The sequence below is a fragment of the Lotus japonicus genome, chromosome 6 (genome assembly GCF_012489685.1).
Source record: "Lotus japonicus ecotype B-129 chromosome 6, LjGifu_v1.2".
Taxonomy (NCBI): Eukaryota; Viridiplantae; Streptophyta; class Magnoliopsida; order Fabales; family Fabaceae; genus Lotus; species Lotus japonicus.
In genome coordinates, this window is record NC_080046.1 from 61,281,312 (window position 1) to 61,342,720 (window position 61,409).

Consider the following 61,409-nt stretch of genomic DNA (forward strand, 5'->3'; position numbering starts at 1 on the left):
GAAGTTTATGCAACCTAGATGCATGTTTATATTTCCAAAACGTTTTAAATTTAATTATTGGTTAATGTGTGATTTTTATAACATTGATTTTTCGTATTCCATTAATTTAATCAACAATTCAGCTTCAAAAAAAATCAACAATTCTTTAAGAAGCATACTTATTTTTAAAAAAATATTTTTATTTTCTATGTGATTTTTGTGAGTGATACAAATATGTTATTTTATTAGCACATAATTTTTTAATTATTCTAAATTTTTAGAATTTATGTAGTTTTGTTTCCATTGTCCAATCAAATATTTATATATTTTTTTTATACATTTTCTAAAAAAACATATTTTTAATTCATCTCTTATGAAATTGATTTTAAAATTTGATAACACTTTAATGATTTTATGACTTTAAAAAAATTATTGATATTTTAATATTCTAATTGTTTCAACTTTTCTAAATTAATGATTCATGACTTTTCATTTTCCCAAACTCCTCTTCCAATTTCAATTGATTCTAAAATGAATACTATTTAATGAATGTAATGAGGAAGAGAATTGTTAAGGCTTTCCATATCCTTCATGGTTTAGTCTCTAGGTATAAATATTCTTCATCTGTTTGATTTGTCCTCATCTTTCCTTGAACCCCCATCTACACTTTTGAGCTACAGAGTTGTCAGTGACTGCAAATCATGATTCTATGCAGGGTCTGTTTTGCTGCTGTGAAATTGGTGAGCTACTAGCTTTTGTTTTAGGTTTCAAGTTTTATAAATCCTGCACAAAAAATCAATGCGATTTTTAGATAGTGTACATATTTTGTTTTGTTCTTTATTATTTTCTTTAGATTTTCTATAAGGATGTAAGATTTTTAGATAGTGTACATTTCCGGAACATTGACTTCATGTTTATCAATTTTCTTTTTGTGTGATTTATTTTTGTTGTTGATCTACTCTCTAAGGTATAATGTAACCGATGTGAAGTTTCTCATGCTAGACTTGGTGTTAGCCATTAAAAAGTTGTACATATCAAGGTAACCAACTAATTAAACTTTATGAACTCTCATCTTTTATATAGTTTCTTTATATCTTTCTTCTAAGTTTGATTCAATCTTTCCATTGCCTATGTATCATCCTTGAAAAATTTGGTATGTGGCATTGAGAAGTTTTTGTGAACATCCTCAAGGGATCGACAACACCTGAAAAATTGCTTTTCAGTGGCCTAATTATGCATTCATATCATTTAACATCTAAATTATCATTGCTTAATTTTTTAAAGATTGTTTTGTAGGCTGGAAGCCCATTTATTTGGTTTTCTATGTCAATTTTGAAGGTCTGCTTCGTTGAGTGTGATAGATATATTTTTATGTCATATTTTGGCTCTTTGTCAAATTAAGAAAGATTGTTTCTCAATTTTTATCTTTTTAATGAATAAAAGTTTATGCTTTTGGAAAAAGTCCACTTAGAATGTAGATCTATCATGAAGACATTTTGTTTGAATGATTATATGACAAAAGAATTTCTAACCTTTAAGTTAGATTTTCATAATAAGTGATTTATCAATTTTTTTATTAATGACATTTTCTAGACCAAAAATTGAAGGATATTGGTCTTATTTTATTTTCAGGGTCAAATTCTTATATTTACAAATAAAAATAGAATTAGATAATTGTTTTTAGAATTTAAAAATATTCCATTGATATGCATGCTTAGTCTATCAGCAACTATTATTAAATAAAACAATCAAAAGTAAAATCTAAAGCACAGGGGAGAAAAACACATGTGAATATAAAGAAAACTCATCAGTATACTTTAGGGGTTATATAGAAGTTAGAAAATATAAATTTTAAAGATTCAATTTAAATATTCCTTAAGACATGATCAATTAGTTTATTTTTTTAAAAAATTAAATATTTATTTAAAACATAATGTTGGATGTTTTAACATTAAATTTTATATGAATTCAAAAATTACTCACCAAAATAAAAATATTACTTTTTTTATATATTAATTAATGTTAATCTTGAAAAGTGAATATCTGACAAATGTTCATAGAACATGATAAAATATTTTGTATTTATATAATATGTTAATTAATATTAACAGTAATATTATTATTAATCTTTAGAAATTCAAAAAGATAAAGATGGTGGGTTTAATATTATATCAATACGGAAAATAACCTTCTCATTATCCCTTTTTATGGAAGTATATAAGTATTAAATTAAATGATTCTTAATTATATTAAAATTTATTTATTTACCTCAAAATTTTTGTTAATGAGTTTATTATTATTTAGCTCATTACTATTTAGTTCATATAATTTAGAGAATTCCGTAGGACACAATTAATATGGTTTGATCTAGAGAATTATTAATTAATATTAATATTAATACGTAAAATTTAAAGGTGGTGGTTTTAATACTAAAATGACATCACTCAAAAAAATAAAATTTTCATCGTCCCTACAAATATATAAATTAGTAACACCGCTCATTCAAAACGTGCACTTCGTATAGTCTGTGTGACGTATTTACATTGAATTAAGGCTTGAACTTTTAGTCAATTTGCAGATACATATACCCAGAGGTTAGATATTGATGTTTTAGTTTAGAATATCCAAATGTGCTATAACTTGCTCTTTGATTTTGTAATGATTTCCTCTTGATTCCATCCTACTTAATATTGGACAGTTTCCATAGTTTACAAATAGATTTTTTCATGGTTTATAAATAAGTTTTTTTTTCATGTTTTTTTTTTCACGGTAAAAGAAAATTTCAAATTTATGATTTCTTATATATAAATTTAATTTTAAGCTTTTATTGCATAAAAATTCTTTTGATAAACATAACAAAAGTAACACAAATTTTGAGAAATTATATGCTCTAAAAAAGTGAGGTTGTTGCTAAATCTTACAAAGGGGCTCATTCCTTTCGAAACATAAGAAAAATATATGAAGTTACATATGACACATTCAAGGACGCGTGCTATACGACGAGCTTACTTGAAGATGATAAATAATACATGGATGAAATAATAGAAGCTTTGCATGTCGGCACTGCAAACAATCTTAGAAGACTTTTTGCTACTTTACTGTTGTCATATATGCTTTTAAGGGCATAATTTGTTTGGAAAGAAATCTGAGAGAATTTTAGTGATGATATTTTACGTATACGGAGACTTATTATGAAAAGAAGTGGTGAGTACATTTTTAATCAAAGCTCATAAAAAAAAGTCATGACAAAAACCACAAAAAAATAAATTATACTACTTCTGCAAAATAAAAAACAAATACATTCATCACTTAAAAAAAATACAAATTCATGTTTACTTATATCTAAAATTAATTTTGTTTTTTAATTCATAATAAATTTTCCTTCAATAAACATAAAAAAGAACACATATTTTAAAAGAAAAAAATATTCATGATAAACACAAATGAATAACCCCCGTGCATCGCACGGGTAAAAATACTAATATACTATATTAGATGAGTTGATAGCAAACGAAATTAATATCAAGACTTATGTTGGGGATGAATTCTCTCTAACTATAAATATTCTATTCCATTTTAGTTTGGTTTAATTAATCCATTAGCAAGGAGGGAATTAACATACTTGCTATGTGGTTATTTACATCGTAATATCATAAAGTGTATCAAAGCAATACAAACGCAATAGGAAACTAAATTATAAACATATATAAAATCGATGTTCAGATAATTTTCTACATCGCAATCTCGAGAGATGATGTTTAGTCACTCATGATGCAAAATATAAACATAATAATCCAAGTAGCTAACACCATGCAAAGTAGGGAAAATACTTGTAATGACATTATCAGAGCACTTTAATGATCATTAACCCCAAATTATAACTTTGGACTCGCCTCTCTGGCCTCTTTCTTATTTTCTTCCCCCATCTAATTCATACCTTATTCCCCTTTAAATATAAAGTGATTAGGGCTTAAGGTTGAACCTTGTCGCACCAACATGCACGATTTGCTCTTATGGTGCACGATCGTGCTTCTCAAAATAAACAATCATGTGTTGACTTCCTTGTATCGTCGTGCTCCTCGCTCTGAATCTTAACTCTGGACTCGCCTCTCTGGATCTTCTCTTCTTCCTTCATCTCAATCACACCTTATTCCCCTTTAAATATAAAATGGTTAGGGCTTAAGGTTGAATCTGGACGAACTAATGTGCATGATCTGCTTCTTATGATGCACGATCGTGCTTCCTAAAATAAACAAGCATAAGCATGTTGGCTGTCTTGTGTAGTCGTGCCCCTCAATTTAGCTGTGCACATATTTTCTTTGAGCTCCATGATCATGCATACACTATAACTATGCTCAATTACATATACATTCTTAGAAAAGAAAATTGTAACTTGGTATTTTCTTGTTGGTCCTTATTTTAAAAATGTAAGAGTCAGGGCCGTGGAAGCCATAAGGGAAATTAGGCAAATGCCTAAGGCCCCATTTTTTTAAAAATAACCACGGAAAAAATTGGAAAATTACTATAGAATAGTTTACATGATCAGCTACTTATTAGGAAGAAAATATTGAAACAAATGAAACGACAAAGTTAAAGAGAAAATGGTTCTTATCACTTATTTAGAAAATTATAAAAAAATGAATTTGCATTGACTTTATAATCCACACAAAAAAAAAGCCATCGAAATTGATATAGAACCAACATTTCGCAAAAAATGTAAAGTTCATAAAAAGCCTCATCTATATATATATGAAAATAAGGTTTTCTTCTAGAAGATCTATGTCACATGTCCCTTCCTAAATGATTCATTTTCCCTCCAAAACAAAAAAAAACTCATTTCCACTTTTTTTGTCACATTAATTGCTATGTTCAATAATACCCATGACAACATACACACTAAATTAATAATTTTGAAAAAGAGTTTATAAAAATATAACCTTAAAGAAATTTATTTTGAAACCGGTAACTTCATTTTTTTTTTACACTTAGAAGTAAAAAAAATTAAGAATAAAACATCAATATTACTTATGAAAACTATATGGTAAGGATATTAGTTCTTTTTCTAATTAAATTTTTTATTTTGGTACTCCCACGTTTTTTATTTCATATGATCATCTCGGCAAATTTCAAAAAAAGAGCATATGATCATCTCTCACCATATTTAATATCCTCTACTATTATAAAATTTCATATTTTTAAAGTAAAATTTACTTGAAATTATTTTTAAATATATCAAATATTATAAGAAAAATAAGAAATTCGAAAATATCAACATATAAATATGATGTAATTTATTTAAATTAAGTTATAAATATTAAATAATTTATATAAGTAAAATTTTTAAAATTTAAATTCAAATTAGTCAATTAAGGAATATAAAGAGCAATCAATCTCAAATAATTATTACTACATTTATGACTCTTATTCTTACAAAGATATATCTGCATATATTGGTCAAAAAATTATTAATGCCCCGTATTCAAGTTCTCTACTTCTACTTTCAAAAAAAAAAATCATCTACTTCGCATATTTAAATTATTTAGTTAATTTTATAAATACTTTAAACATTTAAATTAGCAAGTGTTTCAAATTCAAATAATTTATTTAGCACAATCAATTTTGTGATTCAATTATAAAATGAGTTTAATGGATATGCACTGACAGTGTAAAATACTTTTACACAGACATCCAATTGAATTCCGCCAAATCAGAAAATATCTTATTCTTTTAATTAAAATTAAAGTCAAATGTAATTATCTCTCCTATGTGGCATGCTTTGATTGGATGACTGTGTAAAACTATTTTACACTGTCAGTGCATATCCATTAAACTCTTATAAAATATACACTTTTAAATGTTTTCCATTATTCAGTTATATCAACTCCTAATCATTCCATGGAATGAAAAAAAACTCTTAATAATTCCTTATTTAGTTATTCTAATTAATACAGTATAATATAATAATAAATCAAATCAGCCTATATTTTTTGTTAGCAATTAAAACACACTAATTTAAATTGTAATTCTTATATGTTTACTATTAATTATAAACGCAAGACATTCTTATTCGTTGTAACTCACGATTCTTCGTTATTTTTACTCATTCATGTTTATCTTTGGTATCATTAAGGAGTTTGTTTAGATGCAATAACAATTTCTCAAAGGTATATTCTTTTTCAGTCACGTTCTCTTCCCCCATCATTCACTCTACCGTACTTATGTTTGCTCATTTCCTTTTGCTCCGTCATATTTTCTTTCAAGGTTAGTTTCATTCATATGCAGGGTTAATTTTCTATAGGTACTTTTAAAATGGTTTTTTTTAATAATATACCCTTAAAATTAGTGCCATTCAAATTTTTCCTCTTTAATGTTTCTTCTAGGTAGCAGATGCTTCATAATAATTAACTAGATGCTTTGAAGAAATTGATTCTTTCCTTCAGAGTTGATTTTAAAAGCTACGTTTTCCAAATAATAATTTTTCTATATCTATATTTATATAAATATGAAAAGAATGTAAGAAAGTTTTATTCTAGAAGACCTATGTCACATGTATCCTCTTAAGTAATTTATTTTCCCTCGAAAACAAAAAAAATGATTTCAACTCTTTTTATCTCATGAATTGCTAAATTTAATAATATTATGGCCACATACACAATACATAAATAATTTTAAAAAATGCTTATAAAAAAATAATATATCAACAAAAGTAAATTGCTACATACCAGTAACCACATTAATTTTATTTTTTGTTACACTCAAAGGTAAATTATTTTTTTTAGAATAAAACATAGGTAATACTTATAAAAACTATCAAAGTAAGGATATAAATTCCAAATAATATTATTTTCACCCCGTCCAAATTTTCGAAAAGATGATACAATACATGAACATCTCTGAACCTATTTCATTTCATCCATTATAAAAAATTCCACCTTAGATATAATTTTTTAGTTTAATGGATATGCACTGACAGTGTAAAATAGTTTTACACAGACATCCAATTGAATTCTGCCAAATCAGAAAATATATTATTCTTTTAATTAAAATTAAAGTCAAATATAATTATCTCTCCTATGTGGCATGCTTTGATTGGATGACTGTGTAAAACTATTTTACACTGTCAGTGCATATCCATTAAACTCATAATTTTTTTGAAAATAATCAATTCTGGTTATAAAAAAAATCAATTTTTATTTTTCCTTAAATTCTTTTTTAAGATATATCAAATATTAAAAAAATATTATAAATTTGAAAATACGATTCATAAAAATAATAGGAATCCTTTTTATTTTTAATTTTTTTTTGGAAAAGCCATATATATATATTAAAAGGGGCAAAGCCCAAAAGAGTTCAAGCAACAAACAAGACACCAAGCAAAAAAAAAAACTAAAATCAATGTATATTGGATCTTTTAATTTTTAGTTATAAAATTCATTTATCTGTTTTCCCTTAATATTATGGTTAAAATTATTTTAAAATATAAATTAATTTTTAATGAAATTCGAAGTTCCTTTAATACTAGATTAATTATAAAATGTGTGCGATGAGCAAATGAATTTTTGAAAATAAAATAAATATTGAATTTTTTAATTTTCAGCATCATTAATTTTTTATTTTGAATTTTTCGAAAATTTTCCAATTGCATAAATACTTCCTATTTTAGTTACTACAAATTTTATTAGGAGTGCAAGTGGGTATGGTCTGATCCGCGATTCCGACCAAACTGATCTGAACCGAAACACATTACGATGGGTTGGATTAGATCATTAGTTCGATTCAGATTTATTTACTGAATTCGATTACCATCGGTTCAGGTATCATATTTGTGGATTGAAAAAACGATCAATCCGAACCAATCTAATGAATTGAGAATTTTTTTTACATTAATCTCAAACATTTTCAGCTCATTACATTACATATTCATATTTGTATTAGAGGTGTTATTTTTATTTAGATTATATGATTTATGTCATTATCGAATGTTCTGTTCTTTGAAAATGTTAGATTTTTCTATATTTTTTTATAATTTTTCACGTTTTTAGATTAATTTTCGTGCATATTTCCAAATAATATTTTTTTATTTCAAATCCGACCATCGGAACCGAACCAATCCGATTGAGATCTGGTTGGTTTTGTTCGAATTTAGAATTAAAAATCATGAAATCTGAACCAACCCAAACCGAACATGTTAGATTGGTGCAGACATTTAAACACCATAAATTTGAACCAATCCGGTCCGATTACACCCCTAAATTTTATTTCTTATAATTGAAATTAATGCCTCTAATTAATTCCTAAAATTAATAAGTATAATTAATTATCGTTTTTAAATTCAAATTTTAAAAACGATGGTGCTCAAGAATTGACAATTTATTGGAACAATGAAATAATTTGAAATAAATAACGAATTTTTTTAATTAGATTAGACAAGATTGATTAAATAATTGAATTTTCAAAATGGAATATTCCATATTTTCAGAATTAAATTGATATAATTTAATTAATGAATCATTTGAACATCTTTGGGATTTCTTATGAAAAGAACTGATCCTGTTTTGTTTTTCTCCATTCGTCTACTGCATGGTAAGTATTTTCAACCTTCTTCCATATTTTCCGTACTCCTCTATTTTCTCCCTTTCATTTTTCAGTTTCTCAATTCGTTATTCGATTTCATGTTAAGGATTTCACCTTCAATTTTTCTTTCATTTAAAACAATTATAGAGAAAAATAATTTATCAATAATGTGTCAGGTAATACTTTTTTATCTTAATGCAATAATAATTAATTTAGCTATACATGCACGTTGGTTAGAATTCATTTGCTCTTTTGAGACATTTCTCACATTATTTTTTTAATCTATAACATTCTCTTTCACCCGTTCTTTGTGACATTGTGTTTACCTTATTTTGATTTATTGTTTTCAGAGTTTTATTCCATTTTTTATTTTATAATTATCCACCACCACTGTATGATCGCAATATTATAACTTTATTATTATCCTCTTATAGTCTTATTCACTCCTTTTTATTTGTTGTGTAAAATGATTTATTTCATGTTTCATGATAGGGTGTTCGAGGTTCGGTTTTAAAGGACAAATTCATCTGATCCGATTATTTCAGTTTTATAATTTAATCATTCAATTATTTTTTTTCAAATCCAAACCAATTTTTATCAGTTTGGATTGGATTGCATTTCAGTTTTTCAAAGAAACTAAAAATCTTGAAATAAATAACGAAATAGAAAATAAAATCATAAAACAAGTAGCAGTGTACAGAGAGAAGATATCATGCTAAGTGATGACTGTGATTTGTAACGCTATTGCATTTCATGTACAATATCTAATTAACTCTATCTAAGTTGATTTTCAACCAATTTTACAAACGTATTGTTTTGAGTAAGAGGCAAAGAAGCAGAACATTGATGGTTTCACTTTCGCTGAATGAAAAGAAGACATATGTCTCCTAACTTGGAAAAGTTTAAACACATTACTGTAAAGGTTTGGGTATACATGGAATAAAACATCATAAGTATGGTTAAATGGGTAATTATGTATGTCAAAATTTAAATAAATAAATACTTTTGGTTTGGATTGGTTCGATTTTAACATGGGAACTGAAAACAAACGGATCCATTCACAAAATATCGGTTTTTGCGGTTTTTCGATTTTTTTGGTTATCAGGTTTTTTGGATCGGTTTGAGCGGTTTTAATTCATTTTGGTTCGGTTATGAAGACCCTTATTTCATGATCCTATTATTTACTCATTCTTCCATTTTCGATTCACCATTATATATTGTTTCACCTCTTTTTTAAATCATGAAGGGGAAAGACATGCAGAAATCCTTCAATTTATCTGCTTGGATTGATAAAATGGATTTCTCCTCCATCGTCCCTGGTAGGCGGTGGTTACCAAAGGTATGATCGAAGAGCCAAAGACTAAAAAAGGGAATGAGTTCAAACTTAAAAATAATAGCCACGTGAAACTTTAATCAAAAATAAGAGAAGCCTTTCGATCTAAATAATTTTCGTATATTATATATTATTTTAGTTTATTTAATCTGGTAATTTTTTCTATGATTTGATTTGAGTTTTAGTAAAAGTGGGGTTTCATTTTGTTGTTACATATTGATTTCTCTTCAAAATTAACATTTTGAATCAAAATATATATTATTATTATTGTTATTGTTATTATAAATAGAAAGATTGATATGAAAAATAATCAATCAAATATTAATAATGAGTACATGTATTAAAAAAATTAAAAATACTAATTTAATGTATATACAAAAATTTGCGTGATACAAAATTTATAATTTAAAATACAAAATAATAAGTACATCTGTACATGTCTTATAATTTTTAATTTTTAAATTTTTTCATATTTAAATAAGTAAAAATTTTGAAGTAAAAAATCATGGTAGATTAATCCACAATTATCACTATTAAGAACATATAATTGAAACAATTTTTAAAACATATTTACTAAAAAGATACAAAATATAATATTACACGAAATTTAAATTATAAATAACAAAAGTCACCTGTGCAGGGCACGGGTAATTCCGCTAGTTTTGATGAAAATATTAGTAGTGAGATCACACATTCATCTAAAGAATCTTTTCGCATTGAGTATTTTTATACAGATCAATCAATTAATTATCTTGAAACACCATGAGTACATATTCGATTCTTTTCCAAATGTAAATATTGCCTATAGAATTTTATTGACAAGTTATGTAACGGTTGCTATTGATAAAAGAAATTTTTCAAAATTAAAATTTCTTAAATCGTATCTAAATCATATAGACTGTGTTAGCTATTTAATTTATCTATTAAACACGAAATGTTAGAATTGTTGATTATAAAACTATTATAAATGATTTTGCAGCTCAGAAAGCTAGAAGGTTAATATAAAAAAATAAAAAATTTATATGATAAAATGAAGTATCTTTAAGCCCCTAAATGATTTTCGCCTTAGGCCCCCAGATGTCTATACACGACCCTGGTAAGAGTCAGAGTTGATGTGATTATTATTATTTGTCTTAGAACCAACCAACAAAAGTGCGAGATAGATCACCTCATCTTAAAAAAATGATCATGACAAGTTATATAATTAATTATTATTAGTTTTTGAGTGTTTGATAATTAAATATTTTAAAATTTTAAAATTAATGATTAGGTGATGAAACTTGACATAATTAATTTTTTTTAACAATTCAAATGATTCCTTTCCACCAAAGTGTCCTCACAAGCCACAACACTACTTTTTTTAAAAGAGGGTGATGCAAGTCTCATTATTGCCAAACCATAATTATTTGGCATTTGGTTTTTAGTTCTAACAAAACTATTAATTAAGTTAATGACAAGTTGCTTCCTGTCTGCCATGACATGTAACTTGTTAGTTTAACTGTGTTTGGTGCAAATTGATGTATATATAGAAAATTTTTTGGTTGAAATTCCAATTAAACTCGGCCACAGAAAAATGGGATATAGAATAGAAAAATGAAAGGTCTAATAATGAATACATGATAAGACAAAATAAGGAAATAAAAAGAGAAAAAAAAAAAGAAGAAAAAGTGATTGTGAACTAATTAACAACTTATATTTACAATTTGCTTGTCCTTGACAATTAACAATAGCTAATTCTCCCTTGAACAAACAGAGGTTGAAACTTGAAAGACATAGTAATATCCAAAATCAAAACCCTTATCCTCAGAAATATAAATTTACCAATTACATGCTAATTACTGCTTAGGCTCACTGGCCACTGAGTTGAACTCCCTTCAGCTGAGTCCACCCAACCGAGTCATCGCCCCACCCATTCAAATTAAACAAGTAGTAGTAATTTAATTACTTTAACAAACCACTAAGTTGAATCTGATTAATTAACAACAATAATCATACTTAACAATCAACTCAGATTACAAACAGGGTGGAAGGAAGAAAGAACCACTCACTTAACTTACCCACCTGAACCGGGCCATCAACCGTTGAACCCGGTCTGGCTCCAAACGGCGTCACGAACCCGGCTCAAGTCCCGGCCCTTCAACGTCCGGCCCACTCCCACGAAAACCGAATCCGCCGCCTTCTTACGGCTGCGCGCCAAGTACTCATGCGGCGGAACAACCTCCAACTCGCTCTCATCGAGATCGTCGTCCACACCGTGCAGCGACTCGACCGAGTCAACCCGGAGTATCTTGCTCCAGTCCGGCACGTTCATCGGCGCGGAGGACGCCACGTGGCGTCCTCTCGGAGTCGAGGCCAGACCATCATGCGCGCGGAGCTGGTGCACGATCCTCGCCGACGCCGTCACCGGACCACCAGCCGGCGGGTCCTCGAACGCCAGCGACAGGCCACCGAATTGGTGGTGGTTGCTCTTGTTCACATCCCGGTGAATCCGGCGCCGGTAGGCGGAGCCGCCGGAGCTCTCATCGGCGACATCGTCTGGCTCCCAAACGGAGACATCGCCGCCGGCATCATCGCCGGTGGACCAGATATCCTCTTCCCGGAGCTCGGATGAGTCGCTGGGGGCTTGGGTGTGATTGTTGGCGTAGGCTCCCAAGAAGCGCTCGCTCCGGCTTGTAGTCAACTTGCGACCTTTCGCCATCTGCGGCGGCGGAATCGGGTTGCGCCACCGCTCGGAGAGTTGATTGTGAAGATGTAAATGGGGTGTATACTACTACAACTACTACTATTATGAGTCCATTGCTATTGCTGTTAGTTTTTGGTTGAGACATGAGAGTGTGCCACTTGCTCTGTATTTAACTAGAATGTTTGGAATTTCATTTGAGTTTGGGGTTCATTTTGTCTGAATTTAGTTGACTCTGTTGTGTTATGGTGAAAACAAATTAAAAATGAAAGAAAAAAAATGGATCATATGAATTGAAGTAATGACGACATTGAACATTAAAAATAAATGAAACATTAACAAATGTTGTGATGAATGGCCCGCCACTGTGGTGGCAATGAATAGTAAAGTTTTGTATACCTATAAAACAAACCTCCACCTTGAGATTTAAGAAGAAAAAAAACTTGACATGTGATGAATAATATATGATAGAAATATAAGTGAGAGATAAAAATAAAATAGAGTAAAAATAAATTAACAGAGAAAATAAAGTGTGAATAAATCGAGCGAGCGTGGGATAAGTTGCCAATTTTGTAGGAAGGAAACGCGCATGTCATGTGTGCAGTGCAACTTGAATGAAACTTTCTATTTTAGGATGCTCATCCCCCACCACTGAAACATAAGAAAAGGTTTTTGGGCCACGATTGTAGTAGATGCTATGGTCATTTTTCAAGGCGGTGATAATCGTTATTTGTGAGGAAAGCAAGTTAGACTTTTGAAGAAACAAGATTAATCAAGTTCAAGTTCAACATATAAATATTATGTAATTTAGTTTTCTCAACTCTCATTGCAAATGTGATGCCTATTTGGTTTGTAAGACAAAGAGAGCTCATATAAAAGGGAAAAGAGAAATGGGATCGGTGAAATTAGTTTTTCAAACGGACTACAAAAGAGAAGACACTGACACGTCACGATTTACAAGTGTCTTGTATGTGGTTAAAAATGTGTGAATAGTAGTTATAGGTTTGAACAATTTTCAAAGTTAGTCGATTTCACCCTATAAATAAAGTAAACTTTATTAGTAAAAAAGACACAATCAAATCATCAATTAGACATACAAATTTCTCACATTTTTCAATTTATTTTCCTTAGTTTCTTACTTATTTCTTTAAGCATTTACTTTAAGTTTTATGTTTAATTCCATCATTCAGTTGTTTTTTAGCCTTTTTATATCTATTAATTACCTTTGTTACATTTCACTATTGCCTTTAACCTCTCAATAATAATCACTATGAGCTTTCAAAAGTGTTTTTGGAACCGGAGAAACATAATATATTTCTCGAATAATTGCTTGTTCAATGAACGGACATTGGTTTCTCAACCAACTCACATGACAATCCTTTGATCGCCTAAATTTATTTTAATCATTACTGACTTTCAATTTAGTTTTCCTTAAAAATAAATTAGATAGATGATTTAATTTATCTGTATTGAAAATGTAATGAGTTTTCTGATCTTTAATGTACTCAAATTTCTCATTTTAAATAAAGGGGATTAAAATTGCACAAGAGCTATAAATCAGGAACAAAACAATTAAGCCTAACTTTTATCTCAGCATACATTTTTTTAGTACTTTACTTTGGATTTTTTATGATATGATCAAATGGTAAATTTTAATTAGATATTGGCTGTTGTTGGTAAAAAATTTACACGAGAGTACATAAATATTAAGCTATTAGTTAAAATTAAAGCAAATGTGTTGCCTCATAATTTATGTCTGGAGTACATGCATGCATAATAAGTAAAATGCCCAGAACTCAATTATTACCATTTCATTTCTATCTTTCTGATCTGGGAATGAACATTCAAGAGAGGTATAGTACCTAGAGGTAGAGGGATTGTGCTAAGAGAGAATCAGAATGAGAGAGAGTGTGCTGAATTTCGAGTGTTATTTCATCCAATGAGCCAAAAGTCCCCTATACTTGATAACTACCTCCTATTTATAGAGCTTGGGTACTACCTATTGGGCCAATTGGGCCTCCGAGGTCAAGGCCCATCTGAAGGCCAGGGCCCCGCCTCAGGGCGGGATACATGCTGGGCGTTGCCCCTCTAGGGGCTCGCCCAGTCCACTAGTCCACAAGACACCGAGCTCGAGGTACGAGAGCTAAGGGTGTCTTTTAAATGCTTTTACATATGTCTTACAGTACACCAGAATCTGCACTGCCAACATGGCTTGAGAAAAGAGAAGTAAACTATATCGCCAACATGGCGTGAGCAAAAGGAAACTTGCATTTTCAGTTACCCAGTCCACTGACTTGACGAGCAACCCGAGCTGGCAAGTCCACTAGTCCACAAGCGGCGAGAACGATTACTTCGTATTGGCGATAAGTTGGAGCAGGTGTATGATCGTTCGCCGGCGGAAAAGGTGGCAGGCATGGGTCATGTGCTGATCATTCAATCACCGACTGGCGGTAACCCCGGCGAGCGACTGAACTTTGTTGTTGGTGTCACCTGCCAGGCGATGGTGTTTGATCTTTATAATGGCGAGGCTTTTCGCGCTTTCCCACAAACAATAACAATTGGGTTTGACAGCCAAAAGATGAAGGGCGAGCGCCCTTGGTCCGCAAGTCCACAAGCTCGAAGCAGGAGAGCGAAGTGTGTCTCCAAACTGTGACCGTCAATCTCTGTCCCCTTGTGATTCCCCTAGCAAGTCGCCCGTTACCACTTTCCACTTGGTACGGCGTTCCTCGGCTGGCGGTTTCGACCAACGCGCAGGAACTATTCCCAAGTTTCTAGTTGCAATAGCTTCCCCGCCTAGAAGATCACCTAGCCACGCTACTTGGCGGGATCAACAAAGGATGTATAAAGCGTGTAGGTCGCCGACATGGCGCAAATGAAACACAAACCGCCAATAGCGCAAGGAAATACGCAAATACATGAATCTCCGATTGACGCGGGACCTAGAAAGATGATGTACAAACGCCTACAAGATTAAGGAGTTGTGGTGGCCCGCCCTATATGACGTGACTCGCTGAATAGAAGCTGGCTCGCCTGATGACATGGTCTCCCGCCAATCTCCCCCGCATCCGCCCCTCGTAGCATCTTCATGGATCAAGTTGCTTCCTGGGCGAGCCCCCTAATATGGCGAAGGGACTCAACCAGTCCACAAGACACCGAGCTCGAAGCATGAGAGCACAATGTGTCTTCAAGCTGAAGTCGCCGCCGCATCGTCCCTAGGAGAAGATCCGCCCAGCACGCATGCTCCTTCACTCGCCATAGTCTACAAGTCCACCAGACTCTGTGTCCAAGTCATGAGGAGTAGGAGTGTCCTCACTTGCCGCATCGCCATCACCATCTTGCTTTAGCCTTATAAGAAATTAGTTTGACTTGCTCGCCACTCTCAGCGTAAGGCCGCCACCATTTTGCGGTAGGTCGCTACCCTCATTTTTGGCGGTAGGTCGCAACCCTCTTGCGGTAGGTCGCGACCCTCTTGCGGTAGGTCGCCACCATTTTGCGGTAGGTCGCTACCCTCATTTTTGGCGGTAGGTCGCGACCCTTTAGCGGTAGGTCGCCATCCTCTTGCGGTAGGTCGCGACCCTCTTGCGGTAGGTCGCCACCCTTAGCGTGAGGTTGCCACCCTTTTGGCGACTTTTGTGTGTCTAAAAACTGAGTCTTACAGGTCGCCACCCATAGCGTTTGGTCGCCACCCTTTGGCATGAGGTCACCACCCTAGCGGTAGGTCGCCACCCTTGGTGTGATCGTCACATTTCGGGACTCAAAGTGCTTTGGGTTCCAATGGCCAGTTGGATTACCAAAGCGGTGCTCAGTAGAATGGGCAATTTGTACCCCACACATCGCCAATGAATCCGGTGGTTACGTGGGCTTTTCCGGGGCTAATTTAGTTCATCGTGAAACTTGTTTCACTTTGTAACTAAATCGCGCCATCAGGAGCTTGTCCCACCCAATAACAAACCGCTTATGGAAGAGTCCTCCAAGTTTCATAAAACTTTAATGGTGTGCCTCAATTCACCCACTCCTTCTCTTTGATCCGATTTGCTCCTCTCTGTCTGAATCAAAACCAGTGAAGACAATATAACTTCTAATATCAACTTCAAAATAAGAAAATTAGGAAATACAACAACTGAGAAGGGAATCAAATGAAAGATGGAGGAAAAGTTTGAAGGAATTGGAAAATTTGTTGCCAGCGATCTTAACCATAGCAACGCTTTACTCGCCAAACTTCCACGGCCAAAACAAAACGTGCCCGCCAGAATTCCGCCGCCGGAGTAAAACGTGCTTGCCAGATTCCAACGCCAGCGACGTTCTCCCGCCGCCGAACTCCATCGCCAACAACACTTGCTCGCCGCCTAACCTCAAAACGTGCTCGCCAAAGCCAACGCGTGCTCGCCAGAATTCCAACGCCTCATAAAAAAAACGTCTCGGGATTGGCTCTGCTCTTCATGTATTGTGCTCTGGACAGATTCCTCGCCTTCGTTCTTTTCTTCGTCATTACCAATCTGCTCTCCCTCGCCTACATGCTTCCTCGATCTGAAGCTTCACCTCTGTTGACGCTCTTCATTGTCGGTTTGAACCGTGTTGCTCCGATCTGCCATCGCTGGATGCGCCTTGAAGAATCTCGATCTGTCATTCTCTCGTGAACGCACCTTGTTCTTTCCCCTCCGCCTTGCCACCGATCTGAAACTCCTCCTTTTATCGCTGCTTGGGCGACGTGTCGCCCTTTTCCAACTTCGCGCGCTTTCTTTTGAAAGCGTCGTCCTCCTCATCAAGAATATAAGTGCTGGCGCGAGCACGCATCTCCTCCATCGAACGCGCCGGCTTACGTGTCAATTTGCTGTTCAACCCTCCCGGTAGCAAACCGTTTTTAAATGCTAAAGCACAAGCTCGAGGCTCCTCGTCCTCAACCTTGACCGACGCTGCGCTGTACCTTGCCATGTACTCTTTCAGTGATTCTCCTTCTTGCTGGCGAATATTATATAGGTCGTTGATCGTCACCGGCTGATTCTTATTCGCCGAGAATTGCACTAGAAACTTGGATGAGAAGTCTCTGAAATTTGAAATCGATCCGCGCGGCAAAGTTGTGAACCACGCCATCGCCGTCGATTTGAACGTCGATGGAAACATCCTGCACTTCACCGCATCTGACGCCGCAATTATCACCATCTTCGTATTAAAATACAGAAGATGATCCTTCGGATCGGAATCTCCGCTGTAAGAATCCAGAACTAACGTTTTCATGTTATCCAGAATCGCCACACTCTCGACATCTTCCGAGAACGGACGGAACTCAGCCACGGAATCTGCCTCTCTGCTTCCATCACCTCGCTGCTCGCGGCGGTAGAAATCTAACTGAGCCTGTAGATGCTCATTCCGCTGCTGGATGTTGCCAATGCTGCGCATCAAATGGCGCCATTGCTCCTGCGTCACCGCCGGTTGTTGTTCCGGAGCAGGTGAATTCTCTGGTGAGCGCTCCAGAGATCCCACCTGTGAAGGCGATGGAGGAGGTGGTGGTACAGGAGGTGATGGAGGAGGAGAAGGCGATTGTACTCCTGTCGTTCGTACCGGAGAGTCCAGGACCACACGATGAGGCCGCCGAGGCGGCGAAATCCGCTGTCGCATTGGTGAATGATGTTGCCTCCTGCGTCGAGTCTCCATCCAAACCAGAAACGATGCAAACTCGATCGGAAAACCAATCACTAATCACAGAATCAAAATCAGAAAACCAGAGAATTGCCTAATCACAATCAGAGGTAACTTCCTGCACAATCAATCCACGTGAATGGGAGTAGAGAGTTTACAGTCCCCACAGACGGCGCCAAATGTTCTGGGAATGAACATTCAAGAGAGGTATAGTACCTAGAGGTAGAGGGATTGTGCTAAGAGAGAATCAGAATGAGAGAGAGTGTGCTGAATTTCGAGTGTTATTTCATCCAATGAGCCAAAAGTCCCCTATACTTGATAACTACCTCCTATTTATAGAGCTTGGGTACTACCTATTGGGCCAATTGGGCCTCCGAGGTCAAGGCCCATCTGAAGGCCAGGGCCCCGCCTCAGGGCGGGATACATGCTGGGCGTTGCCCCTCTAGGGGCTCGCCCAGTCCACTTTCCAAATAAAATAATAATAATTTTGGGCATAATGTGCATGAATTATGTAAAATAATCAAACTGCACGTCTATGATCAGTATTTTTATGTAAATCAGTTTTAACTAGAAAATTCTCGCATCAAGGAAATTAATAAATCTGTGTGTCAGTCAGTGTATTCTACTATTCTTCATTCACTATCAATCTTATGTGTCATTTATTTATGTACGCAATCTTAATCAGCGACGCGTGGGAAAACAATGACAGGATGTAATTTTTATCTTATATATTAGTATGATAAGACTGCATATGTAGGAAGAAATTAAAGGTGTTAACGACTAACGATGTCAATGACCTTTATTTCACATTTTCACCTCAGCAGTTCACAATTGATGGTTTGAGTGATTGGAGCTGAACTAATCCTACATTAATGTGACGTAATAGGATGTGATGGGATTAGAAACGCAGTGTCTTTCTGATTCTGAATTTGAGCTAGTATGGCTGTTAATCAGATGGGACCTATCTCAAAATGATGATCCAAATCAAACCAATAGAATTAATTCGGATTTGTTTCATTAATTATACTACGAGATTCCTAAAAAGAGTTTTTTTTTTTTCTTTGATCACCGGTCTTCATGGAAAAATGACCCCACGTGACTAATCTGATTCAGGATATAGTAGTAATGTTTCTGACCACAAATGTATTATTTTTTATCTTAGAGGGGATCGAACCCGAGCCAAAAGCCTAGGCGAAATTCCTTAGGAAATGCACATTCACCATTTGTGTCACCCCTTGTGGTTAAAAAATGCTCTTTAAAGCCGGTAAGAAATAAAATATTTTAGAGAAACAAAAAATTTATTTTCCTCTATAGTAACTTTTTTTTAGTTCTTTAGCCTATCATAGTTTTTGTTATCATCCTTGAGTCCTTTTTTGTTTTAGTGAGGTCTGACAAATTTCTATGGGCCTTAGATTGTGGAGTAGGCAGGAGGAGAAGTGGGTCTCACACCCAGAATTTTAACCGTGACAGCAGGCCCCGTTGGAAGTAGTTGCATTTGGAAAATGGGCCCTGGGCCCAGCTCTGTCCAGAGATGGGACCCACTGGAGCAAGCATCCAATGCTGTGTGTTTGTTATCTCCCTCTGATTTTACAGGACCCTAATATTGAACAAAAGTTCGTGATGTTGTGATATTATTGTTGCTGGTTTTTTCCCTGTAAATGATTATTGCACTTTGTACAATACACACAAGCATTAATTTGTTAGTGTTGTTTGCAATGAATCATGCAAACACATTTTGGTGGTAGCTCATCTCGTTCTTTAATTATGAGGTCAAGAATTTAAGTCCTAGTTATATCCATTTTACAACAAACACTTATTGCTTGGTGTGAGTTCTCGCGACGAAACAGTTAGTCATTGTTGTCGGTCGTGAATACTTTGAATTGGCCTAATGTTGGACTAATTGTATGATGTAGCAAGTTTAGGTTTGGCGGCTCATAATAGGATGGTCCACCTTGTTAAAATAATCCCACATCTAAGGAAACTTCTCTCGTATCAAAGGCAAAATCACACAAAAGAAATTTGCAAGTGCAATGATTCTAGGCAGAACAAAGACACCTCAGAAACTGCCACAATCAGAGTTTAATTGCATCAGCTTCATGGTACATGAAGAGGATTCCTTTGCTGCTAAATCATAGTATTATTCTCTTTCTCATGAATATTAAAATTGTTATATAGCTAGGTGAGTCATATTAATTTGCATAATCAAAATCAGAATCAGAATCTCTCACCTGGTGTTTGAAACACCACCAACAAGGGAAATTAAAATATGCAATAGAAACTATATGGTTTTCAATATGATATCATAGAGCTTTCCAGGTGGCTTAGACAAACTCATCTGTCACCGCCTGACAAATTAATTTGAATTAGATGTACCATGGCTTTATTTTGGTGTACTATATAATTATATAAACTATTTTTTATTGCAATACTTTAGGGGATCAATTGGATCCACTGGATCTCATCTTGAATAATGATTGTATTGTACTAAGAGGGAATCTCCTGAATTATTTTTTGAGTGATGCAAGAGAAGAAACGTGTTTGATTTGGTTTAACAGTTTTATTCTAGCTTTGAAGTTGTGTTATATGGAATTTGAATACTAATTCACAGTATCTTATTGAAGGCTTTGTCAAGTACTCAGACTCAGAGTTACCAATCCTCTGCTTTTTAAACTGTCTTTTTTTTTTTTCATTTTTAGAAGTTGCTTTAAGGTCAGAGTATAATATGTACTTTGTAATTTGTATTGAGTTGGCTTAAATTAAAGATATAAAATATAATAGTTTTTCACTGTCAAAATATAATAATTCTTTCTTTGATTCTTGGATTCTAGATTCTGAAAACTTGAATTTAATTGAATCTGTATATCAACCCATGCAAGATTCCAGAGGCGACATCATGCTTTTGATACCACAATAAATAATAAAATGAAAAATCTTTTAGTACTGCTGGGCCATCTCTTCTATCAAACATGGCTAGATGAGTCCCTGTCATTGGAGTCCACCACATATCAATTGAAATATTGAATGCAAATTCTGTGAACAAAATTCAATGGCAATAAACAGTTGCCTATGCAGGTGGTTCTATCATATTTGTATTAGGGGCTAGAAATGTCTGAAGATCGTAAATCACAACCACCCTCTTTTCTGAATTGTTATTTTCATTTCAGGGAATTGAGACAACCATCACGTAGTGTCTTGTGCCTATCTGATTGTACTGTTTCATTTACCAATTTGATGAACACCTTAATTTGTAGTTCAATTTTAAATAGCATGTCTCAGACTTAGAGAAACTATGGGTTCATTTTCCTATTTTCAAATCCTCTGTTTTCTTTTCTTTTGTTAAGAAAAAAGAATTTATTCCTGCTGACAAAAAATGGCCAAAAGAAAACAAAAACAAACCATGCTTGGAATGGACATAGATCCTTTATTAGATCTTTCGTTCGTGATGTCTCATTTTTTGTCTCACTAATTAATCAAAATGTAACATGTAGGCATGATTAGTACGATAATTAAAATCTTAAATAAAGTATTTTTTGCATAACATCACATGATTAAATTGGTGGAACATGGAATATGATACTAGATGAAGACAGTCAATTTAGGTTCGCTTAAAACAATATTTCCAAATCTTATTATCAACCAAATACATTTAACAGACCCATGTCTCTTACCAAATCAGTCCGCTTAGAACAATATTTTCAAGTCCTATTATCAACAATTCAACAAAGATACATTTAATTAACAGATCTATGTCTCTTGCCAAATTTCTTTCTTCTTCTGCTAACTGAAAGATACCCTTACAAGGAGTGGCGGAACCAGAAATTTTAGGAAGCCTGGGCAAATTTTCCCCCTTTCTTTTTCTGAAGTGTACTAGTTTAGGATTAGGTCCTTGTATTTTTTCCTTCTTTCAGATTTTGCCTAATTTCACATTTTTTTTAGGCCCAAAAGCATACCTGGTCCAAAGAAAAAAAAAAAAATTTTGGCGGAGCCCAGGCAAAGGCCCTACCACGCCCGGTGGTAGTTCCGCCTCTGCTTACAAGATTATAGAAACAATTTGTCTGTCTTATTGTTAAGTAATGCAACTCATCTCAATTAATTCATCATGGGCCCGTTAACAAATTCAGAATAGTTAGTGTAGCACATCAAATACAGCTGAACTACAGCATATCTTCACTAAACTAAAAATCAAGGGCTATTAATTAACTATAAACCCCCAAATCATTAAGAGAGATTCCCTTTCCCTGTTTCCCATTAATTAATCACTCAGCATTATGATTTCCCCTGCAACCAATTGAACACATGCTGCATGAAACACCTAATTCTCTAGGTAGGAATCTTTCCCTTCATAATTCCAAGGGTTATAATTTTTTTCTACATCTCAATCAACTTTTAATAGTTTTTAGGATCAACTAGCTCTTATGAAACTTCACATAGACATCTCTAACATATTACTTTCTTCAAAAGCAATCATTCTGTGTATCACTTGTTTAAGATAACACAGTAAAAGCCAACAACTTCCTCTTGTTGGAAATTATTGCTTTGAAATCTATCTTTTAACCATTAATTATGCACAGGTAGGCGTGTGTGAGGCACAGGAAGATAAGGTTACTCATGGACCCAGAGATGCATGAAGAACGTTGGCAGTTTCAACTTTCATGGTAGCATATAACTATTTCTGAAAATTATGCTCACTTATGTTTGGTAAAACATCACTCTCACAGTCTCAATATATCATATAGCATCTCATGCACCTGCGTCAGCTAACAGTTGCTCATTTTTGTTGGTGAGTGTTGAAACAAAACTAGTCCACATGGGGTAGACTAACACGACTAAGGTGGTTTATAACAATAAGTGTTTTTGTTTATCTGCCTTAAGATTTTTGCACCAAAGAGTGAGTAGAAACACAATTTTTTTATAGAAGAATTGGGTTCGACAATAATTGAACAAATTTTTTATCATAGATATTTTTTTTACAACAGTTATATAGTCTTTGATATTATGTTATGAATTAATTATTTTAAAAATTTAAGCTGTTAAATAAATGATACATGAATGATTACATCCTAACAACACAACATCCATCCTAACCTAAGGTTGTATTTTGAGTTCCCGCTTGAAACTTCCCCATATTTCTTCAGGGGGAATAATTAAGTTTAATTAAAAGTAAATACAATAATTTGAAGTGGAGTAAATACATAGTTTGATTAGTCGTGAATTCATCAATGATGTATGCCATTGATGACTTTAAAAGATAGAAACAGACTAATTTAATATAAAGATTAATTGATCCATCGTTCTCATCCTTACAAAATTGATTTGATGTAATTACAAGGACAATAAAATTTGATAATGCAAGTATGACGTTAAAGGATGCCAGATTTATTTTTTAAATGATTAATTTAATATAGTAACAAATTAAAAGAATTTACAATGGTGGCAATAATTTTGAATCTATATCCTTACACCAAGATTCCCAAAAGTGGGTAACTTTGATAAATTAAAAGTTAACTTATGTAATGTTACATATTCAACTCTAAATTAAAATATTAAAAGAGTCACTTCAACCAAATAAATTATATCTGCAATTTTATAGCGTCATCTAGAGTTGTCCACTTGCTTATAAGCTCTATACCCCATTTGATGATGATGGGGTCTAAACAAAGCTTTCATTGATATGGTGCTCGTGGCAAGTGCGGATCTTGATAAAATGGGGGTCGTTTCAATCATGAAGTGAAGCACTATTTTTTCTCAATGTTTAGGCTGAGAGTGAGAATGAATGATGTGCTTGGAATCTCTTCATATATCAGTGTCACTAAAAGGTCCCCAAGGCATATCAAATCAGACTTTTAATTGGCTACTTATTGCGGGTAGGAGTACTTAGTTAAATAGCTATAATTATATGGTATGGTCCCCTCTTAAAGATGTTATAGACATGAACTAATCAATCTGTCATTTTATATCGTGTTTAGGTTATGTGGTTGAGAGATTGATAATCACTTCTGTAAAGATCGAGATTATAAAATGTAGTTTTTTGAGATGCGCTTTGAATTGTGTACTAATGACTTAATTTGGCAAGTATGTGACCATTGTCGTCAAGTAATAATAAAATTACAGTCCACTGAGGTTGTGCATGTGGGTATTAGATAGCTTTACTAGCAAAATGTTGTTTGAGCGTATAGAAACGATAATTATTTCAAATTTTGATTAATAAAGCTATAAATGAAATGCAGTAAAACCAATTACAGGTAAACAAATGAGAAAAATGTGCTTAAGAAATGATTATGTTAAATAAATCCTTTATTCTCAACTAAATCACCTCTATAATGCTTTTGTTCTGAATTGGATTCGTTTGTTCTTGCGTAAATCTTGGTCTGTTTCTCTTCGTCATACTTTAAGAAAGGGGAATGCTTCCGCAGATTTCCTCGTCAAGCTGGGCTCTTCTTCTACTGGTGGGTTGCGGGTTTTCCATGATCCTCCTTCAAAGATGATCAGCTCGGTGTTGTTAATTTGCAGACTATGCTAATGTTCGAATCTAAGGAGTTGAGTTTTTGGTTTATTTTCTTCTTGTAAAAAAAAATACAATTAGATATATGTTTCACTCAAGACGCCAATAAAAACGATTCCACTACCAGTTAATTCTTAGCTAAAGAAATCTACTGATTGACACATCCAACCCTTAATTCCATATGCTCCAATGAATTTCAATAGATGCATTAATGAATTTATTCATCCTCAATAGATACATGTTCACCAAGATATTTCTATCTTTACCCTTTTAAACTAAATCTATAGTGCAAACTCTACAAATCATCCAATGGCCAAAATATATATATATATATATATATATGCATTAATAATAGTGTGAAATGCAAAATAATGAAAACAGACTGATTATATTGATCAAAGTTTTAGATGTTATGAACCTAATATCAAAATTTTAGCTTAATCGATCAATGAATGAATGCATTGTAACAATTTTGCGTTGACTAAGTGTTTACAAAAATGGATTTTTAATTTCTTCTCTTTTCCATCAAAATCACCTAACTTGCTCCTCTTAAAAATTAAATTGCTATAAATGAAAATAGAGTAATATTAGGTGTAAAACTAAAGGATAAACTAGATTACTATGCAAATATAAGACTAGTAAATTCTCATATTTATCTGTCAACATGTACCTCCCCTTGATACAAACAAACTATCAATGATATTTTGAATATAGTAAGATGCCTTGAGTTGTACTTATACTTATTATCACTAGTTACTCTCTTATTATGTATGATACTTTGAAGTCGTTTTTAAGAGCATCTCCAATGCTAGTTCTTAGAGCATCTCCAATGGAGGGTTGCTAGTTGGGTTGCTTAAACACTATTCTGGTGAGTCCAGACTGCCACATAGGATTTAAGCAACTCATAAGCAACCCAGGCAGAATTCGCTCCAGTCACGGTTACTTATTTTACTTTTAGATAGGTCCCACTATATTCCAAATATTTGTATTTTTTAATTCCACATTAAAATTTAAATATTAATTCAATGTAATTAATTAATCAATCTTCTTATTAACTAATTTATTATTTAAATACTAATTTTTTCTTTTTAAGCCCAAATATTTACGAACTAGCCCACCACTCTTTTCTTTGAACGGAACTAGCCCACCACTTTAATTTTCATTGGTTTAGTTTAGCATTATAATACTAGGCCCACTTTGATTTTGTTTTAATAGGAATCAGAAAATAAACCTAAATTAAAGAAGAATCTAGAATCATAGAAATAGCTTTTTTTTTTTTTGAAAGTGCCATAGAAACAACTTTGGTTCTGCAACCGAGAGAGAAAAAAACGATCTGTGCTCATCTCATTCTTCCTTTCTTACACGCCGTTGCTTCTCAGTCTCTCATCACGCTGGTGCTTCCCACACCCAAACCCTCCTTCTCTTCATAATGGCCTCTCTGCTTCCCACACCCAGATTGGAGGTTGAATCACGAGACCAGAGGTTCTAGCAACAGATCAGAGCTTCCCACATCCATATCGGAGGTTCAATCACGAGTTTGTGGGTTTAAAGAATAGATCGGAGACATGCAATAAGTCGTCGCCGTTGCCAGAGTCGTAGCACATCTCCACATCTCCGGTCGTTGTTGTTCTCCCCTATCTTCTGTAATAAATTTTTGAATTTTTTTTTTATTTTTTTCTCCTGTTTGGGACTTTCAACAATTTGTATATTAAATTTGTGCTCATCCCCTTCTATTCTGTAATAAATTTCTGAAATTTTTTCCTCTGTTTGGGACTTTTCTGGGTTTTTGATGTTTGTTGCTTCTGCCTCTTCATTCATCTTCAGTTCCCTCTTCTTTTAACGATAATTCGGTTGCTATCCGAGAGAGAAAAGGATTTTTTAAACCATATGCAAGCTAAGGAGTGTTGCATATTTAAGCAACGTTGCTTAGCTTTTAGCTACTAGCAACGACAGCTCATCATGCTCCAATGAAACCAAAAAATAAGTGACGTTGCTTATTTTCTCCAACCAGGTTAAGCAACCTGCGTTGGAGTTGCTCTTATTTCTCACTTCCTCCGTTCCTAAATATATGACCTAATACAAAAAATTGCGCTTATTAAGAAAACATTAAATGTGTCCAATTAGTGTATTGGTTTTTTAAAAATACATACATTCCTCAATAATTACCCTTTGTCATTTTCTCTCACTAATTAATGGTAAGTGGTAATCAAAACTTGAGAATTGAAAACACACAATAAATGTGAGGGTATATATGGGAGAGTAGAATACTTTTTACTAGATTATTGTTAATCTTATATTTAGGAACACTAGCGTTTTTACCCCGTGCGTTGCACGGCGAATATTGATCTCATTATTTAGACACATATTAATGAATTAAGATATGAAAAAAATGAGCATTCAACCAAACAAAATCACAATGAGTGTCACAAAACTTGCAAAATTTAACAAAAACTTCATATATATTTAATCCTAAATATTTGTTCTCGAGAATTAGCAAAAATGGTAAGAAAAAAGAGACATAAGAGTTGGAGGAGAATGAAGAGTTAGCAAAAATTATTGAATTACATTAATTTTTTTTACGCAAAATGTTTTTCCCCGTGGAAGTTTTTTACCATGTAAGTGTGGGTTCTCCTAGATCCTTCGTCGTCGTTTTGGGTATGGTGGTTTTGGGGTTTCTGTTAGGGTTTTCTATATGGTTTCGGCTTTTGACGGTGCTGGGTATTCGCGACGGCTGAGCATGTGGATTGAAGCTTTTGTGGTGGCAAGTTGGTGTGGGTTTTTGGGTTGGCCAACTACTATGCTTAGTGGGTTTGTCAAGGGCGTTGAGGCTACGGTTCCTTTCCGACCTCAATATTTTTCTTCTTGCGGTGGTGATGGTCTAGCAGTGCTCTAGGAGCTGGTCGGCTGGTTGCTGGGTTCTTGTTTGCTTCTAGTTTTTATTTAATTTTATGCTTATATATAAAATTATGTTTTTCAAATCGTATTTTCACTTTCAATTTATCATACCATTACTTTATATTTACTCTTAATTTTTAAAAAAAATACTTAAGTAATATGAAAAATCATTTTTATATTAGTTTTCATATGAAAAATAAGTATTTTTGGTAATTACAATATAGTACTTCTGTACATTTTCATTTTAGAAAACTGCAGAATAAGAAACCACTGGACCATCGTGTCCTTCCGCAATATACTGTAAAATTGTTGAGCGAAATCTTCCCATAGTGTACACCGCAAGTTTCACTTCCGCTGGAATTTAATCGCTAGATTAAATAGATAGTTATTAAATTTGAAAAATAAAAAAAGATTTTAAATTATATTACTTACTCTAGAGAATGCAAATCAACAATATATTACTTACTTACTATAGTATCTCCTTTTTTGTAGTCAAATAATTCTCCTTTGGCTACAACAATACAAATGAAATCCGCATCAAAATTTTGAAATTTGTGATCTTTATATTTAATTAAAAATACCAATACGTTTAAAACATACAGATCAATTTCTCATCCTCTTTAGGATTTCACAATATAGAAGGATATGGTGCAAACGTGAACTCGTAAAAGAGAATTTTTCCACTATCTATAGGTTTCATTGCGGTTTGCAACTTGAAGTACAACCTGCGTGAAGAGTGCAAGGTTTATACTTGTAGTTATTGATAATGACGTTGAGTATGGCAATTTCGTAGCACATCCCCTCTTTTAAAGGTCGACTCGAATTTTGAAACGTGCATGCTCTGTACATTGAATTTTGTCACCCTATTAAATGTAGAAGTTTTATTTTTTATTTTTTTGTGTTTGCTCAAGTAAGGTAAATAAACTCGAATAATGTGTTTGCTTTTTTAAATTCACTCGAATTATGAATTTTTTAAAACAAACCTTCGCATCCATTAGATAATGTCAATGAAGTGTGATTGGTCAAGTTGCTTTGCGTTCGGTACTCTCCACAGTCTTAGTACTCTAACAACAACCTTCTTGTCTTTTCTCGAAACCCTGATTTTAGAGATAACATCAATGTTAGAATTCATTGTGTATCTTCTCTCAAGTCACTTATACAGTCAAGGAGAAAAATGTTGTTTTACTCTGAAGAATAAGGTCTAATATGATTAAAATAATTGAAAAAAATATCATTTTAGTTATTAGTAGAAAGAATCAGTTGTCCATAATTACTTGGGGCTTAATCACTTGTTTGTTGTTTAAGACTTTTTTTTTAAATTATGCCTGAAAGTTTGCTTTAATTAATAATACTTAATACTAAATTTAAATTTTGAATTTCAAACTCAAATCTCTATATTATTTTTACATTTTTAAAAATAATAAAAGAATTTACTAAAATTGAATATCTACTCATGAATCATGAGATCATGACATTTTTTAATTTATTTTTTAAAAAAGTAAATGTAACCCCATTAATATTTTTTATTTATAGATTGAATATTGATTTCATTTTTTCTAAAAAAAACTTGTTTTAAAAATTTAAAGCTGATTTGAATATATTGGAAAATAATTTAAACATGATTTTGGAAAAAAAAAAACTTTCAATTTTAAATGCATGTAAAATAAATGTAAAAGTATAATTGAATCAATAATTTATTCATTTCTCGATGTACAAAAAAAAAATCAATAATTTATTCAGGTCAACGTCATTAATTTCTTTCAACAAAAAAAGCATCATAAATTCTGACTAAAAGTTTACATTAATTACTAATATTTAATACCAATTTTAAATTTAAAATTTTGAAATCAAATCTCTATATTATTTTTACATTTTTTAAAATAATGAAAGCATTAACTAAAATTGAATATCTACTCCTTAATCTATGAGATCATGGCTTTTTTAATTCATTTAAAAAAAAAAGGAAACGTAAAAACCCCATTATTTTTTTATTTTTGGATTGAACATGATGACAACAAAGAAACTGATATCATAATCAATAATGCCCAATACTACTGAAGTAATCACAATCTAAATGGGAAGAAAAATTATAAGAATTTTTCACATCGAACTTGAATTAGAAACTCACCACTCACGCACAACACTCCATGAACATTACTTTTTTTTTTATCCAATCAAATTTGAAGCTTAATTAAAGTAACATACCAATTGATAAAATAAAGGGGCACCTCGAATGTCGAAAATGTTAATGTGAACATTCTCCTTGACCATGACTTCTTGAACTGCATAACATAATCCAAAGGTTTTCAAGTCAGAAAAATACAGCAAAAAAAAAATGTAATGGACCGTGATAACCATCATAACAAAAAATTTACAGCAAAATCTATCAGAAAGTAAGGGGGAAAACCTCACATGTTGTTTTCACTCTTGAAGAATCTTACATATAAACTCATAGCTCCAATTACAATCTGCAATAAGAGTATCATGGGTCACAGATCAATGTAAAGCAACATAATACAATGCTATCATCATTGTGCATTGAACTTGAATTCAATTCATAAAAAAAATAGATAAGTGTGAACAGATTGCAGTTTAGAATTCCAAAGTTCATGTAGGCTAAAAGATTTCAATATTTATAAATTAAAATAAGAGATAAAGATGTATAAAACTGAATAACATTTCTCATTCGAGGGAAGCACAACAAAATTTGCGCTTTTAATACAAATTGAGAGAAAAATAAGAGAGAAGGAAAGCATACCTATCAATAGCTCTCATTTCTGCAAAGAAGATCAAGAAGTTCTAAAAAGTTTGAATATTTTGGTGTTTTTCATTGATATGGAAGATACATTATTTAATGTTACAACAAATCTCTACAATTGTTAAATACAATCAATGTGGTCAATGCAATCAGTATTTGAATTTGAAATATACATAAAGGAGTGTAATGTTTTTGCATATATCACGAAAAGCAATCAAGAGTGATGAATGCTCACATATTATGAGAGAGCAAGTCAATGATATAAATCCTTCTTAATTTGTTGCTCATCTAATGGAGAGAATCATGTGATCTGATATTAATCATCATTCTATATTGCTACAGTTATAGAATGAAACTGTAAAAAATTATTGCTTCCATTGATTGATTCATATTTCGAAATTCCTTAATAATGGTGAGAATGGTGGCACCAAATTTTCGTCCATAATTAATGTTTATTTCAATATTTTTATTTAATAGAGTAATATATGTTGTAAATAAATATCAAGTAAGGATTGAAATTGAATTAAAAAAAATCAGCTATTAATGAAATTTATAATGATAATTAAATAAGTTATCAATGATGGACCTCAAAACAAAAGTCCAAGAAAAATGGGTTTGCAATGAGGTGGTCTGAATAGAGGAGAGGTTGACACTTGTCATCTAATGAGGGGGGTTAGGTGAGAGTAAGCCATGGAATGCCAAGTGTTCTAAGTGGGTCTCACAATGATGTTCTTTTCTATAGTATATAGATGAAAAATTTAAAACTAGGTCCTATAATTAAGAACGGAGGGAGTAGTTCTTAGCACTATTCATGTGAGCCCATATTGCCACATGTGTTTAAGCAACTCTCAAGCAATTTTGCTACAACCATGAGTTATTAGTTCTTAGTTCTTACCACTATTCATTTGGTCCCACCAACCATATTATTTATACTTTTTATTTTCATAAAGTAATAAAACAAAAACTCATAAAGTAATAAAGTAATTTGGATGAGAGAGAAATAATTAATATTTTAAGCTAAGAACTAAAAAATCAAAACTCTTTATATAAGAACTGAGTTCTTATTTTCAAGAACTGAGGAGTCCATGTCAGCACTTTCAATGGTAAAGTTCTTAGTTCTTAACTCCAAAATAATAACTAAGAACCTTGCATTGGAGATGCTCTAATAAGCTAAAAAAGACTAGAGTTACATGATTACAATGTACACCTCTCCAAAGGACAAACAGCTTGATTACAACATTTATCTTTGTTAAAAGCAATTAATGATGTCGTTTGGGATAGTTGAAACTCGTTTTATATATATGGATCAACTAAAGATTAAAGGACATACATGATACATCTTTCTTAAAAGCATTCTTTGGTGTCTCCATACACATTTATTTTGATATCTATTTTCTTTACTTTAATCAATTACTCATTCCATCTTTTTCTATAAATGATTTTTACCTAATTATTATCTAGATCAAGTTACTAATAATAAATTTATAAAAAATTACTATATTTTCCATATTACCCTTATTTATAAACTTGCAAACTCAATTATTTTCTTTCTTTACTTTAACTATCTGTTTAATTTCCTATAATATTTTCTTTCAAAATAAAAAACTTTTCAAAGTCTCACTATCTTTTTCATAATAGATATAGTAATAAATATGTAGGTATAATTTTAGAAAAAAATATTAAACGTTTCATTGATAGTGAATTATATTAAAAAAAACTTATAAATAAGGCAGAGGGATTATCTTTCTGTGGTTGTTATTTAGGAAAGAAAATTTCCTGTAGTTTGAAAAAAAGCAAGCATGCACCTGACTTTTTTACTTGGCTAGTGTAATTTGAAAACAAAATTATCAAATTAGTGCAACTTTTGATTTAATTACACGATTAGTGTAAATCGCCACTTTCAATGGCGATATCTTTTTTTTTTTTTTTAGAAATCGCCACTAGCAGTGGGACACCCAAATTTTTTTTTTGACTTTCATTTTTAGTGACGGAAGAAATCCGTCACAAAATCCTAGCGTATATATAATATGAAAGGTATTAGTGACGAAAGTTAAAGAGAGAATACTTCCGTCGCAACTTGTTTAGCGACGCAATTTTATTTGCGACGAAGTTATTCGTCACAAAATCCTAGTGAATAATGAAAATCAATATTAGCGACGGATATTAGAGTGTAGATATTTCCGTCGCCAAATTATCAGCGACGAAATTTTATCCGTCACTAACGAGCATAGTCAAAAAAAAAAATTATGGTATCGCCACTGCAAGTTGCGATTTTATACAAAAAAAAATTAAAAAATAATAGGGTATCACCATTCAAAGTGTCGATTTACACCAAATGTGTAATTAAATCAAAAGGTGTACTAGTTTGGTAATTTTTTTTAAAAAATTACACCAGACAAGTAATTTTACTATTGGAATTAATTTCACATGTATGCTTGCTTAAACAGAAATGGGCTAGAAAAGAGAAATTGGCCACACCCACGAGCGTAACCACTTACACATAAACTGCGCGCTAGAACAAAAAAAATTAAAAACAAACTATATATGTGGGCTCACTTGCTTATTGTAAACTTTCTTTTAAAAACTGGTTTGCAAAAAAAAAAGCTTACTGAAATTGTAATCGCAGTTAATTTTATGAAACAAGAGATAAACACATTTTTCGAAAAAAAAAAGAGATAAACACATTTTGATGATGTTTTTCATCGAATTCTTATTTATTGGTATTTAAAGGACAAACATTTTTATGAGTAGTTTAGAGTTTAGACAATTCCTTTGTAATATTTCTCATTGTATCCTTTTTACATATAGCATTGACATCGCAACATCTACTATCCAAAAGACACTCAAATTGGTCATGTTCGACAATGTGGAGGCTTCGAGTCAGAGGTTAACCTTGACAAATCTTTGCTTTCTTTAAGTTGGAATGTACCTAGTTCCTAAACTGATAAGCTTGTCCAACTTTTGGGAGTGAAGACAATTGAAAGCTATACCTTGGACTTCCTACCATCATGGGTAAATCAAATACCTAAGTGTTTAATTTTGCAAATGATAGAAGCTGCAAGAAGCTTATATATTGAAAGGAGAAGGCTCTCTCATGGGTCGGAACGGAGGTTTTGATCAAATCTGTTGCTCAATCTATTCCGGCCTATATTATAAGTTGTTTTTACATTCCAAAGAATATTTGCCAACAAATTAAAAGTGTGATTATCAGGTTTTTCTGGAGTGGCAATGCTAATAAGAGGCGCATACATTGAGCCAGTTGGGAAAATTTAGCCACCTCTAAGTGTTCAGGTGGCTTGGGTACAACTTGTATAGATTGCCATTTGAAACAGCAATTACTGTACAATCAATGAATCAACCCAATTTGATAGCAGAAATTACAGGCGCGTCATCAGGACTGTAAATTTCTAGCAGACAGAATATGACTTATGGGGCCAAGGTTTTTTTTGTTTACAAGAGGAAAAATTATGGGGCCAAGGTTAATCATTCAATTATGTGCTTTATTATTAATAGAATGTATATATTTATGCGCGTAGGTAAAACTGCCAAGGCAGCATTAGGAAAGTAAAAACATATTCATCGGAAAAAAGGAAAGTAAAAACATTTCACATGTAAATGTGATGATGCTAGTTTTTTTTTTACCAAAAAATAAAAAATTTAATGGTTGTGCAGTGTCGGTGTAAAATATTTTTACACAAACGTTCAATAATTGAATGTCACGTATTCAAAAACATCTATGTTCATTTTTATTTTAATTAAATTAAAAACATATTTTATGATTTGGCGACGAATCATTGGATGTCTGTGTAAAAATGTGTATTACCATTAAATTCAAAAAAAAAAAATTAACAATCGTTTTTTAATTTTTTTAAGATAATGTAGACAACAGTAATTAATTTTTAACTTTTTCACAATGAACTTCAGTTTACAATTGATTAGAGAAACTTTGATATCTTGTCTTGAATCAGTATCACATAAGTTTATAGTTATACTCTTAGATAATGAGAAATAAATTTTTTTATACTATACTTCATTATACTTCTTACAATTTCTGAATTTGAAAATTACATTGCTACGTTACACAAGGCAACCAGAACTTTCCCAACCATGACAAAAACTGATCATGATGCAAGGAGAATCAGAATCTCAGCCCATTCTGTTTCCAAGCAGTTGACCTCTATCTACCAAGACCTTAAGAATTGATCTTAACAAGACCTTTAGACCTCTTAACAAGGCTTTGGCTTAAGAACATGTTGCAACTGAGATTTCTGGCTTTTCACTCTTTCTTCCAAAGGAATTACCTTTGAATTAGCTTTTGGAATGCCTCGTGGCCATTCTATGCATCCTTTCATCCCACGAGCTATGTGCGGGTTCATGTTATCCTTTGAGTTTCCTTCAACAGAACCTTTACAATGAGAAGTAGTAGAAGTCCTATCACCTTGCCTTCTATGTTGAGAAGATTTTGTAGAAGAAATCGTTGTTTCATCATTGGGGCGCGCGTATGACCTTAGTTGTTTAGAGGCAGGGTTGGCTTTCCACTTTGATTGTCTTCTTGATACATAATACACCCCATTAACAATAGTTCCTTTGTTCAGAGATTCAGGACTATTTTCTGCTTCACTCTCTGATTTATTCCTCTCTTGGTTAACATTGATAACATAGGTGTCTCCCCTTTGTGGTTCTGAGCTCAATTTCAGACACTCAACATCATAATCACTCTGTGGACTTAATTGATGTAAAATAGAGTTTTTATTCAACCCTTCTTCAAGACTTTCAATGTGAATTTTGGATGAGGGGCCAGCAAGAGTGGTGTGGGAATCTAGTTTAATCCTTCTCTCATTTGCATTGTCTTTTGTCAGCTCCTCATAAATGGGAAATGTATCATCTGACTTTGAGAAATCATAGGAAAGTTCCACAATTCGTTGAAGGTTTACTGATTCAACTACCTGTTTGATCAATTCAGCTTCCTCTAGTTCCCTGGTGTCTAGTTCAGCACCCCTTGATCTTAAGAACATTTCCAGATAAGCTATCAATTGGAGCAGCTGATTGTATTTATTTTCAAGAAAAAGTTTTGCATCAGCTAGCTTCATCTGCACGCGTTCTTCACGCCATAACTCAGCCATTTGCATCATCTTTCTCTCTTCTTCCACTTCCTCCCGAATTCTCATGGAATCTCTGATTATTTCTTCAAGCTTAGCCTCGCCTTCTCCTATATACATGGCTAATTCATTACACACTTCTTCTCTCAGCTCTCTTTCTTTCTTTTCTTTCTCGTAGTTCGCCATAAACTGCTTTGCAGATAGGTTAGCTATAGCCAGTTCATGCCCCAATTTGGTATTCAGTACCTCCATCCTCTCTCTACTTCTTTTTTCCCTTGCCAACTTATCCTTCAAGTCATCTAACATTGCTTCAATCTTCTGGCGCACTCTGCGCTTCCAAAAGACCTTTTCCCTTTCAAGATTTCGCAAAAAATGTTTGACATTTTTCTCAGAGGATTTTTGTGCGGCTTTAAGCTTATTGATGGACCGTTGAGCTCGAAGGAGTTCTTCTAGCAGAACAGTGACAACAGAGTCACGGTCACCTACAAATTTCCCATCTTCAAGAGCAGGGTTCCATTTTGTAGCCTCCTCTTTTGAAAAATTGATACATGGCATATAAGTTTCAAGCTGAGGACAAAATCACCACATAAGGAAGGTGGAATGCAATGTGTCAGTGTCTAACAGAATGGTTTTATATCTATTAATCAGGAAGTAGAATGTTAATATTGTTGTGAGTAGGAGAAACATGGTGGTGTTAATTACTAGGATCCCATTCGGTTCATCCTTAGAAAGTATGAAAAACGAGAAAATAACACATCTCAAGAGGCCGAATGTGTTTCTTTTCCGTTTTCATACTTTCTAACGGTAAACCGAACGTACGATAAGTTTCATTTCTTCCTTTTTATAACATCCATGAAAAATAGACGGACCACTAGTTCAGTATTTTTTTTTTCAATTCATAAATTGATTGAGGTGTTAATGAAATTAATAGATAGAAAACCCAAGAAGTCAAACCCTAGGCACTTAGAAGTTAGAATCATAGACACATCCAAGCTTTTGGGAATTAGATACCATGCTTTAGACCAATAACTGACGCAATGCACATACATATAAGCACATTATAACTTGTACCTCACATCTAAGTCCATCTCTTGAACGCAAAATGGTTACTGGCCTTCTTACTTTGAATTTTTCTTCAGAATCTTGACGATGACGAGATGTGCCCTTCACATTATTCCCTTTAGCTTGCTGAAGCAAACATGCGCCCCATTATACCAATATGAGCTTGACAATGAAAAAAATAAAGGGGGTGGGGCAAAATTGACCTGGAGAAAGATAAACTATAGCCAATAACAAACCAAGATAAAGACAAATTGCATTGCCATTAAGATTCTGTTTCTTCAACATCTAAATATCAATTTGCAACTTAAAAAATTTAGTGAGAAAAAAACAAAACAAAACAAAGCTATTCACTTTATACAAATCAGAATTATAAACTGATTTATCTAATTTTCCTTCATAAGAAGACAAAGGATAACAAAGTTGAAAGTGTGTTTTAGCCACACAAGACTAACTTTATCTTTCAATCCCATTGCTTTCAGCCAAGCATCACAGAAATTCAAAGCCAAGATTCAAAGAGTTGCCACCTTTCAATACCAAACCAAACAAAAGAAAACTCAAAAATTGAAACCATGTCGGAAAAGAGTTGTACACTTTGATATTGACAATTTGACAAATACCTTAGGCAGAGAGTGGCAGAATGACCCATCTCCGGTATCAGCACCGCCACCGCCAGAGACTTCCAGAAACCGCAACTTCCACAACCCAGCTGCGAGCTTCCTCGCTGAAGCCTCACGTTTCTGGAATCCTTGTTTGAAATTGACAGGGGAGCTGAGAGCTGAGTATTTCCGGCGGTGAGTTCCATTCAGACGAAGAATGATGGCGGCGATGGGTGAGTTTTGATTCTTGCGGCGACGAGGTGTTGCCGGAGTAAGAGGCCGGGTGGGGGAGTCAGGTGGGTGGTGAAGGGTGTTGTTGGACGCCATGAACGGAAAAGGAAAGCTTCATAGACAGAGAAGCAGAAGGGTTGAATGTGAAAGGAGGAGGAGGTGAAAGAGAAGAGCAAAAGAGAGAAACATGGGAAAAACAAAGTTTGGGTTGGAATCTGGGAATGTTTCTATGTCGTCAGTGATTGATTGATTGATTACGGAGTCTAAACCGTATTTATTCCATTTGCATGGAACAGTTTTTTTTCATTTAGTACATTGTTTAGGGGTTAAATATCATTTTGGTCCCTCTAACTTAGGGATGGTTGGTTTCAAAAACTTAGGGATGGTAATCAGCCTTTAGAGCCATTCGATACCAGTAAAAAGTAATTCTAATAAGTAGGGTAAAAATTCGTTAAATGGGTATAAGGTAGAGTATGAGTAAATATCTGTAAAAAATAACGATATATGTGCGGTATGAGTACTATAATACCAACGTGCTTCACACCCGCGCGCCGCACATATTACACACATAATTAATAGTATATCAATACATTTGAAATATAACTTTCTAAGTTCATTTAAAAAATAAATAAGTGAAGTCTTAATATTAAATATATGATTGTCAATTTATTTTCACTCAGTTTTAAAACAACTTAGTAGCCTATAGCTCTATGAGTTTATTAATAAATCTAAAATTATAAATTTAATACTTCACCTTCTCACTTGTTCTTTTTTCAAAAATTATACTTATTTATTTTACTTGTTATAAATTTAGATAATGCATGTTATGTATTTTTAATTAATATTTTATATCTTATTCAGTTATATTTATATTGAAAAAATCATAAAAATTGAATTTTGATTAACTAAATTGTGGGTAACGACATATAGGTATCCAGATGGTACTTTCGGACGGGTACTCAAGTTGAAATCTACGCACGTATGAGTACTTTTTAAAAATGCGAGTATAGAGATGAGTATCATAGTACCCTACCCACTGTCATTCCTACTTTAACTATAAGCTCAGTCAAAATTTAAACCTTGTTGCCGTTGGAGAAAAGTTGTGTCCGCATCCTTAAAACTTTTGAAATTCCTAAATTTTGTTCACAATGGAAATAGAAGAATCCGCATGTTTGATGAAATGTGATGTGACACGCTTACATCACTTATTACAACGAGAACTAAAACCAAAATTTGTAAATTTTAGGGGGGTCTATAGCATATTTAACTTAAATAATTATATTTTTCTTCTTCACTCAAACCCTCTTTTGCTCACTCCTCAATGGATTCCACCATAACCACCATCATTCTATTTCTTCCCATTTTGATTGTAACCTAAGAAACAAATGAAGTAAAAAAAATATTGAAACTTTAGACTTATTTAACTTCTAATCCATTATTTCCATCATCTTAATCCTTTCACAATAAATAATAATATAAAATTACTATATGGCTTGAAATTATAATTGTGTTTCTACCAAGTTATCTAAAATTCAATCTTTGTCAGCCCAATTATTAAACGGACCCTTATCCAAGAGTTTAAACTTTTGATATGATTGGTTGTTTGACACATTTTCCTCTTTTTCCATGTAATGAATATTAAGGGAGATGAAAGTACCCAAGCAGTTTTTTTTCAATTTTCATGGAAAACTAGGGACACCAAGCATGGAGTTAAACTTTTTCTCAATTTAACACATACTAGATTCTCTTTAAGTAAGGTTTCAGATTCGACTCTTAGGGATGGAAAAATCCCTACTGAGAGAGTTATCTCCACCACGAGATGAATATTTCCGACTCAAATAAAATTAGTTCTTATAGAAGAATAATTGTGAGCAACAATATATTTAACCCATATAAGACACTGTTTTATTACCGCATGTTTATAAATCCATGAAAAAATTTCCTGTGGAAAAGCTTTAAGCATCGATCAGAGTCTTTTATCATCTCCCCACTGGTCTCAAATTCCAGGTCAACTTCTCTTGCATGCTCCCAAATGCTTGATCTTAAAATTATTTAGGCCATTGCACCGGAAGAAATCCTGCAGTGTTGTAATTTCTAATTTAAGTGATACGGGATCATTTCACTTCAGTGTCTAACCAAACATGCTATAAATTCTGCCATATGAGAACAATCAGAGCATGCTAGTACTTTGTAACCTGTGCTTGCAATATGAGAACATAATTAATATCTCAGCTAGTACCATAGTCCATATATATGTACATATATATCCTTCTCTTTCTCTGCTTACCACATTATGCTTATGTGGTAAACTTTGTTTGCTGTTCTGATATATAGTTGTCATTAAAGGCAATGCCAGCTTAGTACCGAATAAAATTTATATCTGGGCCACAGGGCCAACACATGAGCCTACTCTTTAATTTGTACCCCGTGTTCTTATCTTCCTACCACATTGCTTGCTTTTCTATTCTCCTAATTTTTGTGACATTCATCTGTTTTAATGTTTGATGCAAAATTCAACATAGTAGGTGGACAATAGTCGATACACAAGGTTGTTTGATGCAGAGAAATTGCCAAATTGTCGCCCAAAATCAATTCTCCAAGTCATTAGTCTGGTAGAAATAACCACCATGCTGATCATAAATGCAGCTAGCTAGTTAGCCCTGACCTGCATATGCGCACAGAAACCTAACACCAATTATTTATGGTTAATTATTACATTAATCTTCCACATTTAGTATATCGTAAGTTGCTAACATGAACGGGTGCTAATATAGAAAGTCACGAACTGTTCCAAGTTAGAGTGTGAATGGTGGTCCAAAAATTGTGATTGAATTTGATTTATCAGTTCAACTAGAATATAATTGAGACAACTCACAACAGCACTTAGAATTGCACATGGGGCGTAGATTAATGTCACAGTTGATAAATCTGAGCCCCATCTCCTTCTTATGACTTCACGTTCAACCAAATAAAGTTTTCAAGGTTTAATTTCTGGTTATGGGGGATCGCACTGTCTGCAATAGTTATTTAGTTAAGGTTGTTGGACTTGGGTTGAAAGTCTGACATTTTTATGATACTTTATGATAAATCAACATCAATTGGGGCCTTAACTTGGGATAATTAACTAGCTATTCATGTCCAAAATAAACGTGCTTATAGTTGGATATATAGGACAATCAAACGTATGCTCTATATTCAACTGAATCCATTAATTGCAATTATATGTATGTTCCTCCCTCTATAACCAGACAAGAAACTGACTTGTTGAATAAAACCAAACGACACCGGAAAATAAATCACCTCACCAAGATTAGTTTGATTTATTCACACTCTATTTTATCTTTAATCTTATCCCTAATTAGTAATTACTCACTTTCTCTTTCGACTTTTTTCTTATTTTCTTATCACAAAAAACAAAACATATTTAGTGTTTCCATCACACAAGTCTAGGGTAATGAATTTTGATGCATTCACAGATATATACTTTTTTCTTCACTTTCTTTTCTAATCTTGTTTCATCTTTTTCTATCGTATTGCTTATTCGACATCATTTATTTCTCTTCAATTTCTTGGGTGTGGAACTATTTGGAGGAGTGGATGATTTTTCCCCCATGGTCTAATACTAGCTTAAGGAGAGAAAGTGTATAGGTAGTAGGAGTGTACACCTAAATTAGTACTTACAAAAATAGGTTATTAATTTCACCATAAAAAATATGAGAAATAATGATATAAAATCATTCATGCAGTCTTTACCTAATAGCTTTAGCTTTTTAGATAATTGATTGTTTGACATGGTATTAAATTATGATCAAATGGTTTAGAGTTCGATCATTACCGTCAACAATTCTTCTAATAGAAAAAATGAATTGAAGCATACAATAGTTCTCCGCGCTTCAAATCAGTCTTGAGTTCGATTTATATTGTCTTAATTCTTTGAATAAAAAAGAATTAAGTGAGTTTGTGCATTTTTCATGCTTTAAATACAATTTGACAAACTCAAGCACTCCTCTTTTGTGCGAATGTGTTAAAAATTAAACCAACAGCTCAAGTTTTTTGAAACAACCAGTTGTTTGACGTGAAAGTCTGCTAAATCATACTATCAGTATCACATCACAGCATGATGCAGGTACAATAATTAAGATATTGTATTGGCATCATCATCATGTGATGAAATTTAAGTCATGATATAAAAACTCAACTTATTCCACAGCGCCATCAATTTTCTCCACGAATCTGGATCGCTACAAGCCCGAGAGTGTTTTTTATTTGTCAATCAAGCCTAAGCGTTTTGAGTTGAGTAAAAGATTGGAGTTCTCGGATACATTACCATCATATTTGCCAATTGTCAGTAGGCCCAAACGAAACACCAATAAGCCCAACTAGCTTAGTAACTATGTTTCGATGTTGTTTGTTTATGATTCTAGAGTAACTCCAATAAGCCCAACTGGCTTAGTATACAAATACAAATACAAATTAATACAAAGAGAGCAATCCTTATACAATTGATCAAACTGATGATTGGTCGTAAGCGTCGTTGGGCTATCATTAAGTATTGAATGAACTTGAACCTATGACTAAAAAAAGAGCAATCCATATTGACAAAAAAAGAAGAAGAGAGCAATCATTTATTTACATATAGTCTCATCAACCCACCTTCAATTTTTCAATGTTTTTTCACCAATAACTAATTAAGCGAGCAATGTGGGACTCCTCCCGTAACTAATTTTTTTTTTTATCTCCATTTTCATTTACTACAATATGTGACTCACTCCACCATTTTAATAAATTCAAAGTTTCAACACTTAGGTTTAAGTAAATTGTATAAACTCAAACACACCCTTATTCTCATTTAAAAAACTAATTTTTTTTATTTTATCCTCTCACCTGGTGACTGGTGTCTGATCAGTTGGCCACCGCTAGCTACTTGTTTTTTCATTAATAATATTAGTAATACATCAAATCATTTGTCTTGCTGTAATGAATTATTGATAATTAATTCGATAAAGAATTGCGAGTTCATGCCCCTAAGCAATTTCCAAAAGACTGTTGAGTACGTGTAGACAGATTGCATGCGCTCAACCACCAATCTACCACACAGTGCTCTACAGCCATAGTTAGCTAACTAGCCAGCCTAGAGAACCATATTTGTGGCTGTCAGCTATATTCCCTCCCTCTACATTCTTACAAACAACGCATACAACCTTTTTATTAATGTGCTAGCATCACCAGCAAAGTTAAATCTATATAATACTTTTCTTAATTAGATAGTAATTATAGATCAATGCAATAGTAATTTCATTAATATTCTTCAGACAATGGAATCTTAGTTTTATCCCAGCATTCTTATGATGATTACAATTAATCAATGTAGTCTGTCAACTTGTTTTGAATAATTGAAGATTGAATTAATTTGTCTGCGCAAAGATTAATTAACCCGTTAAAAGAATGTACATCTGACACGGTAGCACGTTACAAAATCAATCATATATATATGCCTAGGTGGAAAGGTGATTACGCGAAGTAATTATATACACTAAGCCCACACGTGATGGCAATTAAAAGTTAAAACTATAGCTAGCCAAATGATCCTGAGTCCAAAAGATTCCAATGGCATGTACATGTTCACACTCACTTGCTTTATCAATTAGTCCCAAAGATGCTGCTCCTCCCACATTTCACACACGATGGAATGAATGAAAGGGACTAAATCAACATCCTCACTTCATTCAGGTCCCACACGGCTTACATATAAAAATGATAGCTGATATGTTCATCATAAAAAGAGACCCGATCTAGCTGCCACATATATACATGGGATATGAATTAATCCAATTTCATAAACAAAAGTCAAATTGCCCATTTTACCCCATCTCTTACATCACCCTTATAAATATCAAATTCCTCCCCACCCCACAAATCTCTCTCACTCGTCATTCCATTTGATTATTTTCTACAAACACATATATATCATAACACATCAGCACTGAAATTCTTACATATAGATAGAGTTGAAGAAATTAAGGTAGCTAGCTAGACATTAATATATGGGAAACTGCTGCTTCAAAACGGAGTCATCGATGGGGTGGGATGGTGAAGACTGGGGTTCTTTCACATCTAAGCGTTCGAGCAAGGTGTTTGATGAAGGTCAGGGGTTGAGTTTGGGGAACGTGGAGAGGGAGAAGGTGATAGGAATGTTGAGAGCTTCTTCTGATGCTGATGGGAAGGTGAAGATTAAGATTTCCAAGAAGGAGCTCAAGAAGTTGCTGGGAGATCAGACAGTGAAGAATAAGCAAGCTGATCATGAAGGACATGGACAACATGGACATGCTTCTGCTGAACAAGTTCTTGTTGGTTTGATAAACGCCAGAGATCATCATGGTGATCATCATTGGAAGCCTGCGCTGCAGAGTATTCCTGAGGTTTAATTGATTAAATGATGAGGCGGTGTAGTGTAGAGGTTGACAAAGGTTTTGGTTTGAACTTGTACAAAATAGAATTAAATACTGTTCCTATATTTTTTTTATTTGTTTTCAGCTTGTATTTTCTTGTAAGATAGAGGTTGGGGATGAATATTGTGTGATTTGTATATTCCTGTGATTATGTGAGTGAAGAATGAAATGAATTTTCTTATGTAATTAAGTTTAAAGAAAAATATATGCTATCACACTCCTCCTGCCGAGTAAGAAGAGATCAATTCCTGATCATAAAAGTTTCGTGTCATTTTCATGATGCAAACAAATCTGTCCGAAGGATATAATCTCAATATATTGTTCTTCAATTCCATTTAATTAATCTCCCTTATTTAATATGCTCTAGGGAGTATTTATTTAATTAATCGTTCGCCGGTTCCAATGTTGGATAGTTAACCATTAGCTTTAATTTTCTCTCTCTTTCTATAGAACAATCTTAATACAAATCAAATACGTACAAGAACTTTTACCCCTAACTCAAATGATTAAGTACATATTTGAGTTTGAACTGAATGAAGATATTAAACTACAACTTTCCTATATAAAAAATTCAATGCATGCTTTTAGAACCAATATGTTATTTATAGAGGTATTTACAAATCGTCCACCAACACAATCGTTATATATCAATAGCACAAACCGAACACAGAACCTTCTAACGGAAAGTGAAAACCTTACTAATTGAGTCAACATGGGTAGATATTGTTAGAGTCTCATATTGGTTAAAGATGTGAAAAATTAAACACTTATAAATGGTAGTGCAAACCTAAACTATTGAGTTAGCTTTTGGGTTGAGTTAGAGCTACCTAATTCTAATAGATATAAATTATAACTTTCTTATCTTCATATTACCCTTAAAAAACAATAATGTTTTTCTTATTATACATTTGATAACCTGAATTTTTAGAAATTATTCTTATGTCGACTTCTTTTTGGACAATATGTCGACTTCTTTAAAATATGTCCAGCTCATTACTCCAATGTTGACAATTTACATTCTTTTTATTAGTACTTTTTTTTCTTAAAAAGGCCTTGAAACTGGCCCAGCCCAAATTCTGGCGCGTCATTTTCCACTGACCGCTATTCCCAAATTCCAAGCAACGGGCAAACCAACTGTTTCGATTAATTTTCCACTGGCCCATTTCATTATATGTTGAGCCAATGCAAAAGTCATTTTCTCCCATTTCACTATTGAAATGAAATGAAGTGATATTAGTTGGAATGAATCGTATTATAATCAACCATCTTCATATCTAGTTAAACGTAGTTCTGAAGAAAACATTCTTAAAAAAGGTTATTAACCATAAAGAAATAGTATACTAGCTTGAATTGAATGCATGGAGAGATGCCATAAACGGAACTGGTAGGAGCAATGCCTCTATTCCGTTTCAAAAATACAAATCCAATTAATAAATGAAAGCAACTGACCCCTATTAATGACCCCATCTACCAACTGCCACATGATACAGTGAGTTAAATTCAGTGCCAAAGCAGACTCACAAAACCTGGAAAGTGGAAACTACTAACAACACGCACAAACACAACACTATCAATGTCTCTCATACCTGTCTCGCACATGTCACGCGTGTGAGTGAAAAAAACTAGCACAAACTATGGGTTAAAATTGCTTAGTGTGTGTTTAAACCAAACTAAACCTAAAGTGAGAATGTTTTTTTTTCCAATCTTGAGAGTTTCCTTCACAATTTATTTCTATTTCAAAATGAATGCTTATATTCATTTGCATTGGTACTAATCTTGTTTTAAAGTACTCTAAACCTAAAAGCTCATTTGAGTACTTGTTGGAAAATATGAAAATAGATTGACAAACACATATCTTGCACTTTTCATTGAAGTATCAATTTGAAAATGATAAAATATATATATTTTTATACTTTCCAACAAATACTCAAAACATTACCATTACCATTACCATGAGGTGGGAGTCTAACTAAACTGTGGTTTGTGAAGAATTGGACCCTTAGTCCTTATTCACATTAAGCGTAATTTTTTTGTTAATACTTGAATGGAAGTTATTCATGATTAGGGATTATTAAAGGCTTTTCATCGCTTCCACAATGAGGATCAAACTCAAGAGTTATGCTCGCACATTTGGTATTTCTTTTGATTAAAATTTTAAAATAAGACATGTTTGTTTTGTTTATATATAATTTTTGTTTAGTACTATCCATAATGACACACCCATTCCGAATAATGATGCAGCAGCAGCAGAGCACAATGAATTCAATTCATATTCATTGTGAATGGTGGGGTCTACTACTCTCTCTGTGTGTGTGTGTGTGTGTGAGTGTGAGTACAGCTAGCCATTACTACTGAGCCTGAGCCACACTACAACCCTCATTGATGGCACACACCACATGATTATCCTCCTTTTCAACCTTCCTTTCTTCTTCTTCATTCTTGAGTCCTATGCTACCGCTCACTCTTTCATCCTCTCCTTGAAACCTGTGACTGTTGAAGAAGAAGGAGGGCATGAAGCCCAACAACAACAACACCGTCCCGCTCCTGCTTCTGCTTCTGCTTCGTCTCTTTCTTTTCCAATTGCTCCTTCTCCCTCTCTGTAAGTCCGTCCTTCATTGCTTACCAGCCTCAAACCCTTGTTTCTGTTTAATTTCATTTAATTCCAGTTCTCTGTTATTATTATTCTCTGCATTCGTCTTTGCTACTGTTAATTTCGTCTGTGCTACACAATGAGGTGGATTGGTGCTACAATTAGGGTTTTGGAATTGTTTTCATTTTACTTTCAGAGATAATTGAAGAGAAAAGGGGGCAAAAGCTTAGATCATCCTTCAATTTTGGTTTCAACTTAGTTGCTCTTACTGCTGGTGTGATTATTCTTGGAATGTTGGAGATCACTGTATAACTTGTAATGTAGCTGTTTCTATTTTTGACAAGTTATTTGGACAATTAACATGATTTGCTGTCATTTCTAGTTGGGAGTATTAAGCTAGTTGTATTTTTAGTATTGATCATGTTAATGTTAAGTAGGGAGTTTCTGTGATTTAGCCCTTTCTCTGCTGAATTCACCTTCCAGATCAAAGCCTAAATGATGGAGATCACTGGGTCCATGCTTTTGGAGATTCAGTAATTGTATTGTGTTGCTTGATACCCACCCATCCCCAACAAAACTTTTAAGTACTAAGGGTAATGATATGAATTCAAGTTATTCTAAGATATGTTCTGATATCCACCTGCTTAAACTGCGGGGGCTATTGTTTTTACTCCATAACACCACATAATATCTGAGAAGGATGGTTTTCTGATTGAAGCAATTTATTCAATTTTTCATATGTAACTCCTTGCTTTGCTAACTCACTCTAAGTGAGTAAGCAAGTGGGAGAGACACACAAAAGCACAGAATATAAATTCTCTCTTTTTCATGTTTTGGCTCAGGGGCGCGTGAATCCCATAACAGTAGATTTGGCCATCTTCAAGGTCCTGTACTACCGGATAATCATGGGGGTTCCATGTTCCCCAAACTCTCACCTCTTGGTTCTCCGCAACCCTTTCTTCCTCTTCTTGCACCTTCACCGCTGGCTCCATTCACCAATACCTCTATCCCAAAGCTTTCAGGTTCTTTGCTAAATAATTTCTGTGTTACCTTTTATTTTCAAAGGTTTGAGTTGGAAGCTCTCTCTCTCTCTCTCTCTCTCTCTCTCTCTCCACTCACTTTTTGTGCATGTACTTGCAGGTCTCTGCACGTTGAACTTCACTACTGCAGAAAGTTTGCTAAGTGTGACAGCAGTTGATTGCTGGGAAGGCTTTGCACCATTTCTGGCTAATGTAATATGTTGTCCCCAATTGGAAGCCACTCTCACAATTCTCATTGGTCAATCCAGTAAATTTACGGATGCACTTGCCTTAAACAGCACCGTTGCTAAACATTGCCTTTCAGATGTGGAGCAGATTTTGATGGGCCAGGGTGGCACCGGTGATCTGAAGCACGTATGTTCGGTTCATCCTTTAAATCTCACCGAGGCAGCTTGCCCAGTTAAAAATGTGAATGATTTTAATGACATAGTTGATACTTCCAAGCTCCTTACTGCCTGTGAGAAAATTGATCCTGTAAAAGAATGTTGCTACCAAATTTGTCAGAATGCTATATTAGAAGCAGCTACAGCAATTGCATCAAAAGGTTCTGATATTTTGGAGATGGATGCATCACATGTTCTACCTGAGCATTCAATTCGGGTCAATGATTGTAGAAATATAGTCCTCAGATGGGTTGCTAGTAAGCTTGATCCTTCTCATGCCAAGAAAGTTCTAAGAGGACTGTCTAATTGCAACGTGAACAAAGGTTTGTTTGTGTAAATGGCATATTTCCTTCATCATTTGGCTTTCTAGTAGGTTTTTGCTAGTTGCATTCGGCACTTTTAATCATTTATTATTGATTATTCCTAATTATCTTAATCGTCCATTTTTCAACTTTATTCTCTTTCTTCTGCCACAGTTTGTCCACTGGTTCTCCCTGATACTAAGCAAGTTGCCAAGGGCTGTGGACATGGGATAAGTAACAAGACAGCCTGCTGTAATGCCATGGAAAGCTATGTGTCTCACTTGCAGAAGCAAAGCTTCATTACGAACTTGCAAGCTTTAGACTGTGCAGAAACTTTAGCAATGAAATTAAAAAAATCAAATATCACTGAGGATGTTTATAGTCTTTGTCATGTAAGCCTTAAGGATTTTTCCCTCCAAGGTTAGTTCTGCTTCTCTTTTCCTGTTAGTATGCAACACAGTAACACTTAATGCCCATAATATTTATACCTGATGGCTGATGTTAATAATTCTTTTTTTTCATCCCGCTTGTTCAACTTTGTGGGGAAATCAACATTGTGGATGCTTCAGTTGGGAATCAAGGTAATTCTTCAATTGTGTGTTGTGTCAATAATAATTATTTGCAAGTACCACATGTTTTTTTTTTGGGGGAAGGGATTGGGGAGAGGAGTGAAGGGGAAGGGGGTTTAAGTATGAGTGCTTTCAATTGAGAAAAATTAGAACAAACCCCCAAATTAGTCTTGAAAAATAAGTGGGTTTTAAGGCTCCATCACACTTAAGTACTTAACCGATTTGCACATGTGGCTTAACTTTTTACATAGTACTTACTTGGCCCTTATTACTTTCCCACGTAGATTGGGCACTCATGCTCCCTGACTTTCTCTTTGATGGACTTCTTTTCCTTGACACCCGAGATCTCATCGTTTCCACCAAGGGAAACTATTTCAAATTCTTTCCAATATTAAAATTATACGTGGAAAAAGTATATGGGCCAAATGAGTACCAAATAAGCAAGTTAATTTGTCATGTGCAGATCCAGTAGTGTCACAAATCCCACTTGACAATAGGACTAATGTGTCTTTCGGTTGCACTCTAGGAGGATCATGTAATACTACTTTTTTAGTGCTTGCATTGTTCTTTTTAGGGACTAATTTGGGGCTTTTGAAATGCATACATTTTTTTTTATCTGCTTGAAAGAAGACACTGTGGTCCTCTTTTTTTGTGCTTTTGCATGTAATTCTCTGCTGACATTGACTGGCTACATTATCTTCCTTAAACAGAGGCTGGTTGTCTATTACCTAGCTTGCCTTCGGATGCTACATTTGACATGAATTCTGGGATTAGCTTCCTTTGTGATCTGAATGACAATATTCCAGCTACCTGGCCTTCTACGTCTCAACTGGCTGCTTCATCATGCAATAAATGTACATATACCCTGTTGAAATTTGAAAGTTTATGAAAATTGAGTGGCAGGCTGCTCTTTATTTATTTAGCTACTTGTTTTTGTTGCTATTCATAAACAGAGAAAGATGAAAAGAGAAAAATCCATATATTTTTTGAATTCTTTTTGGTTTCACAACTTCTATTTTTATTCATTCTTTTATGTGAATTGCTGTCTTTCTTTTGTAAACTTTTGACAATTCTACCTTATTGGAACTGCAGCTGTCAACATTCCTGCTCTTCCAGCAGCAGCATCTAGTCAAACTTGTAAGTGAACCTTTTCAAATTATGGCTGTTTATTCAGTAATCTATGAAGTTTTTAAACACTATATACAGTGTAATCTGGAACACATGCTTGTCATAAACATCTGAATGTTTAAAATTGTCTCTTTATACTGTTAACTAACTTGATTACTGAGTTACGCCTAACCAAAGATCGTGTAGAGTTAAAAAAGAATCTACAGGAACGTGCATTCGTAATGAAAGCATTTATATTTTATAAATTTTATTTGGTTAGAGGCAAATCATATTTCCATGGCTGAGACCTTCTACAGTTATTTTTAGTCTAGAATATTTGGATTCAGAGTAAAACCAGATCTTTGCATAGAATTCATTATCTCAGCATCTATATTACTAACTATATTTTCATGTGCTGCAGGCTGCCTCTACAATCATGGCGTGCTGTTTTTCGTGCTTGTTACTTTATTGTTTCTCTTGATGACACTCCTGTAATTATGAGGATTCCACGCTAAATGCAGCTTGCCTAGTCCTTCAAGACGGAGGGTGTTTGGAAGGGTAGTATTATGTTCATCCAACTGTGACTGGATTTATGAGAAAGAGAAAACCCAGTTGTAGGTGAAGTCCAATGTGTTTCTAATCTTATTGATTCATGATTCTTGTGTGCTCGTGTAATAAAAAATTTGTACATAGAAAATTTAGAAACCATAGGTTATACAGTACCTTGTCGAGATTGTTGAGATGTAAAATTGGATTGCAGTTGGTGGGTGTTTTGTAATGATCCTTTTAAAGTATTGTAGGCATATATATTTGATTAGTGCTATCTCTCTCTCAGAGAAGTTTCCTTCAATGGATTTTCTTTCACAGGTAAAGTTGAGAGCAAATTCTTGATACTGTAATTTAAAGCACATTACCATTTTAGTTTTAAAAAATTCAGGTCATCAAATTAGTTGGTCAATGATTTATAGCAGCAATCCCCCTTCGTTGACTCTGTTAGTATTTCTCTAGCTGAGGGGTCTGGCCTATAAGGTCTCTCGACTCTCTCTGGTATTTGTAGGGAGAACTTGCCCCCCTAGCCCGTCTTCAAGCGCGAGAATCATAGTATTACCCTAACACGAAAGAGCATGTGATGTTGATTGAGTGAACTTAAAGAGGACAACACCGAATGGTACTGGAATCATGAGCTCGAGTGTAACTATTGATGCAATCATTTTGTGTGTTTGACATGCCTCCATGGTTTGGGAAGTGGTAGCTCTCTCTCCCGATGAATGTGCGGATGGAGCTTGGGCTCTCACCTTTACATGGTCTAGCTTGCATATCACTAGACAACACCTTACTAGTATTGCTCATGCATGAGTAATTACTCATCCAATCATCATCCATGAGGTGTAATTACTCATTCAATAATTTTTTTTTTCAAATTCTACTTTTTATAAACAGTTCAAAAAATACATAAATGGTTTTTCTTTTTGTGAAATTAAGTGATTATTTCAGAACATAAATAGAGACAAATGGGGTGTCTCATCGACCAGGATAAAAAGTTATAAGTAGACTACCACTCTTACTTTGTCACGTTTCTTCTTTGGTAGTTTATTATTTTCATTTATTTTTAATGTGGTTACCCAATTCTTATGGACCAATGATGTTTATTAAAGTGAGCTGAAAATTTTATAACTAATTTTTTTTTATAAATAATCATAATCGTTGATGCATAAAGATTGTTAAAATTTTGTCATAACATAAGACAATCATGCTTTGGACCGGAGTGATCCAGCGACAGTTTCTAACAGTCAACAGCACCAAAACATAAAACTGGGCTGGTCAGATATAGGCCGCATTAATCTAGCTTCGTATCTAACAGTCAAACCGATCCAAAACAAATAAAAAATGATGTTCTAACAGTAAGCTCTAACATTCAACAAACTCAAGCTAGTTTGGGCTAGCTGCTCTACTATCCTTTCTTCTAGGAGGATAAACATTGGTCTTCACCTACAACATGGTTTTCACATTCTCTTTAGCATAAACCAATATTTAAATGAGTGTTCTTTTTGTTTTATTGGAGAAACCTAAAGACAAGGTGAAGATATCATGGTCCACTATTATGCTGGAATATCAAAGATCGAGCTGTAAAATTGAATTAATGGAGAAAGGACCCATTTGTCAGAGGGAGGGAGTGACCATGGATACTGGAGAGATTTGTTTTTTTATTGTCAATTCCTTTTCCAAATGTACTACGTTAAAATAAGCTTGTCATCTAATTTTGAGATTTTGGCCCACATAATGTGAGAGAAATCACATACTTTTAACTTACTTGAATGATGCAAAACAAGTAATCACAAACCATTAATTAATAAATTAACATTGAGCTTAGCAATTTCTCTCTAGTGTTTCTCTAAGACCATATCCAATGCAAGGTTCTTAGTTCTTAACCATTGGAGGGAGCTCACGTTGAGTTTTTAGTTCTTAAAAATAAGAACCAGTTCTTATATAAAAAGTTTTACTTTTTGAGTTCTTAGCATAAAAAATTAATTTTTTTCTCTCTCATTCATCAACTCATTTAGTTTAAGTATTGAATTAACATTTAAATTTAAATCAAAATTATACGAAAATAAAAAATATCAGTAATATAATGGTATTGTGAGACCAGATGAATAGTGCTAAGAACTAAAAACTCATGGTTGGAGTAAAATTTGCAAAGAGTTGCTTAAGCACATGTGAAAGTACATGCCCACATGAATAGTGCTAAGAACTAAAAATTGAACCTTGAAGATACTCTAAAAGTAAAGGAGTTTCAAACCATTAACTTTAATTTATCATATCTTCACCATAATAAATTAACTTTTTTAAGTTCAACATATAATCTTTTGCATGCTAAAAAACAACTAAAGGGTATCATACCCTCCTATTTTAATGGGTACCGGAGAAACACCCTTTAACTTATTATGATATACTCTAACTTGTATTAAAACTTTTTTAATCTCAATCATTAATTTTTCAATTAATAATTGTGATAACATAACCTGCCCTTTAAAGTGGCTCTTTCACTTTAAAAAGAATTAAGTAAGTGTGTAGGTTTGTAACTCTTTTAATTGTAAGTTCCATTAGACCTAAACTCTTTATAAGATTAAAAAAGTTACAAACAAACCTATAGGTGATTTTATTATTATTGTTAATATTTTCGTTTTTTAATTAAAAAAATATCACTAGAAAATATATTTTGATTAAATAAAAGGCTTAAAAAATTAAATCATATATATATATATATTATTATATAGTCATGTGAATATGTAATATTAAGCATTTTTCGCATGTAAATCAGAGGCAAGCCTAGAGGGCAGTTTTCGAAAGCGAAATGCGCTTTGGCCCACAAATATCAATCAAAACAACAGTAAATAAAAGTTGAGTCCAGTACTCCAGTCATAGTCATTTGTACTTTACTAGCATTAATTTTCCTCCTTCGTATTTGCTGGTACTAATTTATAGAGACAAAAGTGGCATTAAATTAAGATAAGTGTAGACTTCTATAAAACAATACAAAAAGTAAGAGTTGTCAATAAGAAGAGATCTAGAGATTCTTTAAAAAAATAATTTATCTATCTAAAGTTGTTAAAGTAAATACACGGATCGTCTAAATGTCCCATGATAAAGTTTGGGTTAAATAACCCACCATCCAATCACATTGGAGATAAGTGAGTTGGAATTTATATATTTTATTTATTAATTCATTTCCAACTCATTTATCTCCAATGTGATTGAATGATGGGTTATTTAACCCAAACTTTATCATGAGTCATTTAGACAACCCCAAACTTAATTGGTTAAAAACCAAAAAGTTGCACTATCCATAAATAACTCATAAAACTACACTACATATGTAAAATAGCCTGTCATCACTGAACCATACTTTTAAGTTCAAACTTCTAACTCAAGGGTTAACTCTACATTCCTTTATATATTAACTCACCCTTATTCCATCAACAAATCAAGCAGCAATTCCTCTAGCTGCACTGCACTGCACCACTCATAATGGAGTCCTTGTCCCAAGATGAACTCCACCAACCCATCTTAAACTCAACTCAGGAAGTTCATGATCACCCGCCAGTGCCACGGTTCTCATCCGGAGCACACATAGTGGATACTCGTCTGGAACAGGTACTATCCGACACAGAACTACCCTGGCTGAAGCGCCACCTCTCCGCCACATGGATCGAACTCAACCTCCTCTTCCCCCTCGCCGGACCAGCCATCCTCGTCTACTTGATCAACAACTTCATGTCCACCGCTACTCGCGCCTTCGCCGGCCACCTCGGCAACCTCGCCCTCGCTGCTGCTAACCTTGGCAATGATGGAATCCAACTCTTCGCTTATGGCCTAATGGTAGTAAACATCATACACACAACATAACATACAGTCATATACACAAACACATATAGCACGGGTGTTGTGGGGTGCTAGTACTTTCTCACGGGTCTAGAACTTAATATCTTACTTGTAGACCATCATTTGGATTTTCTCATGTGATATGAATTAGTTTTTTTTGTGTGCCGTCTCGTCGCGACCCTGATTGCGATAGATGACATCTATCTTCTAGTGATTCATATCTATATATAAAACTTAATTATGAAATATTTTGATCAATCACAGTTGGGAATGGGAAGCGCGGTGGAAACATTATGCGGACAAGCATACGGTGCTCACAAATACGATATGCTAGGAATTTATATGCAAAGAGCATTCATCGTTTTGACAATAACTGGAATTCCATTAACCGTGGTCTACGTTTTCTGCAAACAAATTTTGCTAGTGCTTGGTGAATCAGACGACGTGGCATCTGCCGGTGCGATCTTCGTGTACGGTTTGATCCCGCAGATCTATGCTTACGCTTTTAACTTCCCAATTCAGAAGTTTCTGCAGGCGCAGAGCATCGTGGCACCGAGCACTTACATCTCTGCCGCGACGCTCGCGCTGCTGATACTGCTGAATTGGGTGGTTGTGTACAAGTTGAAGTTCGGGCTTCTTGGGACATCGTTGGTGTTGAGCTTTTCGTGGTGGATCATAGTGGTGGCGCAGTTTGTTTATATTGTTACTTCACGGAAGTGTAGACACACATGGAGTGGGTTCAGTTTTAGAGCGTTCACTGGGCTTAGGAGTTTTTTCAGGCTGTCGATTGGGTCGGCGGTGATGCTGTGCTTGGAAACTTGGTATTTTCAGATCCTGGTGCTTATTACTGGGTTGCTGAAGAATCCTGAGCTTGCTCTTGATGCTGTCGCTGTTTGGTAAGTAATGTTATACCACTATAGTAGTAGCAGTAGTACTGTCTTTCACTTTCTCATGAGTGAGTTATTATTTCCTTTTTCATCTGAATTAATAGACCATAAATGCAAGTGCTGCTAACTAGGACAGTGTAGGTTCAAGGCCTTTAAAGTTGAGATATGAAAACAAGATGTCCTAACTATACCAACTGCTCCTATTACACTGATTTCACCCTATCATAACTAGATGAACTAATATAATTTAAGATAAGTGAGTAAAAATTACATTATTTTTCATAAATTAAATAACTGTATTAGTTCATTGGGGTGAAGTCAGGTGACTTTCATGAATAACTAGTTTAGAAAATTAAATTATTATTAATATTATAATTGACACATTGTTGCTACAATATTAAACTATATTTTGATTATTTTTGCAGAGGTTTTTGCCTTGCTGCGAGTATTTTGTTTCTTCCTCTCACTTCATAATTACCACATTAATTGTATCAATGTCACGTATAAAGTGCAAGGCTTATAAAAAAAACGTATGAAGTGCAACAGAGAAATCATTTGTCCTGTTTTGTGTGCCCATCTTTGTCCCACCAACACATTGTGCCATCTTATTTTTAAAAATATTGCATGAATATTGAATAATGAAGTACTAGCTAGGTTGCTAGCTGCCAAACAACACCGTATTAGACATATACGTAAGGACTTAACAAGTTTTTGGGATAATTGGTGCACTGACATAATATTATAGTCTCTATTCAAATAGAATAAAAGTTGAATTTCAATACATGATACATAAGTCTATGCATTGTCAGCGCTTCAACCTATTCACCGGTTACATTTGACATTATATCTTAACACAATCTATTTTGACTGCATGGAGTTAAGCTAGCCCAATATATAGCATTAATACAAAGGCATATATACATTTACTTTCTGATGGTTATATATGACTTGTGGGTGTAGCATGACAATAGCAGGGCTGTTGCTCCAATTTGCAATTGGATTTAATGCAGCTGCAAGGTTAGTCTCTAGTAATTATATAATCAAAATTGATATAATGAAAGTATGTAACATGTATATATTATATATACTAATCTGAATGTGAACATGTATGCAGTGTGAGGGTGAGCAACGAGTTGGGGGCAGGGAATCCCAAAGCTGCTGCATTTTCAGTTATTGTTGTGAACACGCTTTCGTTCATAATTGCGGTGATAGAAGCAGTGGTGGTTCTTGCACTTCGTCACGTTGTGAGCTACGCATTCACTGAAGGTGAAACCGTTGCCAGAAAGGTATCAGAGCTGTGTCCTTACTTGGCGGTCACTATCATTCTCCAAGGGGTCCAACCGGTACTATCTGGTAAGGTCTTTAAAACACAATTCACCATAATATTGTTTAAAGTTAAATATATATGTTTTAGTCCACATAAAACAAATGTGAATTCAACTCAGAATAAAAATTAACAGTTTTAAGTCCATGTCTTACTTTTTGTGGCGGTTTAGCGGTATAAATGGTTACAAAATAACTGAGAGACTAATTTCACTAACTCCATAAATGTTAGAGACAAAATGTATGAAAGTTTCTTAGAGGAATCAAATCTAATTTAACCCTATTTTACACTAACTAAAAACATATTCAACCCTATTTTTTTAGATTCATTTTGTCTTTACATACCTACCATTCAACATGTTTACATGATATGTTACAAAAATATTAGACTCATGATCTTGCAGCATTTAGTAAGAATGAATGAATTACCGTTTTGTAGGAGTGGCTGTTGGATGTGGATGGCAATCCCTTGTGGCATATATAAACGTGGGCTGCTATTATGTGATTGGAATTCCAGTGGGCTGTGTTTTGGGCTTCAAATTCGACTTTGGCGTGCAGGTATCATATTGAGTTACTGGGCCTGGTCAATCATATAACTGTTCATAGGAGATAAATTTCAATACCAGCAAAAGAAAACTTTGACTTTTAATTTTTTTAATTGATCAAAACTGATTTTATTTTATATTTTGGTCAAAATTAAAACTTTGATTTGATAATATGTAACTTATAGGGAATATGGTCAGGCATGATTGGGGGAACATTGCTGCAGACCATCATTTTATTATGGATCACATTCCGCACTGATTGGGATAAAGAGGTGAGTTTATCTATTATGAGCTAGTTTGGATGTAAATCAAAGAGTGCCTATATTGAAGTTTATTTAGTGCATTTTCTAGTAGATGAACTTCAATCTATCCCAACTGACTCAATCAGTCAATTGTGTCAACTTGTTTTCGTGAAACTAATGGTTGAATGATATTATTATAAAAATATTTATCTAAATAATGATCAAAATTAAGTCAACATCTATAATGCATGCAATTCAATAAATGTAGGTGAATGCAGCCAAAAAACGATTAGACACATGGGAAGACAAGAAGGAACTATAGGCCCAGAGCTGATATACATGGTGTGCAGGACCTAGTGGAGTATATCATCCTTTCTGTGTCCCAAAGTTTGAATCAATCCAATTGTTCAAAACCAGCTTTGTTCTTCTTTCATCCAATTTTTTTTCCAATATCTCTGCATCCAAATTTGAACTGTTGAATTGGTATTTTGACAATCTGAAAAAGCTCATAGTATAGTCCAAGCTTTACTTCAGGAACTGAGCTCCTGGCTCTCAAGTTCTTTTAGATTGTTAAATATTAATGACTCAAATATCGGATGGAGACATGTTGGATGGATTGAGAGGATCGAAATTCGTTGAAAACATACCTTAATAATTTTGAATTGGAGTGAGTGATATAGAATAAAGGATTTCGTTAATTTTGTGATCATTGTTTAATGTTAGTTTTTTTGTTAGAACAATGCTATATGCCGCGAGAAAGTTTTTGCACAATTTGCACGGATAGCCAACCAATAAATGTTGTTCTGCTGGAAATCATGGATGATCAATTAAAAAAATTTGAATGGACATTAATCATGTGTAGCGACATAAGTTCTTGCACTTCCTTTGCAACTTTAGCATTTTGCTTTTTGATTTGAATATGATTCGCTTATATACCATTCTTTAATACAGCATTTAGGGCCGATTTTTTGACCTTCACAAAATATTGTGAATAGTAAAAACCGCTACAAAGACGCATGTCTGAATGATACCGCTAGAAAAAAAAGTTATAAGTAGTAAGAAGAAGCAAGTATTCCATATAACAGTGTGATTAGTCAATGGCATGACAAATTGAAATGAGGGTCATGACTCATGAGAAGTGGGAGTTGTGAAAACTAGCTAGATGCCCCCACACTTGATGACTTTGGTCCGATTCAAACGTGAAAGCATGCTAGCTACCTGTTTGATTAAAGAAAGAGTTGTGCTTTTCAAACACACTGTTTGAATGTGTGCTATGCATGAACCCCGCCGGTCTGCTTAATTCTCTATTTTTATTCAAACCAGTCAATTTATTAAAGTACTCATCAGGCTCAGGAATAATCCAAGGAAAAACTAAGGTGCTTTATTTCAAAGTAAATCAAGGTGTTTGAAGAATCCAAAGGGGTACTACTGCTGAATGCTAAGTTAGGTGAAAATTTTGCAAGCAGACCCTCAAGACATCAGTGCAGGGAATACTTCTTTAATTGATTTTTAAGAGAAATCACAATTAATTTTGAAAAAAAAAACTAATAATTAAGAAAAAAAATCTAGTGTCCTCCTATAGATATCGTGTCACCTTCGATCTTCAGATGTCGATTATAATGAATTCGTAATTTTGTCATAGTTAATGTTCTTCATCCCCTCAGGTGTATTTGGTAGGATTGAACTCGAAAGCTCTTTTTACGTACTCATATTGTGTTGTCAACTGTGGAACCCATTATGGCTTGTTATTCATTTTTTAAATTTAAAATATATCCACTTAACACTACTTAAATAGTGAAATATTTAATACTGATTAAGGAATGATGAAAATTTTGTCCTTAATCAGAGTCACTAGTGAAATTACCAGCATATTCTCAAGTGATATTCTTAACAGAGGAATATAAAAATGGGGGAAGATCTACTTTACTAGCAAGCTAGCCAGGCTGGGGTTTAATTAGCAAGACAGATGAGACGGGGGACAATTGCTTGCAGATACCTAATTAATTAATGGATCATGAGCGAGTGTCCAGAGCTGGCTCACTACGGCAATGTACTGGAACTGGAAGTGAGAGTGTGTTCTTCACCATTTGACCAATAATTGTTGTCATTAATGCCTCATGCCTGCACTCACTTTCACACCAAGCTTCCATTCTTTTTTTCAGAGAAATAAATAAGTCAACATTATATAGATCTTGAAAGAAAGAATCCAAAGTTCCTAACTTGCCATGTTTACCGGGTTCTGTTTACAGGTATTGAAAATCCATGTTCCCTGAATATATACAAGTATCAATGAGAAATATATCCATAAGTGGAGTAGCAAATGATACTTTTGATGATTGAGTATGATGTTTGCAAAATATATATAATGTGTCATCATCAAATAGTAGCATATACCAGAAACTCAACAACTGCACCGCCCCTCATAATTTGTCTTTTTCATGATTGTTACTCATTAAATTTATGTTTTAGACTTTATGTTACCCTCATTATCATGTACAGCATTTTAACACTTCAACTCCTTTACTTAATTAGTGTGTTATTTTTATAGAAGATCATATCAATAAAGGAAAAAACAAGAAGCAAACTAGAAAAAAGTAAAACATATACCAAGTCTATAATCTTTGAAAAGAGATCTCCATAGCATCCGCTAACAAAAGAAGAAGAAGCTGGCACATTCCCCTCAAAAGGACCCGAACTATACTTAAGGGTTGATTTGTCTCGCCTCAAACTTTACCAGAAAATCTGCATACCCTCCCTCAAATTATGACCGTGTTAAAATTTTACTGTGCTAGTTAAAAAATACACGAGTCAGATGGTTATAAACTTACATAAGTGATTTCTAATTGATACAGTAGATTTCATAATTAGTGGGATAAAAAAATAAAACACTTTTGAATACATAAGATCTTGATCAAAGATAGAAATAGAGGGAGAAAATGAAAAGAAAAAAAAAACTCCATTGATATTGAGGCATATGCAGAACTCATATAATCTCACTCTTACCAAATTTCTTGGCGAAAGAAAACTGTGGAGAAAACATATATATGATGGAAAAATTAAAGGAGAAAAACATTCCACATTTAACATTGTATGGCACAAAACATAAGTTTCCTAGTAATTTTGCTTACATTACACACATACTAATCATATTCATACACATATCATTTGATCATGAGAGGAGGAAGGCTTATAATGCTTTGTCTTCCTCTACCAAACATTCGCTTCACTGTTTTCATTTGACTCACAACATGTCCTTGAATCCCAACTCTAGCTACAGAGACACCAGACAATATTCTCTTCCTGAGCCTCCTTAATCTGTTCCCAATCTTCACCTTCAACTTAGAAATTCTGATTCTGAGGCATGATGGTTTTCTGCGAGAATCTGCTTTCTCCAATAGTTTGTGGATCAAGAACTGTGCTCTGCGATGAATTAACTCTATAGGATCCTCCTTATCCATCTTTGCATAAGAAAATTGCTTCCTAGATAGAGCCATTTTAATTTCCTCCCCTGAAGAGTGACACTGAGAGAGAAGAATAAATAAGAAGAAGAAGGTAGATGTGGCTCTTGTAAGCAAAGACAGATTTGAAAGTAATATTTATAGTGTGTATAGTTTAGGTTGGTGCTGAGAACCATGCTGGTTGGTGGGGTCAATCAAGGATGTCATGTATGCATTTTTTAACGGGTATCCTCAACCAAGACAATCATTAATCATGTTTGAGTCAGGTAAGATTTTTATGAGCAACAAAACTCTCCTTACTAAGTCTCTCTAACGCCGCTCTTCTATTTACTACAAAAACTCGAATCCAAAACATATGCTTAAGGCTTAAAGTAGAACAATGCAAGGAGATCATGTGCACTAATTTTATGGTGAAAAAAATAATTGACATGATTAATGTGCCTGAACTGGCTTACATCATTGATTTTGTGTAAATTAAACCACCCCAAATGGAAACTGCCTAATAACCTTGAAGATAATAATCAATAATCACTAAAATCTACAAGTAATGCCAGCCCAAATGTTAACTTGCGTCACGGTGTTCTTATCTATGTTTGTCTTTTGGCTGTATGTAACACCTGCATTTTTGAAATGTGTGTTACGTTTAGTCCCAACCACGAATCTCAGGTTTATCCACAAAATTTTTTATATTCAATTGGTATTAAGTTAGGATTAGTTGTAAAGCTAAACATAAATTTCTTTAGTTGATTTGAAGTTTTGAACACTGTGATATCAAATGAGTTAAAAGG

At 33.8% G+C, this 61,409-nt stretch overlaps 6 protein-coding genes across 7 annotated transcripts; 3 read left to right on the forward strand and 3 right to left on the reverse strand.

Moving 5' to 3' along the window:
• Window positions 1-11,544: 11,544 nt before the first annotated feature.
• Window positions 11,545-12,723, reverse strand: LOC130724134 (protein S40-5-like). Its single transcript, XM_057575307.1, has one exon. The coding sequence runs from the start codon at window positions 12,582-12,584 to the stop codon at window positions 11,961-11,963; it is 624 nt and encodes a 207-aa protein (XP_057431290.1). The 5' UTR covers window positions 12,585-12,723; the 3' UTR covers window positions 11,545-11,960.
• A 21,629-nt stretch (window positions 12,724-34,352) lies between these two features.
• LOC130726316 (uncharacterized) lies at window positions 34,353-37,628 on the reverse strand. Its single transcript, XM_057577562.1, has 3 exons — window positions 37,137-37,628; window positions 36,529-36,645; window positions 34,353-36,024 (listed from the first exon to the last, which is right to left on the reverse strand). The coding sequence occupies exons 1-3, from the start codon at window positions 37,440-37,442 to the stop codon at window positions 34,585-34,587; spliced, it is 1,863 nt and encodes a 620-aa protein (XP_057433545.1). The 5' UTR covers window positions 37,443-37,628; the 3' UTR covers window positions 34,353-34,584.
• Window positions 37,629-43,181: 5,553 nt separating this feature from the next.
• LOC130723015 (uncharacterized) lies at window positions 43,182-43,981 on the forward strand. The gene has a single exon (XM_057573925.1). It carries the CDS (start codon window positions 43,391-43,393, stop codon window positions 43,769-43,771), a length of 381 nt encoding a protein of 126 aa, XP_057429908.1. The 5' UTR covers window positions 43,182-43,390; the 3' UTR covers window positions 43,772-43,981.
• Window positions 43,982-46,038: 2,057 nt separating this feature from the next.
• On the forward strand, window positions 46,039-50,636 carry LOC130723014 (uncharacterized GPI-anchored protein At1g61900). Of its 2 annotated transcripts, XM_057573923.1 has the most exons (9): window positions 46,039-46,394; window positions 46,869-46,978; window positions 47,228-47,407; window positions 47,526-48,131; window positions 48,285-48,530; window positions 48,680-48,691; window positions 49,390-49,533; window positions 49,772-49,816; window positions 50,208-50,636. In XM_057573923.1, the coding sequence occupies exons 3-9, from the start codon at window positions 47,302-47,304 to the stop codon at window positions 50,279-50,281; spliced, it is 1,233 nt and encodes a 410-aa protein (XP_057429906.1). In that variant the 5' UTR covers window positions 46,039-46,394; window positions 46,869-46,978; window positions 47,228-47,301; the 3' UTR covers window positions 50,282-50,636. The 2 variants fall into 2 exon arrangements, with proteins under 2 accessions (XP_057429906.1, XP_057429905.1); XM_057573922.1 differs by lacking the exon at window positions 46,869-46,978 and having other exon boundaries at window positions 46,040-46,394.
• Window positions 50,637-53,727: 3,091 nt separating this feature from the next.
• Window positions 53,728-58,033, forward strand: LOC130726902 (protein DETOXIFICATION 40-like). Its single transcript, XM_057578226.1, has 7 exons — window positions 53,728-54,163; window positions 54,431-55,062; window positions 56,014-56,070; window positions 56,168-56,406; window positions 56,816-56,934; window positions 57,107-57,193; window positions 57,432-58,033. The coding sequence occupies exons 1-7, from the start codon at window positions 53,813-53,815 to the stop codon at window positions 57,483-57,485; spliced, it is 1,539 nt and encodes a 512-aa protein (XP_057434209.1). The 5' UTR covers window positions 53,728-53,812; the 3' UTR covers window positions 57,486-58,033.
• Window positions 58,034-60,219: 2,186 nt separating this feature from the next.
• LOC130723517 (uncharacterized) lies at window positions 60,220-60,747 on the reverse strand. The gene has a single exon (XM_057574595.1). It carries the CDS (start codon window positions 60,655-60,657, stop codon window positions 60,325-60,327), a length of 333 nt encoding a protein of 110 aa, XP_057430578.1. The 5' UTR covers window positions 60,658-60,747; the 3' UTR covers window positions 60,220-60,324.
• Between the last annotated feature and the right edge of the window lie 662 nt (window positions 60,748-61,409).

Bases quoted from the DNA above. Each gene is read 5' to 3' on its own strand.
- LOC130724134 (XM_057575307.1), bottom strand. From the start codon at position 12,584: ATGGCGAAAGGTCGCAAGTTGACTACAAGCCGGAGCGAGCGCTTCTTG.
- LOC130726316 (XM_057577562.1), bottom strand. From the start codon at position 37,442: ATGGCGTCCAACAACACCCTTCACCACCCACCTGACTCCCCCACCCGG. The intron at 36,646-37,136 runs GTATTTGTCAAA...TGTTTGCTTCAG, and splicing joins TCTGCCACTCTCTGCCTAAG to CAAGCTAAAGGGAATAATGT. The intron at 36,025-36,528 runs GTACAAGTTATA...TTTTGTCCTCAG, and splicing joins GAGATGGACTTAGATGTGAG to CTTGAAACTTATATGCCATG.
- LOC130723015 (XM_057573925.1), top strand. From the start codon at position 43,391: ATGGGAAACTGCTGCTTCAAAACGGAGTCATCGATGGGGTGGGATGGT.
- LOC130723014 (XM_057573922.1), top strand. From the start codon at position 46,307: ATGAAGCCCAACAACAACAACACCGTCCCGCTCCTGCTTCTGCTTCTG. The intron at 46,395-47,227 runs GTAAGTCCGTCC...GTTTTGGCTCAG, and splicing joins ATTGCTCCTTCTCCCTCTCT to GGGCGCGTGAATCCCATAAC. The intron at 49,534-49,771 runs GTACATATACCC...TTGGAACTGCAG, and splicing joins TGCTTCATCATGCAATAAAT to CTGTCAACATTCCTGCTCTT.
- LOC130726902 (XM_057578226.1), top strand. From the start codon at position 53,813: ATGGAGTCCTTGTCCCAAGATGAACTCCACCAACCCATCTTAAACTCA. The intron at 54,164-54,430 runs GTAGTAAACATC...GATCAATCACAG, and splicing joins TCTTCGCTTATGGCCTAATG to TTGGGAATGGGAAGCGCGGT. The intron at 57,194-57,431 runs GTGAGTTTATCT...CAATAAATGTAG, and splicing joins GCACTGATTGGGATAAAGAG to GTGAATGCAGCCAAAAAACG.
- LOC130723517 (XM_057574595.1), bottom strand. From the start codon at position 60,657: ATGGCTCTATCTAGGAAGCAATTTTCTTATGCAAAGATGGATAAGGAG.